Raw genomic sequence first — 71,789 nt, forward strand, 5'->3', positions numbered from 1 at the left:
CATGCATTAGTTCCTAGTCTTGTCACATGCTCTCTTTGTAGAGGGCACACTATGAGGCAGCATCATTCTGCAGAAAGATGAACTTGCAGAGGTGGAGAGAGAGAGAGACATGAGAATAATGTAATTTAACGTCAGTGCATCCTCTGATGTTGAATGGTTGATATGTTGAACAGTGGGCTCCAGAGAATATGAGCAACAATACAGTCTGTGTACGATGAGGATGTTTGATTAGAAAACAGATTTACTTTCTTTTCTGTGTTATTAACAATTGAGTTTAAATATTTTCAGAGATTAAATGGGAATACTATCACGATTTTTGCAGGAGTTTGCCTTCCGATATATCAATCCATGGACCAATCACTGTCCTTTGCTTTGTTTGTCTATGGATTGTCCTGTCTGCTGAGGAAACGTCCATGACGCCCTCCTCATGTGACGGGAGAAAGGGAAAGCAGCGGACTGGAAGGGGAGGCAGAGGACATGCAGCTTTTATGAGGCATTCATGTTGTTGATGTTTTTTTACTCCCTGTCTGCTTCTGACACTGAAACGTGAGGGGAAGTAGGGGTGGGGTGGGGGTGTAGGTGTTAATGTATGGCACCATGTTTCCACGCTCACATTTTACACACGCACTCAGTGACTGTATATATTAGGATCAGGATATTCATTTCTATCTTACGCCCTTCAATCTCTCTCACCACTGTTCTCTCTCTCCATCTGTCTCCAGGAGGGAGGTGCCGTGGAAAATCCATGGTCAGAAGGAGGGAAGACGTGAGGAGAAAGAAATCCTATGTGAAGGCATTCCGCAGCTCTGGCGCCCCTTGTCTATTGTACCTCAGTCATGCAAGACGCAGCAACACCTATTGTGAGAGAAGAACCTTGAGCAGAGAGGGAAACTGGAGAAAGAAGCGGAGCAGCAGCAGAGGGGAGCACGTCTGACAGATTGAAAGAGGGAGCTCTGCTGCAGGATTCCCACTGTGCTGAACACGGGACTGCGTGACAGGTCCGTGCAAGCACAGGGAGGAGAGAGGAGAGAAGGGGAGGAAGGTAGGAGAGGAAGAAGGGGGAGGGGAAGGCAATTCGGCGCAGTGCAAGCTGACTGGATGAGTAGCAGCCGCGACACAGGCACCAGCATCAGCATCAGCACCCCTAGCTGTAGCATCCTTCTGTGTGGCTGCTGGAGGATGTCTTGTGGCTGCTGTAGCATCAGCATCACCCACACACACACACCAGCATCCAGACACAGAGGTTCCCACCTCTCGCCTTACACACACACATGATGTGGTGGCCACCAGAGAGGAGTTAGTAAGTGACGTGGCTCGGGGGACACGGGAGGAGCGAGCAGGGGACGACTGGAGGTAGAGCGAGCCGGAGGAGGGCTGGAACGACGGCGACTGGAGCAGCAGCAGCAGCAGCAGCAGCAGCGGCACCATGGCACAAGCCGCCAAGCAGCTCCGAAAGACCAAGGACCTTGCAGAGGCCGCCGCCGCGGAGCAGAGGGAGAAGGAGGAGGAAAAGTTAAAAAAGAGGAATAAATCCAGGGACCGCAGGCGCAAGGTATGGCTGTCTGTCTCTTGAGACATGGAAGGGGATGGGGTTTCTCACATCCATCTTTCCCCATGCACCTCTACCTGTCTTTCTCTCTACAAGTCTCTCTGCATCTATTTAGTGTGATTGGCAAGGGATGCAGTTACACATTTATAATCCCACATTTGGTCTGGCAGCCTCAGCTGGTGTGTGCGTGCGTGCGTGCAGGCTAACCAGTCGGGCACATATGCTCTGGTGCAGGTTGTGCTCGCGCTCCATCCGATATTCAGCTCCAGGGGAGGGAAAATGAGGCTGAAGATGAAAATGATGATTGGTGTAAGGTGGAAGTTGTTGATTGAATAACAGATTCCTTTTTCCTTTTACATGAGAAGCGCTATTACACGGCTGCAGCTCATTCATTTGAATGCAATGCAAGTTCAGTGCACAGCACGTACACGTATTTGTATGCATGTAATCACATCATCATTGATGTGCCCTGCTTCCTCTCTCTTCTATGAAACGGTGTTGGTCTTAGAGTCGGTGGTTCCCCCATATTACACCTTTTTTTTCATTGGGGTAGATATAAAATGGAGGGGGAAGATGGAGGTACACCCTAATAATAACCCATCTGTGTATCTCTTTGGTTGCATTCTGCATGTGTTGTCCATTGGAGACACCTATGCTAGTTATGTTATATATATACAGCAGTATCTGTTGCCAGTAATATTAATCGTGCAGTACATGAATATTTAAAGGAATTGTCACGAGCTAGACATGCAGATAATCTTCCTGTGAGCATTACAGCTCTCAGTCACCCTGCGTTTCACCCTCTTCTTCACCCTCCTGCTCTGGCTCTGCCTTTGGGTGCAGATGTTTTTAGGGTCTGCGCTTCCGTGCACGCACGCTTGGCAGCACTGAACAATTTGTGAAAGGTACTTGTTGAACTGATTAAACAACGTATGGAATTTTTAGAAATTTAATTTGCAACATCACGATGTGGAGATTGTACAACGTGTGTGTGCATGTAAAACAAAGAGATAGAGGGTTTGTCAGAAAGACAAAGGGAAAGAGGCAAACATAAATGGAATCCGCAGAGGGAGCTGGGGCTGCTCACTGCTCATGGGGTGTAATTTATTTTCTGTTTAGTTAATCTTCAGCAAAAAACTGATTATGTAGATTGTTGTTTGCTTGGGGTGCCAGCTTGTTGTGCAGATTTACTTTCCATTGATAGAAACTAGAAAACTCTTGAAATGTGACGTCAGTTGTGCCTATAGAAACACAGTATCACTTACAGTATGTTGACTCACTTGACGCACTTCTTTTGATTCACCAATATTCCATTAGTTAATCTAGTGATTTGAATTGATCTTTTATATACACGACAATATCCAGAATGTGATGCAAGTAAAAAACCCTACGTAATTAATACAAAATATGTTTGTACAAAAACATAAAAGAAATCAAGTGGTACAAATTGACATAAATACATCAGTTATCCGAAGATTTCTCCTCCGTAAACTGGATTACATTGGATTGGACGTAGCATGAATTGATCTTGTCATTTTCCTGTATTCCTTCTGTAGTAAGGTTAAAAAGCTAAATTGAGATTGGCATGAGTTTGAATTTCCGCTATGATTAAAAGCAAAAACAAACTTTTTTGAAAAATGAAATTTGAAACACACATAGATGAGAACTGACGGAAGAAATTCTTAGAAAATGTAATTTATGAATGGTACCAGGATCAGTATTTTGTCTTCCAGTGTAATACCATTGATATTAATCCAGTAAACCAACTTCAGTCACTCCACTCACACCTGATGCCAAGATTATTATTTCTTTTTATGAACGGCAGGTAGGAATACTGTCAAAAATATATAACAAGGAAATATAATCAGGATGTTAAGGGACAAAATCTATCAGAAATGAAATAACAACTTCATAAATGATCAAACTAAAAAGCAACAACTTTGGTTGTATCAGGTACCAGGATTGTTTAATGAGCATATTAGCTGTGCAAGATTTTTGCTTCAAAATCATAGCAAGATTAGTCTGGTCATCAACAAACATTGAGAATTCAACATGTCCTCCTGTGGACTTTGGATCCAGATGGAGCGAGGGAGCAAGTCAAAGACACAGAGAGGGACAGGCAGGTCTGAATGTCCTGAGGATGTTAATTAGCTTCCTTCGATGTAAATCAAACTTGGCAACGTGGCATCTCTCTGCTCTACTCCCATCGCACAAAGGTCATCCACTGCACTGCCAACAGAGATTCTGTGATAACTGTGGATCGGCCGGACAGTAATCCAGTTACAGGAGGGAAAGTGCAGGGCCGTCCTGCTAGCTCTGCTGTCTCAGGTGCATGTTATGAGTCCGACAGTTGGTTTGGAATAGATCCGCGACCTTTGTCAGCTTCTTTCAGCATTCGCAGTATATCTGGAAAATAGAAAGGTTGACTATTAAGAGAAGAACAAGAGCATAAATGTCATATAGGCAGACTGAAGTATGATATACTGATGTACTTCTGTGTGCTAAATGCTAGTTTTTTGCAAGGTGGTGCGTGCTGCCTGAGGGAAGCACTTATTAGACCTGACAGGAAATAACATAAGAACAAATATACTTCTAGGTGCAAATTCAATGAGAATCATCATATACTCTACACTACTATTCTACTCAGTCCACAGACTAGCTACATTATAGTCACTCTTTACCACAAGGTAATAAACTCATCAGGCGGTTTGAAATCCAGCTAAATTCAATGCATTGTCAATAAACTATGGAGTCGAATGTTTGGCCACAGTGACAGTATGTATTCTTGACCCGCGGGCTGTAACCTTATCAATATGGATCACTCGATCACTATCTACTTCGCTATAGCTTTGCTTTGGTCTATACGTTTATTGATCCCTGCCTTATGTTTACCGGCAGCACGTCACAACAAGCTCTTGATTGTCGTAGATTTATGCCGCCATGAATTATAAATGTCCTGATCAGGTTTTTTTGGCCGAGATCACAACTATTGTCGGAAACCACAAAATGAGTTGGATACCGAACCTTCTCTTGGGCCGCACTCAGCTGGCATGAGACTCATGCTAATAATAACGTCCTTAAAATAAGCTTCACTCTTCCATGGCCGTAATAAGATAAGGAAAGAAGAATGGGATGACGTGAATGAGGCAGAGCATCAAATTGCCATAAAGATTGTTTGAGTTCATTGTCAGTTCCTTGTAACCGATGAGAGCGACTAATCTGGGACATGAAAGCTTTTAGGGGAGGAACTCGGCGTGAGGCTCTTGGGCTCTGCACGTTGTCCCGGTTCCTTGCCCTGCACTTAATACAATGGATCCAATGATCTGCTAATGGACAGTTGGGGCTCTCGCTTGCTTGTATTTTCCAAGGAGATGTGTGCACATAGTTTGTGTGTGTGTGAGTGAAACAAAAACAGGGCTTCAGGGTCTCTCACTCCACTTTTATGTAACCTTATGGATACTTGGGCCTAATTAGTCAAAACTCTCTTCTGTGTCTCTCGTTCTTTCACTGCTTCTTGTCTCCACTCACTGCAACATGCAGGATGATGACATCAGAAGTTGTTTTCAGTGATGCCTAACGTTGGTAATTAAAGATGATATAAGGCGGCACGTTGGTGCAGTGGTTAGCGCTGCAGCTTCAGAGGAAGAAGGTTTGAATCCCAGCTTGGTCTTTCTCTGTGGAGTTTGCATGTTCTCCTCTGTGTCTTTGAGGGTTTTCTCCGGATACTACAGCTTTCTCCCTTAGTCCAAAGAGATGCAGAGTGAGGTGTGATTAATTGGAGACTGTAAAATGTCCATGACCCTGAGAGGATAAGGGGAGAGAGAATGGATAATAAGAATGATAGACAAGAAAAAGATTATCCTCCCTTTGCTATTTTTATATTCCAGAGCTGTGGGTGTAAATTAATAGATCATTTGGGTAATTTGTGTCATGCAGTTCACAGCACAAAGGTGAAGGGAGTTTTCCTCTCTGAAAAATCGCCTATAACTCCTCTGACGACGGAACTGCAAGAGCATTGGCCTCAGGTTAGACAATTAAAATCTACAAGCAACCCAGATATTGACACAAGAAAACACAAGAATCTGCTCCTCAGTCACATGACAAACCTTTACATTTCACACAGGTGATGAGCCGCTGTCTTTTGATAGTTTCAGTTTCATTGCAAACCAGGTGTCAAATCCTTGGAGATGTTGTGCACAAAGATGCAGTTCTGCCCAATTTAAATCGTGTTGCATGTTGTCCCAGATTCAAAGGAAGAGGAGGTTTGAAAAGAATACTTTCATACACTGTGTATTTGTGTGGGGAGGGGGTGGAGATGAGCATGTTCACGTGCGCCCATGGGACTGGAGCTCTTTAGGAAGTGTCCGAGAATCCAAGGGTCTAATTTGTGTGAGAGTCATCTGTGCTTTTTTGGGTTAATCTGTGTCTTCTTGTGGAATTAGCCATTCTTAAATCTGGGTACAGTATGTGATTATATATTTGTTAATGATTTTAGTTTTTTGTTTTAAGCCATATTAATAATTTATTTTGTTACTAGTGACCAGAGAACACTGAACAAAAGTTTCAGATAAACATTACTGGTTATGGCCGACGTGTTTGCCTGCGTAGATTAGAGTAATACCTGTCGTGGTGGGCTTGGACAAAAAGTTATTATATGTAGGCATAGTTCATTTTTTTATCGTGCCCTTGCCAGTAATTAAGTTTATTGTCTGACTGGGGCTGTGTTTGGACAGAAGGTTCAGACGAAATAAAACCGTTTGAAGCTGCTAGCTTTGTCTGTCATTCAGGTACAGTGGTTTCTTTGTTTTCACTGCGACTCAAATTTTACAGAAAAAAACAAATGGCCTAAAAGAGGATAAAAGGCTAAAAATACCTGAGCGCTGTGCAGAGCTTAAAAGGTGAATGTTTGCGTAATATGTGTTGTTTCAGTTATTTAACCCAATATTATCAAATTATTATTTCTGCTGCTATACGTATAACCTAATGTTTTTCATGTGATAAAAACCTCTTTCATACTTTGTCAGGAGGTTCAAGGTATGGTGAGAGCCTTGACATTGAATTAGTCATTGAAAATAAACAAAAGCTATAGTAACTGGCTGCATGGTCGTATGGACCAGTGCCTTTTCATCCACGCTGAGGAACAGGGGGGGGGCAGGATGAGCCAAGGTCAAGCAGAGCAGAAAGGAGCAGCACTCAGCCCAGCCTGAAGCAGCCACAGGCTATATTTACCTGTCAGCCTTGGATTACACTGCATCTGAGACCACAGCTGGACACGCATCCGCACACACACACCACAACTGTGTGCGAGCCGAGCACCTGCTCCGATCATGTGTCTGACGTTGCCCCAGATCTGTTCCTGCTCAGACAACACAGGAAGATTCCAGAGTAGAGGCATGATGGCCGATGTTTATCAGACCTCACGAGGGCTTATCTGGGACTCGACTCCCATGTTTTGATCTGGAGATCCAAGTGACTTCATGTAAGCATGACTATGTCAGACACCTTTGATAATAATCAGGAAAATCAGTTTGTTTTGTTAATGGAAAACATTGCTTAGCTACCTAAATATGTCTGTGTGCCTGCAATTCTAGTGCATTTATTGTTTTAATGGAACATTTTTAATAGCTTGGAAGAATAAGCCTGTGAATGTTATTTACAAAATAGTCATGTTATATTCTAGAAATATCTACACAGACATAGACAAAGACATTTTTTGTTTTTAGGCTAATGTCTACATGACAAATTATTTAGTTCATACATGAAAAAAATAGATACTAATACAATCTGCCATTTTACATAGATAGGCAGACAGGCAGACATTGTATTTATCCCTTAGGAAATGTAGCTTTGAAACAAAAAAGTGTTTCTTTCCTTGAATGGGTTAGTCTTTCATTGATAAATCTCTGAAAAACATGTTACCCAATTCCATGATTTAGATATTTCCTATGTACTGCTATTTAAAGAAAAAAAAATAATACCTTTTTGATAGGACAGTAAGAACCGAACGTACCCTATCGTACCAACGCTTTTAGCAGAGTAATTGAAGGTTGAAGACCAGATCTTCACAAAACATTTATCTTTCAGTGTGTGTTGTGGCTTTTAGAAAGTTCAGGTTCAGGCATTTGAACCATGAGTCTGCGTTTTAATACTTCAGCGAGCAGTAGCTGTTGAACCCTGTTGTGGTCAGAGAATAAAGGTGCCGATGGCCCGTTAGATCAACACGTAGTCGTCTGGTTCCTCAAGAGTAACGGCTCATATGCCAGCGTGCTAATCAGTGCATCCATCACCATTGTTAGCAAGGCCGGGCGGCATGAAGCTGTAAATCTGTTTTGGCAAAGTTTATCACGACCCTGGGGTCAGTAGACAGGTGGTCGGAAGTGACTGATGTTACCATGGTGATCACGGTGTGTCACAGCACGTGGTGGGATGATGAAGGGTGGGGGGGAGATGGACGAGGGTGAGCCTCAGCCGGAGATGAAAACCTGCTGCACAGAAAGTCAACCAGACACAAAATGGGTTGGAGGGGGGGAAGAAGCCTCATGCGTTGGCTGCACTCTCAATCATGTGGATGCTGAATTTCATTTCAACTCACAGCAGCTCTGATGAGACTACATCAATAAGAAAAGATGACTCACACAGCCACTGTATTTCAGATATTTCCAAGATACGTCTTGCATCCCAAGTAGCCGCACTTCATATCAAAAAGGAACAATCTAAAATATATACAACAGCTACAAAAACACCTTTTACGTAATTGACCTACATGCAGCGTTAACTACACCTAGTGCTAATGATGCGTTTGACGTTGAGGGTCATTTGCAAAGTCAGTCTGTGAGCACCGCTAATTCCGAAGAATCATTAGAGGAAGAGTGAAAGTGATACAGACGAGCACGATGCCACACGCGCTGACACGCAGACAACGAGTACATACACACACACACACACACTCACACACTCACACACTTTGAGGAGGATCTGGGCATTATGTAATGGAATTAGTGCTCCTCAAGGTCCACCCAGATCATGTGGCCTGCAGGAGCCCTAATGCACTGGAGCAGCCGCTCTCAGGCACACCCTGACTCCATCACTTTCCTCTGCTGGTTTCATACTGTGGTGGTTTTATTGTTTGCTAGTGTTGGTCTGTTGTGGTGAAGACACATCTGTGGTGCTAACATATATTTGTCACACGCTCCAGACAGACTTGATGTTGATTTTGGGCCTTGAACAAAGTTCAATTTGAGTTTTATGGTAATATTATGCAGAATCGCACATGTATAATCAAATTCAATTTGATATAATTGCCCTGTCTGAGAGAGATGTTTATTCATTTCTTTTGTTTTCTCACAACATATTTCCAACCATTACCGTATTAACTAATCATGCATATTATTATAAACCAACAATCAGCTTAGTCATACGCATGTGTCTTTGTGTGCACGTTCCCCATGATGAGCAGGGGTGTCACGTCATTGGTCACTTCTGCTTGATGGAACTTCTACACTCGCTCAATTACTAATCAATGGGAAGCGATTTTCTATCAACTAGAGGAAAACTTACTCCAGACCGGTTGTTGGATTTCACGTCTCGAAAACGAATGAAAACAAGACAAATGTAACATCGCTGGTTTGCAAACAACCTTGCCAAGACCAGCTGCCATTCATTCACTGATATCACTTCCCACTGTCGGATCCGACGGAGCTTTTCCATCAGCTCTCATTGATGGCAGCCGGGCCGGGAGCACGACAGCTCAGGGTGACAGCGAGAACTCCAAACTGAGTGGTTCTCCTCAGTCGACTCCACATCCTCCAGTTCTCTCTAACTCCCCCCCCTTCTCGACATTCCTCCTCACCCTGTGGGTATGATATAGCATTTCTGGCTGTGAACGTACGACTCGTATGTAGAAAAAAAACAAAAAAGATGAATGGTAGCAATCACCAGCGCTGTAGGTTTCCCTGCGCTGTCCTCATCTGTACAGAGGCATTGAGTTGGAAAACCCACTAAATACTTCATTGCTAATTCAATTTTAAAATCTAGATGGGAGACGGCAAAAGGGAAGCGACTGTTTGTTCCCTCACTGAGCCTTCGGTGCATTCGTCCATCAGCCGGCTTTTTGTCTCACTGCTTACCTCTCTCCCTCCCCCTCTGTCTCTCCTCCTACCTCTTCTTCTCCATTCTCAAATCCGGTCTATTATTTCCTTTGGTCCGTAGCTCTTCTTCGCACTCACTGCTTCAAATGTCTTTAAATGGTAGAAGCAAATGCTCATTGTGTAGCTTTGTTGATTTAATTCCAAGTATCTGATTATATCCAGAATCATATGTGAAAGTTTTACTTGATCCGCCAAATGTCTCACTGATCTCACATCTGGTGTTGACAATAACTATTTGAGCTTAAGACGTCATCCATCTCCAGGAAAACTTCATTCCTTCACCCTGCAATAGTTCCAGACAGAAATGTGCATGTAAATGTCTAAAATATCAAACGAAAGACAAATGCTGTTTTCCGTTTCTCCTTCTCCTATCCTTTCACCTTTCTGCAATCATCCATCTCTCCATACGACCCTGCAACGTTTCCCTAACACCATGATGAAACCGTCCTAAACCCACTGATCCAGCATTGATACGTGACAACGAGTGTGGAATAGCAGGCAGGGAACGAGTTAAACATTTCCACTTTCCCATTCAGGGAAACAGATGATGCGAAATCTGTTTATCTCTCTTAAACTCGATTTCCTTTATTTCACTGTTTTCATGCAACATGACCTGTCATCGCTGAGCCATGCCCTAGCATCACAATGTGTTTTTGTCTGTTACGTTAACTCCAGTAAACAATCAGGTAGCACAAATCATCCATGGGAAAGCCTTCCATTAGCAGAGCTGGAGCCTGAGCTGGATAATAAAATGTTGACAGTGTTTTTTGCCATAATCGCCTGTGAGTCATGAAATATGATTTTCTTGTATTTAGATGATATCGAGTCACACAGGAACAGACTGAGAGGCAATATGCTTCTTCACTTGTCCTATTTGCATACCCATCGAAGGACTTAATCATAAAACGATAGAAGGAAGGATTCTGAGTTTCCTCTCCTCCCTCGTCTTTGGCTCGGCGTCCTCTCCTCCGCTTTGTTTACTTCCTGTTGGCGTGTGTTACCGAAGTCACAAGAGCATGGAGCGGAGCCAGTGACTAAACTACAGACAGCGAGAAATGATCTCATCAGCACAGTCTTCCACTGCTGCTACTGTATCACCCACCGTATGATTCATTCACACCAGCGCTCGTGTCCTGAGTCCAACCAGCGACACGGCGATGGGAGGCTGGAGTATCACGCGTGGATCACTGCAACATCTTTCCCCTTCAACCCACGCTTGAGTTTCTACATCGTCCTTCTCCGTCTCACACGTATGACTCATACAAAAAATATTTGTGGACCGTTGCCTGGTTGTAATGAAGCAGAGAGTCTGACTCAGCTCTTTTAGAGGTTTGACTGACTGACAGGGTGACAGGCTGTGTGCGCTGCTGGCTCGGCACCAGTCGTCCCTCAAGGGAGGCCAAGGTGAGAGCGGATGCACCTTCTCTCAAAAATGCACATAGCCTGCATACTAAGAAACCCCACCTTAATCCTGTGGTTTAACAAGCTGAGGGCGTCATCAGGATTCAAGACACCGTGCTCACTGGAGCATGCAGAGAAGCCCAGGGTGATTGATTGCTCTTAGCTGAACTGTTATTTGCATCGTCCAAATTGAGAATGCGAAAACAACTCCTGCAAAAATGGTGAATCAGCTTTATCTCACTTTATCTCACTTTAAAGATTTTTCCTTGTGTTCTCTTTTTAATCGTACTCCTCCAAGAGATCTGCTACAGTCGATGTTCTGTCTTTTGTAGATATTAATATGGTTGGGTTCGTGTTTTTCTTATTTATAGCTATTTCTATTAAAGTTCATTGGTAAACTGAATATCAATCCTATTATATTTCTTTGTCATTAGATTTCAATCAGAAGTTTCAGGGAGTTATTGTTATCTGCATTAACCCCAAAAAATCCTCCTACAGACTCCAGTACGTTTTCCCTCATGTCTCACATCTCATGATTAAATCAAATCAAATTGAATATACTTTATTGTCCCCATGGGGAAATTTTTCCCAAAGCAAAGTTATCTACGTCCCGGCCCTTTTTCACTCTTTGATGTGAATTATAAATTATAAGGAGAGTATTTGATACATACGGTTGATTCACCTCTAAGCTGATTTATCTTTTAAAGGTGTCACAGTATTCATTCTGTCCCACAGGAAAAAACAAACTCCAGTTTGAATAAAGCTTTAAATAATCTAACCCTAACCCTATTATTAGAAATCGCAGCAAGTTCATCCCAAACTGGACTCGATATATTGAAAAGTCGTATTCATGTGCCTGACGTACAAGGTCTATATGTAGATTTATTGTACATATATGTAAATATGAATATCACACGTTCGCTCCACGTCACAGGCGACACGCTTCCCCACCTGGTAAATGATGAGTGTGATTGATGGCACTCTGGATGAAGTGCAGCTTGATGCTGCAGTGTGTCAGCTTGTCGTGTCCATATTTTTAGCTCTCCCTGGTGCATCGGGTTTATTATAGCATGAGCTTTGGAAGGAGCTCAGACACTTCTCATTGGGACATCAACTGGCATGTGTCACAGTTCTGCAGCTTCCCCTTGTTCACCCGCTTGTGCTTCGGAGAAAAAGGTGGATAATGCAGATAGTGAATTTATGTCGCGTTAAACTGAAGGTGAAGCAGTTTGCACTCTCTTCTTGTGCTGGTGACAAATCAGTGAAAATGAAAAGCTGTTGTTTTGACAACGCAAGGTTCCCACTCGTCAAACAGCTGCAGGTTTCATGGCTGCTGTACCTCTGAGTAATTTGGCTGTCTTTTGAGATGGATTAGTCCCGGCAGGATTCGATAGTCTCACATCTTGTGTGTGTTTATGTCACTGTGATCGTTTTACCATCTGCTTCTGCCTTCGACCCCCTGAGTCAATATGTTAATGACTTTAGATCAGAATTCCTTTAGTTTTCCTCTAGTTTCCTCTCTGCATTGCTCAGTGACTCGCTTCTCTAATCTGGACTTTATGTAAAATTATATTTGGCTGGCCTTGGGGGAGACAAGCCACTTGCTGCAGCTTCAACTTGGCGCGTGCGATGTGTTAACCCCGACTGGACCTCGTGCTTCACGTCCGACCCTGGCATCAAGCGTTTGTCCCATTGACGAATGGCTCCTCCTGGGCTAAGACGGCCCCTCTGAACCTGCTTAGAATGCTGAATCACAGGAGTTGGCTCTATCGACCGGCTTCAGGAGGAGTCGCTAGCCTGTGAAATCTATCAGACCGGCAACAGCAAATTTGTGGCTGAGGGTAAATCCATTATTCTCCTGTTGTGGCATGTCAAGGTTATTTGCCTTTCTTTTGCGGTCTGGGGTTCATAAGTGATAATTCTTCTTCTTAAAATGATTTATTTTAATCTGATGTCATCTTCACTGCGTTTCATTCTATTATTATCTTTCAAATACCTTGTGCCAGCGAGAGAGAGCCCGGTGCTGAAACCCTTAATGTTATTGCTGAATCATTGCTATTATTAGAAGCAGTAGTGATCGTAGCAGTTATAGTGGCAGATGTAAACTCAGAGGCCGTGCCCTCCTTCGATCGTGAATTCCTCTGCATTTTCTGCTCGTCCTCTGTGACTTTTCCTCCCTCTCCCTCCACCGGCCGCTCGGTGTCTCCATCCCTCTCTCAGCATGTGGATTACTGGTATGACTCTGCGCCCACAGGCTGATTAGTGATGTCCTGCTGTCACCAACACAGACAAGCACAGTGGGGACAGCGCACCATGCTCGTGTCAGAACTTGGAGCTTCCGCTTGTATGCACAGACTCACACAGATATGCAAACACATGGGCCATATTTCTGGAGATATTAATGCCATCCAATCAAAAAAGCAACTTAATAAGCAGATATAAACCTACATGGTATGTTTAAGATAATCAAACTTTCTATTTAAAATACTTAAATCTAAAGTAGAAAGGCAAATCACCTGTCAAAAGCAGCTAGTGAACCTGAAATGTTATCATCTGGTTGTGGAGTTTATAACCTGTACTTCTCCAGTATTTCTTTAGCATTGTATGGACTCTGATGTTGAAGGGATTTCCCTCCCCACTGGAAGAGGTGCAAGCTTCAGGGCGTTTGTAGTAGAAGGAAAACAACTCATATGTGTACAATGAACACATTTAACATTTTGAGTGTCTCACACAAATACAGATATACCAGGACACGGGGAAAATGTATCCATTTAAGGAGAATAACCCAGCAGAGTGGCGAATGCAATAACCTGTTGACTTTTTTTTGGATGTACAATGATTTCAGTGTTGTTGCATGTGCGGCCTGCTGCGAGCTGTCAGCTGACACGTGCGCTCTTGTGTGCTGGAGTCTTTACATCCTGCGGTGAGGAGCATATGTCGGCTTCTGTGACCGCCTGTTGGCAGCGGGACTGAAGATGATGCAGCACGTTACAGTGTGTCTGTTCACTCTGATATGACAGTCTGCACATGAACCGTGTGTTTGCATTGAAATGTGCCAGTGTAAATCTGTACATCCGCACATGTGTGGGTACACATGCATCTGCACGCACGTTACGACGGCGAGCTTTCTTCTGCATTTCTGTCCGTGTGCCTGTGTGAGTTATATGTGTCAGCTCCAGAGCCGTCTGCAGTTCTGATTCATGACACGGGTGATTTGGGAGTCAGTCAGTCAACGTCATGATAGCACTCTGCACCCCCCCACCACACCCCCCATGCCTCTCATGTCATCCATCTCTCCCTCCCGGGCCACAATCACAGATCGTCTGACATCCAGCATCCAACCACGTCACATGAGTCACTCTGCACTGACCTTATAGTCACTTCCACATTGAGTTCTGTAGTTTATTTACTTTCATGGTATCTAATCCATTGTATTGTATTGTTTTTCATAGTAATGATTTAATGTTTATATGCCAAATTTAAGAAATCAAAGAAATAGAACTAATAGCGTCCAGATTTTTGAATGTCTTCTATATCAAAGTCAAGTAGTTTTTTGTAATGCTACTAACTAAGAGACAAACAAACAAACAAATGCCAAAGCAACCATAACCTCCTTGGCAGAGATAATAATATATTAAGCAATAACTTTTTTATCCAGTGTAATTATGCAGCCTCATTGTTCTCCGCTACATTTTCTGTTTTCTTTTTGAACCAAAACATTGAGATGTTCTAAAAATGTTCAAAGCTTCCTATTTCTGTCTCTCTATTTATTACTTGGTTATTGTAATAGCATTGCTTTGATACCATCTATTTGCCAGACTAAGTGAATTTATTAAACTTCTCACATATCACTCAGCAATAGATATGCACATCATGTCTATTATACCATATTGTTGCATGGTGGCGTTGAACACACATGTCTGGGTTCTACCCTTACAAGTTGCCTACCTACATCCTCTCATAGCTGCACAGATTTGTATGAATCAGTCATGTTAGAAACATTAAAACAATGTGGCAGAGCGAGCAACCTCAGGAGTTTCATATAGTAATGTTTACAGATGTGAGCTTGAACGACCCTCCTCTACAAACACAGGCTTCTATTGTATATTTATGCAGTAATGACATAACCCAATTCCTACAGTAATGCCGAAACACATTAATAATTGATACTATATCAAAAATTAAACAATGAACTATAAATGTGATGCTGCAAAATACCCATCTACTCATTTTTAGTCCTCAGTAAGCTAACACTGTATGATTTATTATACGATATATATGTTGTGCATTAGTTTAAAGTTATAAATAATAACTAAAAAGGGTAAATGCATTAGAATAATAAAGAGTAGGATATGTGTAGGAGTGCAAAACTGACACCTCTGAAATGAGAAATATTACAACACTGTGTCATCCACATGGGAAAACCCAGCAGAGAAGCTTTTTATTTCCCATTTGTGTGTGGACTCCTCTAAGTGTGTCTGTTTATGTGTGTAAATAAGTGCACTTGTAATGTGTGTCTGTCTATCGAGGGGATGTGTGGAGGAGACGAGGAAAAGAGAGAAGTCGCTGAATTAAATTACCGACGGCTTAGCTCCTGAATCCGGATCTCAACACTGATCCAGAGATTTGTACGGCACATCTCTCTGTCAAGGGCAGGGAATCACAGGCCGTTTGGTTTTTAACAACATCCTTCAAGGGCCAAAAACGTTAGGGAACACATGTCACCCTCTCCTCTCTAATGCAAGGCTCAGACATGCTTATTCCGATGTCGGATGATGGTAGTGATGACGATGCTACTCACAGCTGCTTTTAGCCTAAACAACCTGATCAAACGAAGCCTTACCCCTGATACTTCTTCACCAATTCTGCTTCTGGATCAGGTTTCAGCTTCTTAGCCATGAACTCGCTCACCACACAACTTGTCTCCGTCTGAATGTGGTCTAGTGGAAGCTGCTCGTGGTCTACATCCACACATATTATATTATATTATACTGCATTACATTGCATATTGCAATTTGACACAGTTTTTACATATTTTTATATAGATATGTTTATGTCTTAATAAATGTTACTTTGTAAAAATATTAGAAAAAGTGAGTAAATAAGAAGTAAATAGTGAGTAAATATATATTGTTTTTTATTGTTTTTCTTATGTGTGGGGTATTTATTGTGTTATTATGTTTCTATGTTCATTGTATGCACCAATAACCAGAGCAAATTCCAGGTAGGTGTAAACCTACTTGGCAATAAATACCTTCTGATTCTGATTCTGATTCTCACACCCAAAAAACAATCATATGTCCATATTTCTTAGGAAAAGCACGACAATCTCTATATACATTTATTTTTACTAGACAGTCGTAGTGATGCTTTTCAACAATAAAATGGAAAACGTTTTTTGTTCACCCTGATAGAAAAGGTTAAATATGAAAAACATTATTCTGCTATTAGCTTTTTTTTCTGGCAGGGCAAGATAAACTAGCCTATTTTCTGTTTATGGCTTTTCTTGCCAGCCACATATAAAATATGTTCCAGAGGCCAGAGGTTTCCCATCTCCAGTCTATGAAATAGACATATAGACCGGCTGCATCATTGCAGTGGAGTGATGAATCATCACTCTGTGCTGTCAGGTGAGAGTGTGGTGACTCGTTCAGTACCAGCCGGGGGGGGGAGACCCGTCCCCACCCACCCAACTTGATAATCAGGGAATGACTGACCTCGCTTCAGTGTCCCCGAGCAAGACGCCGCATCCTCTCTGGCCTCAAAGCTCCGTCTCTCTATCTGACTGTGACCTCTGACCTCTTCCCGTTGGGGGTAATAGAAGTACAAAGCAAATTGCGCCGGGATTACTTCCTCAGACATCTATCTCTCTCCCATCACATACAGCTTGCTTCGACACGTGACTTCTCTCACAGCTCTCTTTCACTTTCCCCCTCCTCCTCCTCTCTCCGTCTTCCTCTCTTGCACCTGACCTCTACCTCTCCATATCACTGTAAAAGTCATGTCCACGCTAATGGAATCATTCCAGCTTTGGCCCTTTAACCACTCTCAAGCTTACAACCACCAAAACAGATCGTTTGAAATGTCATCCACCTTTAAAAACAGACCTGAGGGAGGAATAAAATGCATAAAGACGTGTGGTTCAAAGCCAAGTTCTTTGCATTGCATAAGTGTTTCAAAGTGGAAATCTGAAATGCCAGTATGGAAATAATCCATTCAGCATGTAGAAACAGCTTATTTAAATTTATCAGCTTTAATACTGAGGTGGACATGTTGCTCAAGACCTCAGTAATCCTTCTCAGCTTCCTTTCCTTGCATTCCCCTTCCCCCCTTTCCTTCCTTCTCCACACCTCTCTCCTCTCCCCCTTTTCCTCTCGCTCATTATTTCCCTCATTACCCTTTTATGTTCTTTATGCCATCTTTTATTTGGATTTACACTATCACCCCACCAGCTTGCTCTCTTCTGTATGTCCTTCCTGTCTTCCTCTGCCTTCCCATCCATCACCCTGGCTCCTCCCTCTGCTGATTGCTCCCTCCTGTCACCAGTGATTGTATATTGGCCTTATGGGGGGGGGATAGTGCATGCCAGTCACTGACCATGTGCGGTTGAGTGCTGTGCATTAGTTATGCACACATGACTTTCAGACATTGTGGCTCCCAGCTTCTCCGTGTCTCCTCCTCTTCGTCATATTCGTACCTTCATTTTTTACTTCTCCCCCCTTTTTCTGTCTTTGCAGTTTTTGTGTCTTTATAAAGAATTTATGAGCTATTTCTCTTTGCCTGAAGGACTTTTATCCATATACTTCAATCCATTTACTCAAAAATGCTGTTGTCATAAAATTATCTCAAACCATAATAGACCCTTTTTCTTTGTAAATATTTATGGCATGTTATAAGAGGACAAGGACGACAATAATGTCATATTTGTTATATTTCCTTATATTTCTCCAATTCCCACATGTTGTGTGTGTTGTATCACTTAATTTCACGGAGCTATCATTAACGTTTATGTAAAAATCAGTTTGTCCTGTATTGAGCGTCAGATTTATTAAACTAAATTTATTCCTTCCACCTCACGTTGTTTCCTCAACAGAATTTGTTTGTATACGACCGTTTATTTGATTTCTTTTTTATGGCATTTGACTGCAACATGAATTATTTAAAGCAGTTTCCCTTACTGGATATTGTGATACAGTGGCCAACACCTGACACTCACATATACCCAACACTTAATAATTTAGATGAAAGTGGTTTTACTGTAGTTTATGGCTCAATTGCCTGATGGAACTCTAATTTCCTGTCTGGTATTAAAATGCATTCGCTGGCAGGGAACTTGACTTTTGTCCGGGCACTGGTTCGGGGCTGGGTGCCCAGAATGCCAGCACAGAGTGATGACGTCAGGGCCTGACTCTGAGGGACATCTCTACCCAGCATGCTTTGCCAGGAGCATTTCTGCAGTGCTCATAAATATTGAAAGGTTATGAAAAGAGAGAGAGAGAGGAAGGTTGCACAAAGCTGCAAGAGACCTGAGGGTGAGGATGAGTGAGAGACGCTGAAGGAGTAATGATGAGGAATGAGTGGATATGATGTGGAGCTGAGCAAGTGCTTATGAATGCAGGGGTTCAGGGTCGCTTCGCCCTGTCACTGTTGTTCTTTACTCTCTTTCTCTCTCTTGTCTTAATTTCTCTGCTTTAGGCAGAAATGCTCACAACAGATTTTTAACGATTGTATAAGTGTTCTTTAAAGGCAGAGGGGTGAAAAAAAGGGTGTAAAGGTTGATTATTCTAAACAGTAGATAATGTGGCTTTAAACAATGAAACTTGAGTTTAAAGATGATAAATTATACAGAATGGAAGAGGGAACTTTATTTATTTAAGGCTAAAACGCCCAAAAATCTGGGTTTTGATTTGATTTGATTTTTTTTTTATGCTAGCTCTGGTCTTACCGACTATTTGAATAATTTTCGATTGTTTTGTCATTTGAAGTTTACAGAATTTCCTTATCTGTAACAATTTTATTTTTATATTTCACCAAAAATATGATCACCAAAATTATTAAGTTATTATTATATTGTCAGTTCACATAGGCAGGTATCCTTAAACATCATACACTGTACATGTGCACAATGTTTTCAAGAACAGTGTGTGTGTGCATATAGTTTTGTACGTTTTCTTTATCATTTCTGTGTATTCTTGTATATTGTGTATTATTATCTATTATTATCTCTCTGAAGACATACATACCAGATAGTAACAGCCCCAGTATTAGCTTGTGTGTGCGTGAGTTTGGTGTGCAGGGAGCGAGACATCAAGAAATATGTACAGAAATAAGAAAAAGCATGCTTTGATTGTAATGGGTTGCCGAGGCATTGGCCTGACAGAGGCTATAAATATTTCAGATGCTCAGTTTTAGTGCAGAGAAGACGAGAGGAAGATCCTTGTTGTTAATGTGTCTCATTATTTCACCAGTGAGGAGGAATTTGGGTTTTGCTGGAATCATTTAATCTTTCATTCCGTCTTCATCTTGTGGTTTTTTTTTTTCAAGATAAAGAGCAAATTAGGCTTCTGAATGAGCAGCAGCTTGTTGCACAGAATTTTGCTGTAAGGAGAAGATGCAGGAACACGAATATACAAACTTGAATATTAGCTTTTAGCAGTAGCTCGCCTGCAAGTACTTATGGTATATTTGGATTTGCAAAACTATTTGAATGGTAGATGTACTAGATGATTGTATGATTTGTCTTTTTGTTAGTCAAAAACGATTTGTTAAAAAGTCTTTCTTTGTGCCAACTGGAGATCTTCAAAGGCTCACACTGCAAAAGTGCATTTTAACAACCCATTTATTTTGAATTATATCTTATGTTACGACTTTTATGACACAAAGCAAATAGCCACTGGAAAATAGATGTCAACTATGAAATAGCAATCTTTGAATGTAAAAGTTGCGCTACCTGCATGTGGCTTTACATCTAATATATTTGAATTGTGTAGCTGTTGTTATTTAGCATGTGCAGGATCTGTGCTTCTGTGTTTTTGTTACTCCATGTTACTCCCACAGACTCCTGCCACCTTTCATCCATCCATCCATCCATCAATACTGAATCAACTCCCACTCTGTAGAGCCTGAGCTTGGGCTCCATTGATTTTTCATTTTCCCGCGCTCTGACTTCATCTTGCATTATGCTTCTAAATTGATCTCCTCTTTCCTTTGCACTGTTAATTGTTTTAATTAAGGTTACTACAATTTTCATGTTGCATCTCTTTAATACAAAAATATTTACACACAAATGGTACAGAATGAAATCCTTCACATCTATTTAAAAACTAGAAATATAATATTAGAGCAGTAATACTAATCATAATGCCAAAGGACTCACCTTTATAAGGTAAATTCAAATGTGAGATTCTAATTTTATATTTTTCTGTTTTCTTCAATTATTCACCTGTCTGTCATATTTATTATCTGAAATACTAATCATGGGATACCAATGAAATACCAATTAAATAAAACTGTGGAAAATTATGGATTTTTTCAGTGGAGTATTTTCCCTCCAGGACTTGCTACTTGTTTATTAATCTAAAAGATAAATGATACTCTTTATCTTTTCTCACTTAGTGCGGTGTGATAAAAAGTTGAGAGATGGGGCCTCTAATAACTGCAATGTATTTTCTATACTGGTCAGAATGAGGTGATTTATTTCTTATCAACCCTAAATTACCGTATGTGGGATATAATGGTTTTATGTTAAACTGATCAGTATTTTTCATTAACTCTGGGCGTTCTTGCTACAGGGCTTTACTCTTACAGACCTAAGTCAAGGGGATTGGGGAATGTCTCAGAGAACCATTGCACAAAGTGGGAAAGAAGAAATAATGGCTGTTATATAAGAAGTGATAAATTGGGTGCCTTGTTTTAATGTGTCCCTGTTTGGCACATCCCGGTGATGCTGCCATGTTTAGAGTCCTCACCTCTGTGTACGTGTGACAGAGGACGACATCAACAACACACCTTGGATTTGGGGTTTATAATAAAATCATGAGCACTCCTGGAACCGAGATGCTTTGGATAAAACATGGCATGCAGAATGTAGCTTTGCTTTATCTTGTGTTTTGCGTGTTTCTCTTTTGACTCTCCAAATCAAGTTTTTCTCTTTTTCGTGCACGCACATTAGTGTTTGCTCTGCTAGTTGCACTCACAACTGTCACTGTCGAGACCTGCGAGGCTTCTTCTTCTGTTTCCTGCTGTCGGAGCCTGTGAATCCTTGTGTATCTTGGCTTTATGTGTAAATCTACCCTGGACTGTGAGACTCTGCCTCGTAGTTCATTTCTGCTGCTGGGATTCTGTCTTCTGTAACAGAAGCGTGTCTTTGTTAAAACCCATGAGGATTCATTACTGTGATCCATCTCCCTCCTTGTTGGTGCCAGCACTAACATACTGTGGCGTGTGTGCGGCTATTTTTAGTTCTGCTTTGTGCGCATGCGTGTGTTTGTAGGTAATTTGTCTCCATATGCATTTGTTTTTAGCCTTGTGTGAATTGAGTTTCTTGTTCATGCTCACAGTGACAAATGGCCACAATTTCTCCGTCCACACTTAATTTGTGACTCACTGTCGACCAGTATTCATCATAATATTCCAAATATGCTGCTTCAGCTCCGGCATCACTTTAAATCTTGTCCTTGATTTTCCAGCCACTGCTACTTAGTCCAGTTTCTCCATCCACCTGTAGTGATGGATCAGGATATTTAGAAACCTTCATTCTCTATGTCCTTCTCATTGTTTTTATAGAGTAGATGACCCTTACTCCTATAACACTTAGGCTTTAGCAATCTTGGAGCCCATCAGTGTATACAGTGACCAGGGAACAAGAAGAACCCTCAGTCTGACTAGTTTCTTCAATCACAGTTCTCCTCTCAAGACAAGTGCTTTAGGTCCAGATAGATTTTGGGTAATCCCCATTAACATATATCTTATTATGAATATGAATGCAGATAAATTAAGTAGAACATTTTTGTAGAAAATAGTAAAAGAGGTACTCACAGAAGTGAGTTATGTCTAATAAACCACACCATGTCAATATAAGAGTTTCTAAGGCAAAATGCTGGTTTCTGCCAATTCCTTAAACACTTAAACACACTCTCTCCATGTGAGTAGTTGTATAGTAAAGAAGTAGCAGGTGACGAGATGCATGTTGAAACGTGACGAGAAGTCACAACTTGAAGTGACACAAGGACTCCTTTAAAAATCAGAAGTGACAGGAGCTGTCACTACAATAAGTACACGTTCACAACTTTCTGTCAATGACTCCTGTCAGAGCAGACCCACATCAAACTCCTGCAGCTCACAGAGTCTGTGATACCGGGGGATCGAATGTCTGTATCTCATCTCAACTCCTCCCAAGATCACGACTGTTTATCACAGAAAACAGTCGAGTTGTAGAGACAGACGTGAGTATCCCGAGAACAGTGAAATCAATCCTGACACATTCTGATATAAATCCTTCTGAAAACCTAAATCACTACCTCAGATCATTCACCATCTTCCATGTTCGAACTACTGATCTTATTCTGAATAGGACATTATTTTGATTACGACGTTTCCCTGAGTTATTCCATGTTGCAGAGCATTTTCTGATCTGACTCACATCAATATTACATCTTGTTTACATTCAAATCCAGGGCATGTGCATTAAGCATGTTAGTAACTGAACCAAACATTATTATGCGATTAAATGCGTCTGAGGTCGGAATACTAACCCTGACCTTTAACCCTCGGTTAACATCGGTTAATATCGGTGTCAATGTAGACGTGTCTGCTGACGCTGTCACATTATACATGCAAAGTTCACACCAGCAGCAGCAGCAGTTTATATAACGGCTCATATTAAGTGTGTGACTCAGTTCCATCTGTTTTTTTTTTACCTTCTCCTTTTTAGGAATGAGGTGTTACTCATCTTGTGAGACTGGTTTCTATAAAAGTACTTTATTTCACTTGCTCTTGCTCATTCGTTTGTATTTTTTAATATATTAAAAGTTGCAATTCAATGCTTGTGTGGGCGCCTGTTTAAAAACGTAGGAGCCAATTGAAGAAAAGCACAGAAAACCGATATGATTGTGCCTATGGCAGTTTAGATTCAGTATTTTCTCGCTCAGTATTAATATCAGACGTATCAGCCTCTTCTGGCTTCAGTGATGTCGAGTTTTTTTAAACCAATCTATTTTTGGCTCAGCAGGAGGTTGAATGCGTGTTTAACTGTGAGAATATTCAAGTCAGATTTTCAACACACAGGAAGGAGATGTTGAAACACGAAGCACAAGGATGAGCGAATCTTAAATTACAGCACACACACACACACGCACACACACACAAACATTAATACAATACTGTTTGCATGTCACAATTTTACATTCAACATATCCCCAGCTCGTGAGCCAGTGTTACACTTTACAGATGTGAGTAAAGCTTTAACATATAGCATTCAATCTGACATTATACATTTTTATTAATGGAATCATAAACTTATATTGTACATTACTTGACGATATCTATTTGTGTGCATTTTAACTGAAATCTTGCTTAGTGAGAAAACAACATGTAAACAGTGCACACAAGCTGATCTCAATAAGTCGAACATATGGTTTTATTGACTTATATGTTTTATGGATAATCATTACCACTTGGAGCATGGGCTTCTGTATAGCTCATACGAGATCAAAGCCATGAGTGATTATTGACCTGCAAGTCGAAACTGGGATTATACTCCATAAATTATGACTGGTTTACGGGTTGTGTGACCAAATCTTCATGGATTTGATGTTGTGTTGCCTCATTTAAGCGTGTATACATGTTTCCCTCTTCTGTTTGTGCGTCTCTGCCATTCACTGTCTGCTCCGGCTGTCTGGGCCGGTGTGTGTTGTCTTCTCGGCTCATGCGGGTCAGCGCTGACTGAGTTGTGGCCTCTGAGACGTTGACCCAAGCCCGAGAAATGTGGCTTTTTATCAAACAGCGTAAATTATGCTGCTGTTACACTTGTTTACACTCTACTTATTTATTCAACACTTAGGCCGGGTGTCCTCATCAGCTGCTGCTGCAGGGTTTCTTAAGGCATTGCCAAAAAAAAAAAAAAAAAGACCTCAGCTTTAGTAAGTCGACCCATGAATATTTCCACTGACGTTGGCTGATGTGAAAAGGATTTCCCTCTACACAGCATTAGTGATTCAGAAGCGGTTATGAGTATTTAATTTGAAATGAGATAAAGTCACAGGGCTGTTTTTTGGGGGGATTTAAGTCAGATTTTAAAATGTAGTATTCTTCTTTTAAATAACTTTTTCTACTGACTGGTTCTGTGTTGCTGTTGCTTCTTTTAATGCTATATGTTAGAATAAGTTATGAAGGGTGAAGTTGAGATGAAAAACTCTTTTGGCCACAGAGGTTTTCTGAAAATTTCAAAAATCAATCACTGCTCGCTCACTTGCTGTGAATTGGCATCGAGCTCAATCAGCGTGTGCCTCCTGCCTCACATTGTAAAACTCATCATTATCACCTGAGGCAGAGAAAGTGTGAAACATCTGGTTTCATTTGGCTCAGGGATCACATCACATGGCCTCACTTGTGAGATGAGACTTGTATTGACCTCTCGAGAACAGTTAGATTGACAAAGACGAGAACCGTCTCCACTGAGGGTAATGATGGTATCCAGGAAAAAGCTGGGAAATGATCATGTAGAATGTGTGAACCAGATGAAAAAGAGCAGGAAGAAGAAGGAAAACCTGATTTACAGGCAGGTGAACGACAATTCATGCATTGTGAGGGAGTCTCTGTAATATAATTTTGACCCTATAGTTACAAATCAATCTATCTGGCATCTCTCTGTGATGTATGGATGAATAGTAGGTAGTGAGGAAATTGGATTCCAGCCTCACAGCAACATGAACACCACAATGAGTTTGTGGAAGGTGGTGGCTCCAGATTTTTCCACTTTCTGCAAAATATGGTCAGCACATGATTCATGCAGTTGTTGAATTAATATATATATACACACACACACTCATTAACAAGCTCATATTCCAGATGATGGATGCACGTAGAAATCTGGTTCATGAAGCAGGGAGGTGTGGAGTCCTGGGGAACGAGGAGAAGGAGGAGGAGGAGGAGGGAAGCAGGTGGAGAAGAAGAAAACAAAAGGTTGACTGTGATATTAGAAATGGTGGATTCAGGCATGTTTTCAAAAGCCAGTTTCCTCATTTGGAAATATTTATAGTGGGACAGGCAGCTCAAAACATATAGTACCGACGCTTTAGGATGTGAATCTGCAGAGGCTCCTGTCAGAGGCTGTTTGAAGTCCTGTCCCTCAGTTCTCTTATGCTGAGTAATGTCTAGCTCTCATGTTCAAAGCCCAGGATGAGATGGGGAATAGATCACATAGTCACTCAGCCACTTAGCAATGGAACAATAGAGGCACAAAAAAAACACAGCTCGCAAACACATCAAACAAAGGAGACTGTTTGGATTTCAAGCAAAGACAAATATTTTTAGTGTACAGTGGATTTGGGAAGTATTCAGAGGCCTGGGGTCTATTTAAGTAAGTCATCATATAATGGCTCTCAGTAGAGCGCATACTTTCGCCGAGAGCCCAACATAGCAATGTGAATGAAAGTGATAAAAATACTTTGTACGCAGCAAAACTTTAAAATCCAATCCCTGTACGAAACCATGTTTAAATCGAAAAGATCCAGATTGCACACACACACTGTGATGTAAGGCCCCTAGATATCCCTGATATTTTTTTTTTCATGAAGAAGCATAAATGATTCCCTGGGAAATTGATTAATATTTTAAATAAAGAAGAAGAAAGTGGAAAAGATATTAGGCCCTAGTGTCCCATCCTTCCTCTAAGTTACGTGGAACATCAGTTCTCTATATTTCGAGTAATTCTGCCAATAAACAAAGAATCAAACAAGTCAACTAACACATAATGGACAGGGATGAAATCATAATCTATTTTGCACAGGTAATAATTGACAGAGCTTCCTGGTTTGAATTGAGAGTTAGATAAGAAATGTCAAAGAATCTTGTTGAGGGGCGAATCGTGAGTTAAACACAAAACTATTGGAGAGAAAGGACATGAAAAGCAGCAAAGATATAAATCAAGTTGGGGAAACAAGACTGTTGATAGGAAAGCAAATCCAGTTTGTGTGTTTATCCAATCTAAAGCAGTTTGTCAATCACCAGCATCAGCAACAAATAGGACGGGAGGAAAAAAATAAAGTCTCAGTGATTTGTAAAGGGCAAGCGTGTCTTTCAGCAATTCGGGATAATTAAGCCACTTGAGAGTAACAGCTCAAACAGATCCGTAACTCTGCCGGTGACGGGGGTGTAGAGGGGCTGGGTCAAGAGCAGAGAGAGGGAGAGGAGAGAGGGAGAGAGAGAGGGAAAGGGAGAATACCTCTTCAGGGCATTGGAAGCATCTCATTGTGCAGGTCAGCTGTATTACACTCTTGGCTGATGAATGAATACAGAGGTGGGCGTACAAACACTGACACACACACACACACACACACACACCAGCCACAGGCGCTTTCCCCTCTGAGATCAGGCAGGCAGCGGAGCTCGTGGCGAAGTGTGCTCGGCTGTGAAGGCCTGCCAAATGCAGAGTGTGGGCGAAGCTCGACTGCAGCCGCTCTGACATTTTTAGCCTCTGACAGAGGGCAGGTGAGCGGATGGATGTAGTATTGTATTTCCTACTTTGTGTGTCTCGCCTTCTACTGATTGTTATATTTCATAAGGGATTGACAAGCAGTTTGTAGCCTGACTGGGGGCTTTGAGTGCATCCTAACTTGTGGATAATGCTGGAGGAGCTGCTGTATATGTATTTATCTATTTCAAGGTATTAATCTGCAACAATCGCCTCTTTCCCTTTTTATAACACTCCTCCTCTTTGTCCATTGCAGGCGGATGCATCCACCAGCTTCCTGCGTGCAGCTCGTTCGGGAAACCTGGACAAGGCTCATGATCATCTCAAGAACGGACTGGACATCAACATATCTAATCAAGTGAGCTGGATTCGATCGGCTCCCTATCCGGAGATCAATGTTTGTGTGTCAGTGGCAGCAAGATCCCATTCACAGATTCCATTTAACAAAAACAAATTAAATTGTGGCGAGGGTTCATTTCATGGCCGGATAAGAAATGTATCACGACATAGCAGAGTTTGTGTAGAATTAAATGTGATTGTAGAATGGGACCATGTTATCTCCTCCCATCTTCTTGATTCATTGCCACATGGTGTCTACTGGGGAAAGGGCCTCTCAACGTTTGAGTTTGTTTTGTTGCTCACGTCCATCGACTCTCCCCTTACTGTGTTTGTGTCTGCAGGACTTTAAGCTAACTTCTAAATCATTCAGTACCAGTAATACCTTCATTTTAAATTCAAGTAAATACATGTTTGTGCTATTTCTGTCAGGACGTTGATATTGGCATTGGTCCTTTAACTGACATGGAAAACCAGTGTCTGGAGTCTAGGCTCCTTCTCTTGAGGGGTCAAACTCTACAGCAGTCATGACTATTAATAGAGATATATTAAATTGTTAATACACAGTAAAGATCACTGCTGAGCCAAGGCAGGAGCATGTTACTGCTTGAGTTAGTAATGTTAGTCTGGAGAGGTTTTCCACCGATGCTGGTCTAGATCATATTTATTTTATAGTAGAGCTGAAACTCTTTCCACTTTATGTGCTGTTTTCCTGGAATCCACCCTGCAGTTCATTCACTCCAGCCCAGCAGCAGCAGATTGGTTGTAGTAAATGTGTCTGGTTTTACTGGTTCCTTTGTGCATTGCCTTCTGGCTACCTATTGTTCTGTCATGAAATATTTCACCTCCAGAGGCACCCCTGTCTGTGGGATTATATATATCTGGACTTTTTGCTGAGACAGTAACAAAGTTAAGTCTCAGATTCTTTGACCAGATGTTTGGCTTAATCTTGCAAATTACCTCCAACCCATTATCAGATTGTTCTCAACCTAATCAGAATAAGTGCTGTTGGACTGGAATAATAATTAATGTAGAGAATGAGTGTCGCGTTCTTTCTGTGGAAGGAAATCATAAACAGGGAAGGAAGAATTTAATTGGAAAGTCAAATCACAAAGTTTACAGCTTATGAATCAGGTTTAATGGAGAATGTTTATTAACAGGGGAATGAAGAGACTTTGCAAAGTTTAGTCTTTATAAAGGAATATTTGAAAACACCATGTGCAGTAATGTCCCAGTATTCTTCTCAATCCATGGTAAAATAAAAGACACCTCCTTATTCCCTTATACCCTAATCAAGTAAAAAAGATGATTGTTCCTTTTAATGAGCGGCTTCACTGTCTCCTCTCTTACATCCAGTTGCATCATGACCACACAATATTATCAGGTGTGTGTGTGCGTGTCTGTGTGTGTGTTTGTGTAAATTGCACTCATTAACCTTGTCAGTATTTGGATTAAAGAATGAATGTGCTGGTGAAGAGGAAGTCTGGGCATGAAGAATGAACGCCTGTCTCCCTCAGAGTGTGTTGCACTATTTATATATACACACACACACACACACACACAAACACACACACACACAGTGATAGATGAGAAGAGAAGACAAACGACTGCCGAGTCAAAAACACAACATTTTGCACAATGTTCAAGGGTTGTTATCACCTTAGTATAAAGATTATAATCATCTACATAATTATTATTGATATGCCCCTAGATAATTGCATTGCGTTCATACCTTTTTTCAGTTGTGTTGCTAACGGCTCAAATGGTGATTTTCTCAAGTGATTAATTTCCCTGCAGTTTGTTCTTGTTTGCTTCTGTTTCTCTTTCTGTAGCATCGTGTTGATGAGTTTTTAATGGGGACCGAAGCTAGGGCAGAGATGGTGTTTCTATTTGTGATTTGTGTGATTCTGCAGGAAAAACCCGTCCTCGCTGCATCTGAAAACCTGCAGGCTCATGTTGCTCCCTCTCTCTCTCTCTCCCTGGTGATACTTCTCTGTTGAAAAGAAAACCGAGAGAACCCATGTTCTCACTTTGCAGGCGCAGAGTGTTTCCCATCCCTCCGTGCATGCTCCTCGCAGTGATGCTGTGTTTCCCCTTTGAGTTGAGTGACACTGCAGTATGATGGGAAGCCTGAGAGTGGTTTTGAATTGAACGTGGAGCCCCCTGGTGGCCTGATTGGTAACAACTGGCGGTTTGAGCAGCTCAGACTCAGCCAGACAGACAATCAGACAGATAAACGGACCACTGAGATAGAACAGCTATCTGTCAGCCTCTCTCCCCCCCCCCCCCGTGTTGCTCAGGGGAGCTTGAGGCTGCAAGATACAGCGAGTTCCGCTTCTCTTCATCCTTATTAAAATCCTACAAGTTATTTGGTTGCATTCAGAACATATGGAATATTAAGTGGGGAGTTCTGATGATGTTCATAAGCAAATTTTGGTGTTTATGAAAGGTTATGAAATACTTTATTCAGTACACTTACATTTCAGTACTTCAGAGTATCCTAACCTTGTGTTTCTTCCAGTTTCCATTTGACTAAATTCCTCTGTTGCCTCTTTAAGAATGGTCTCAACGGGTTACACCTGGCTTCTAAAGAAGGTCACGTCAAAATGGTTCTGTCGCTGCTCCACGCCGGCATTGAGCTGGAAGCCACCACTAAGGTACCTTGTTCTGTCTGTGTGCTTGTTCTCTGAAGTATTTCATTCTGAACTGAACTGTACTGAACTAAATTAAGCACTTGTCTAAGCTTTAGTTTAACTCGTGGACTAGTTCAGTTCCGCTGTAGGTAGCATCCATGATCTAAAATAATAGAATTAAAACATGTAACCACAAACTTTTATTTTAAACCACTTTATCAAATTAATAAAAAAGTAAATAAGTCTCTTGCCTGCAAAAATCCAATGCTTGTATCTCTCATGTCAGGGTCTATGTCTATTGGAGTATTTCTGTAAGAAAGGGTTAGAATTTTTTACAGTGTTTTGCTTCAAAATGAGCTGAATGCTAAAAATAGAACATGACTATAAATAAAATTCACAGGTTTGAGTCAAGTTCTACATGTAGAGATTGAGGCCATATGTTCCTATTGTTTTGCTGTCATTCACTCTTTATTTTTCTCTCACCTTGTGTGGTTCCGTGTGTGTGTTTGTGTTGTGTGTGTTTGTGTGTGTGTGTGTGACCTCCAGAAAGGGAACACTGCTCTCCATATTGCAGCGCTGGCGGGGCAGGAGAGAGTGGTGGCTGAGCTCGTCAACTATGGTGCCAACGTTAATGCCCAGTCTCTGGTAAGTCACCACGAGCTGTGAGCAAGAGAAAGTTTGTGTTTGTGTGTGTGTGTGTGAGTGTGTTTGTGACGCATCTGCTACAGAGTTGTCCATATATTTATATACATTGTCTGTGAGGGTGAGTCTCTGTACTGTACAGGTGTGTGTCCTTGTAAAGATAAACACAGGTTAACTATGTATTCCTCCAGGTCAGGTGACTATTTAAAACTGTGTTTGTATGTAGATGTGTTTGTGTGTGTGCGTGTGTGTTGTCCTAAAGGTTGAAATGATGTTGTGATTGTGTATTTGAAACTCTACATAATGAATTTGTGCCCGAGCAGAAAGGGTTCAGTCCTCTCTACATGGCAGCGCAGGAGAATCACTTAGAGGTCGTCAAGTTCCTGCTCGAGAACGGAGCCAATCAGAGTCTTCCGACCGAGGTACGAGTTCCTTCAAACTGCCTGTTGGATTGTGAGGTTTCCCGTAGTTAGATCCTTACACATCATTGGTATCTGTTTTATATGAAAATCTGCTGCTTGTTTCTTTTATACAGGTAATTTGTTGTTAATGAGATGGTTAATTGTTGTTTTAGCATATTTTCCATAAAAATACACATTTGTCCTTTTATTAATGTTGGGTTAAAGAATAGCTGAGCAACAAGAAGTATGATTTTTCACTATAACAGCTCAAGAAAACATTGTTCCGCATGGTTTCTTACTCACCTCTTCATCAGTCCTTTATCTTTCTCTCCTCTTCCTCCTTTTATGCCCTCTTCGTCCATTATTTCCCAACCTCTTTCCCTCGTCCTCTCTCTTCTCAGGACGGCTTCACTCCACTGGCCGTCGCCCTCCAGCAGGGCCACGAAAACGTTGTGGCGCTGCTCATCAACTACGGCACCAAGGGCAAAGTCCGGCTTCCCGCACTGCACATCGCCGCTCGGAACGACGACACGCGGACCGCCGCAGTTCTCCTACAGAACGATCCCAATGCAGATGTACTCAGCAAGGTATGCACCAACTTTTTTATATGATAACACAATCGATAAAAAAAACTGGGCTTTTGTCTTTGTGAATGAAGAGAATATCAAAATTAAATAACACTAAGTAAAAATGCCCAAACTCTCTCCTCTTGTTATCTGTGTCATGTCTAACCTTGCATTTTAATAGTGGTATAAATAGACCGTCTTTACACTCTGGTCTCCCATTGCGTCTCTTCCTCTGTAGACTGGTTTCACACCTCTCCATATCGCAGCCCACTATGAGAACATGAGCGTAGCCCAGCTGCTGCTGAACAGAGGAGCCAACGTAAACTTCACACCCAAGGTCAGTTCATCTGAGCCGCAGGGTCAGAAATGAAACTGAGAAAAACGGGAATATTTCAAGTTGTATTCCCCATTTACATGTAGTTCAGTTTCTATTATACAGTACTTTTGTTATATTTCCACATAATCTGGACTCACAAATGGTAACAAATGCCAACTTGTTTTGTCCGCTTCCCTAGAATGGCATCACACCCCTCCATATAGCTGCCAGGAGGGGAAACGTGATGATGGTCAGACTGCTGCTGGACAGAGGAGCACAGATTGATGCCATAACAAAGGTAGATTTAAGCATTTAGTCAGTTTGGATGCTCATCACCTCTGTTTCCCCTCATCCGTTATCCTCCCTCCTGCTAATGTGCTCATTTCTGTCCCTTATACCGTTAAACACTTTTCCAATGAGTCTCCCTCTCTGTCTGTTTGAAGGATGAGCTGACTCCTCTCCACTGTGCAGCCAGGAATGGTCACGCACGCATTATTGAGCTCCTGCTGGAACATGGTGCTCCCATCCAGGCTAAAACCAAGGTAGATGACCGATGAAATACGTAATCTATCCTTAGAAGCTTTGTAATCTGCATCGATCATCAAGGTTTCCGGTTGACTACTGACTTTGACTGAATCTCATATTTCTAGCTTGCTAAAAAAGTATATGCTTTCATGCAAGTTTGGCTAATTAGCTTCACTCAAGATGTCCTAACCAAGCACTTTAATTTAAACGCTTGTCATCCATGGATTGATCATCATACCTCCAAGGACTCTGAGCTACAATCAGGATGATACATGCGACTTCATCTATCTCCATCTCCTCTCCACTTTCCTCTGTCTCCTGCAGAACGGTCTGTCCCCCATCCACATGTCCGCTCAGGGGGACCACATGGAATGTGTCAGGCAGCTGCTGCAATACAGCGCCGAGATTGATGACATCACGCTGGACCATTTAACCCCTCTTCATGTAGCAGCCCACTGTGGTCACCACCGCATGGCCAAAGTCCTACTGGACAAGGGGGCCAAAGCCAATTCACGTGCTCTGGTGACTAACCGCTCATTTTTACGTGACCTTGAAACTCACAAAAGGTTTTAGTCACTCTTTACAATGGGTTAAAGTATTTTGTGAGCTTCATATTGTTAAATGCAGCCGTTATTTAGTTTGAATGTCTTGTTTTTGTAAGACTATGCAGATTATTAAATGACTTTCATCGTTCAGGACTAGTAGAAGAAAGTACAGATTATCTTTGAATCTGTGTATTGCCATGTTAACAGTCACCATCACTGTATGGATACAGTTGTGAAATGCACACAATATAATCTCAACCTTTATAACCTACAGCAGAAAACCTGTAACCTTTATTTGAACACCTCTTTTGATCGAAAGGCCTCTGGACCCTGCACATGTCTAGTTGTGAACCTTGTTCTCTGTTTTCCCAGAATGGCTTCACACCTCTCCACATTGCTTGCAAGAAGAACCACATGAGGTCCATGGACCTGCTGCTGAAGCACTCCGCCTCCTTAGAAGCTGTAACAGAGGTGAGGCGACAAGGCGAAGTCAGAAAATTATGATAAAAATCAAAACTTCTGGCTTTAAAAAAGACTGTAAACCTTCATTCCTTCATAACTCCCTGCTGTATTTTCAAATTCCTCCTCTCCCCTGTCAGATGGCAGTTCCTGTCTTTAATGTTTTGACTGCCAGTCGGTCAGAAGTGGCTAAAGAACTAGAGAATGTCCTCTGAGGTCTCGGTAGTGGATTTATATTGAGCATGCTCTTCTCTGTCTGTGTTTGTGCAGTCTGGTCTCACTCCTCTTCATGTAGCAGCTTTCATGGGTCATCTGAACATCGTGAAGAACCTGCTCCAAAGAGGAGCTTCACCTAATGCTTCCAATGTGGTGAGAGCCTGTTTTCTTTCCCCAAAATAAACAATTAAATTCAATATTGCCAGTTGATCAAATTAACAGTTTGAGTTACTCGTGTTGAGATGTTTTACTAAATGTCCTCACTTCACATTTTTAAGAAAGATGAAATTCCATGCTGATTGAAATACTTAATTACAGGAGAAGATTGTATGGGTCATTAATAAAACAATTAGCTATAGTTTCTCTTTCACCACCACGTGAAGTCAGTGTCGTTAAAAATTAAATTGTGGAATGAGCTTCTAATTATGTCTGGATTACTGAAATTAATAGACTGATCTGAACCATGGGTCCTCGGATGAGCAAGGTGGATTTATAGGTGAATTTGATTTATACTAAACAAAAAAGATATTTAACCCTGATCTTAAAGGGAAAAAAATGGAAATAAATAACTATAAGAAACATGTTTTTCTTTACAAGTTAGAAAAACCTGAACATCGCATAAATATACAGTAATGGATGAATTACCTGAAAGTCTACATGCATACAAATTACATTGTACTATGTAGATTGAGTGTGGTTGTGTGTTCTTACCTCCACCAGAAAGTGGAGACTCCCCTGCACATGGCCTCCAGAGCAGGACACTGTGAAGTCGCTCAGTTTCTGCTGCAGAACTCAGCGCAGGTCGATGCGAAGGCTAAGGTATGAACTGTCAAGTGTTTCTAGAGGAGGTCTGTCAGAAAACCTAAACACTTCAAGTGCAAAATCAATAGAAATCTAGTTAACAGTGATTTTCCTGTTGTCTGCATCCAGGACGATCAGACGCCTCTACACTGTGCCGCCCGCATGGGCCACAAGGAGCTCGTCAAGCTGCTGCTGGAGCACAACTCCAACCCCGACTCGGCTACATCTGCAGGCCACACTCCTTTACACATCGCTGCACGCGAAGGACACGTGCACACCATTCGAATACTGCTGGATGCTGGAGCGCAGCAAATCAAGATGACGAAGGTAGAGCAGAAGCCAAATTACAAAAATTCCGCTGCATCTGGATAAATGGTCTAACCTTATTTCTGCCTTAAGCTGTTTGAGGTTTTGTAAACTTCTGTCTTTCTCTCGTTTGAGCAGAAGGGCTTCACTCCTCTCCATGTGGCCTCGAAGTATGGAAAGACGGACGTGGCAGAACTCCTTCTGGAGAGAGGATCCAACCCCAACGCAGCCGGCAAGGTGAGATCGTCTCTGCTCCACTTAGTTCACATCTCTCCTCAGAAACAACGACGCACTTTTTACAAGGCTGTGACGATCAATCCAGCCAGAAAGTGCGACCTCGTAGAGAATGAGCTGACTATGAGCTATCGTGGTTTGTGTCTCATATATAAATGTGTTTCTGTGCTGTTTTCTTGTCTCCGTGTTTGTCTGTTGGTTTATATATGTGCACATCTGTGTATTGGTGCGTGTGTTTAACAGAACGGTCTGGCACCCCTTCATGTGGCCGTCCATCACAACAACCTGGATGTGGTGAGACTTCTGGTCAGCAAGGGAGGATCTGCACACAGCACAGCTCGAGTAAGACGCTCACATGCGTGTGTCCGATGTGCTCACACATGGCGGCATGCTAACCCATCGCTCACACAAAAAACTAAACAGGTCAAAATGACTGTGTGGCGCTTAAACACAACTACATGACAATCTCGGTTCTCTAAAACTCTCTGCATCAAAACAGGATTCAAGTTTTAATCTAAAATTAGACCAGAAGAATGTTAAGACACAGGCGATGCCCACTCTGTGCTTGTTTGTCCTTGTTTCTCTGCAGAACGGCTACACTCCCTTGCACATAGCCGCCAAGCAGAACCAGATGGAGGTGGCCAGTTGTCTGCTGCAGAACGGAGCTTCGCCAAACTGCGAGTCGCTCCAAGGCATCACGCCCCTGCACCTGGCCGCACAGGAGGGGCGGCCGGACATCGTGGCTCTGCTCATCGCCAAGCAGGCCAACGTGAATCTGGGGAACAAGGTATGGAGAGAAGAATGGATCAAAATGGCTTAGTGATATTATTTCCGTTGTTGTCATCTCCTGTTAAATTCCTTCTGTCCTTCAGAGTGGACTGACCCCTCTGCACCTCGTGGCTCAGGAAGGTCACATGGGCATCGCCGACACGCTGGTGAAACAGGGATCGTCCGTTTACGCTGCTTCACGGGTAAGCTGAGAAAAAATTGAATAAAATGAAGCTGATGTCACAGAGTTGATTTATTTCACATAACTGATGTTAATCACAAGATGTTTTCCCCCGTTTCTTAATTAAATAGATTCATGACTATAAATACCATTTATAGTGTACACACAATTAGATGGAAGGTATAAATATCTCAAGACATTTGCATCTATTACAATTCACACGTGTTTCACCTGCTCTTTCTCTCTCTCTCCTCTCTCCTCTCTCCTCTCTCCTCTCTCCTCTCTCCTCTCCCCTCTCCCCTCTCTCTCTCTCTCTCTCTCTCTCTCTCTCTCGCTCTCTCTCTCTCTCTCTCTCTCTCTCTCTCTCTCTCTCTCTCTCCTCTCCCCTCTCGCTCTCTCTCTCTCTCTCTCTCTCTCTCCCCTCTCAGATGGGCTACACACCCCTTCATGTGGCCTGTCACTATGGCAACATCAAGATGGTGAAGTTCCTCCTGCAGCAGCAGGCTCATGTGAACGCCAAGACAAGGGTAACACCTCTCTTTTCTCACGTGCACTATATATACACACGTAAGACCTGGTCCCCATATGGTCCTTATGATGATTTGTTTTGTTTACGTGTTTGTTTACGCACCAGTGATCCCCAGTATGAGCCGAATGTCAGGGGCGACGCTGCTGTTAGCTTCAGGCGCCAAACCCATAGATTGAATCCCTGCTTTCTCTGTGTCTTGTTTTGTTTGACCACCTCCATCTTTGCTCCTCCAGATGGGCTACACCCCTCTCCACCAGGCGGCTCAGCAGGGCCACACCGACATCGTCACCCTGCTGTTGAAAACCGGAGCTGAGCCGAATGAGATCACTTCGGTGAGAAGCTCTTTGGAAAACCTTCCCCCATTCTCCTGTGATAACCTCCCTCTCAACGTAAACACGTGTGTCCAATAGATGACGTGAAAACTGAGATGATTCCTTCTTTTTGGTCTCACACATTCAAACAGTGTTGTGTGTTAACATCAGCTCAGTTTTTCTTCTAGAGCAATTGTTGTCATTAAATGATTTAACGTTCTATATGTGTATTCACTTTGTGTTTTCTCCCTCTACTTTTAAAGGTTTATCACATTTTGACATTATCTTTAAAAATAGCAGGTGCTATTATCAAATACTTTATTAAAAATAATTTTTATTATTGAAATACTGTCTGTGATGGTTCTCATCCGTCTCTGTACAGAACGGGACGTCTCCCCTGGGCATCGCCAAGCGGCTCGGTTACATCTCCGTCATCGACGTGTTGAAGCTGGTTACCGAGGAGTCCGTCTCTGCGGTGAGCAAACGCATCATCCGTGGTTCACATGGTTACACCTGTGCGCAAAGAAGTAGCCTTGACAAACCATGACTCAGACGTTCAATAAAACAATTCCCTCGTCTTGATCAGACTCAGCTCCACCAACTGCTTGAAAGTTAAGTTTTAATCTTGGTCTTACTCTCCACCTTTCTCTGCTCCTGCTCTTCACAGATCACGACAGAGAAGCATCGGATGAGTTTTCCTGAGACAGTGGATGAGATATTGGATGTCTCAGAGGATGAAGGTAGGTCTTCTGATGTGTCTGCACGACTTCTATCATTCATTTTCAGCTCTGACTCTGATTTCTGGTAGAAGAAGAATGTTTGGCAGGTTGATTCAATGAATTCAGATATGTACACAACTGTTTATAATGTCCCTTTCCCATTTGCTTTGTAGGGGTTGCCCAGCTAACGTTAGGTAGGATTGTGTCTGTATCTCTACCTTGTTGGGTCCGGTGCTAGTGAACTTGTGCCGTCATTGTAATCGTACTTTTTCCTCGTTTCTCTGTGCGTCACTAATTGTCTTTTCACTCAGTTCCTCTGAGTCGGCTCTCGACTCCGGCACTGTTTGCTTTCCTCTCTGTCTTTGTCTCCTCTGTCGTTATTCTCTCGCTCAGAGATTGATTTAATAGAAATGTTTCTCATCAGCATGTAGTCACAACATTTTCCTATTTACCAGCGTTATCTGTCCGTGGCTTCATAATTGACGGAGCTCCAGCTTTTTTGCAATTTAAAAGACAAACGGCTTCTTTCCAATTCAGCGTCGCAGTCCCTCCTGCTTTTCACAGCCGAATGAATCAATAAGCTGATTACACACACGCTGTGAACCAGCTGGGACTTGCTCCTGTAAACAAAACACAATTCATGTTAATGCCGCCGTCTTTCTGCTTTTAAGAAATTCAGAGTAAATCAAAATTTGAAAGGATTTTCACATGAAAACTTCATTTTGAATCTGTTTTCTTTGTGTTACTATTTTTTTATTTGCCAACTTATACTTATTAATCTGTAAAAAGCTGTTTTAAGTTGTTTTTGAACTTATTATTTAAATATCATTCTTCCTTTATTTATTGAGGTGTTTTCTCCTACACAGAAATAGCCATCTCTACATGTGATTTCATCTTTAATGGGCATGCTCACTGCCGTCCATGCAGTGTCCTCAACTGTGATAATATTCACTGTCTTTTTACAAAACTTCTTCTTTCACTCCTTTGGTTTCCATTCGCTCTAGATGTTGTTCGGTGTGCTTGGACTAACTGTTTATCTGAAATCGCTTTGTGACCATTTGTCTGTGGCGTGGTGAAGGTGGAGAAATGGGAGTTATGCTGGTGTAACAGTTACTGCTTCCACATACGCAGAATTGAATTGAAGTGGCATTATTTCTGATCCAAGCTCAAAATACTGTCCCTCTCAAATGAGATAAAAATCCACGAGGGGGTGAAAACTAAATCCTTTTGGCAGATTAGTTTAAGATCCCCACATTTTACGACCGAGTGGAAGAACTTGAGAGTTGAGCTCAGCATCATTTTGCCCTGCAATCCCCTGCTCTTGTCCTTTTTCTCTCTTGATTCTTCATGTGTTTGTTTTTCCTCGTTCTCCCTTAACTCTTCATGTGTCCCACAGGAGACGAGTTGCTCGGGATGGACGGCGCTCGCTACTTGAAGCTTGATGACTTCAAGGACCAGGACGATGACTTCCTCTCGCCGAAGAAGACTATGAGAGACTTTGAGGGAGGCTTGGGAACCACGTAAGTCACCATGCACAGGATGAATAACGTGCATGATAGCCACAAGTGGAAGAATAACATAATGAAGATGTCATTATTTGAGTTGTTGAATGATATACATAATTCATCTTTGTCTCCCGCAGAATGAGATACAATAGTGTTATTAAAATTTCTATTATAGAATGGAAGCCATCCATTTCCTCTTGTCTTACATTATCTTCTCTTCCTCCGCCACAGGCCGTATTCTCCTGCTATCCCCAGAATCCCTTGTGTGTCGCCAGAGACAGTTATGTTGGAGGTTGGTTTCACCGTACCATGTACATTACATATATTTTTTATGTGTTATCTTATTGCTTCTGTTCATCATTCTCTATCTTTTCTCTCCGTCCTCTTTCTCTATGTCTGCTCTGTCATTCCCTCCCACTCTCCTCTGTCTTAATCTTCTCCGTTATGGTTATTTTACCGCCTCTCAACTATTTTCTGCCCCGTCTTTGTTATTTCCTCCCTCTCCGACCTCAGCACACTCCCGTCCCGCTGCCAAAGGAGTACGATGACGACTCTCTCATCCCGAGCAGTCCCGCTACAGAGACCTCAGACAATGTCAGCCCTGTGGCCAGCCCCATTCACACGGGGTGAGCTCATAAAACATCCAGCTAATGTTTAATCCTCATGTTGGATCTCACAGTGACTTGTGCAGAAGACCTTCAAACGTACAAGGGGATATTCACCATCACCGTCTGAAATACTGGTGTTATTTATTGAGGCTGTATTTGTTATCATGAAGACAAGATTTCAGCGACTCAGTGAGATCAGTAACCCAAACTGAAATATGTATCCTTCCTCCACCTAATCCCTCTTCCACAGGATTGTCAAAACTCAGAAGTCTACTACAGGAAAAGGAACTATTTTATTAAATCCCACTGATTTGTAAGTTAGACAACAGATCGATGATTAATGTTGAGGAACATTAACATTTTTTTCCGTTGCCTGTTTCACTTTGTTGATGCTGTTGATGCGTAAAACATCTGTAATTAAGTCATTAACGACAAACTCCATGAGGTTAATCCAGCGCGATGTGAATTTATTTAGTCTCCAGTGCTTAGTCATCATTTATTAAAAGCCCAGTGAGTCAGCAGACAGACTCACACAGACACACACAGACCCACACACTTGTTTGAAGCTGTCTAATGGAGGATCAAACAGCATGCGTCTTTCCTTTTTTTAAAGTCTTTTAGTGTCATCCTGGCTGCACTTCACGGCCTCTCTAAACAGCCCGCCCTCTCCTGTCCTACTCAGACAATTCAAATGAAAAGAGAATCAACACATTGCATCATTGGCTTCTCTATGAATTGCTCTGCATTCAATTATAAAGTCAAAACATCGCTACTAACAATACACAAATTAATGATCATTTTGTGTATCATTCAGCTGGAAGAACTTCTCTCAGGAAAACCCAGCACGATTGTTAAATTCTAAGTTCCTGTCTTCTCTAATGTGTTATTTAATGATAAATAAAAAACTATGACCCTGTGTGACCTTCAGCTTCCTGGTGAGTTTCATGGTGGATGCTCGGGGGGGCTCCATGCGCGGCAGCAGGCACCACGGCCTCAGGGTCATCATCCCGCCTCGGACCTGCGCCGCGCCCACACGCATCACGTGTCGTCTGGTCAAACCGCAGAAACTGACCACGCCTCCTCCACTGGTGGAAGGGGAGGGGCTGGCGAGCCGCATCATCTCCCTGGGACCGTCCAGTATGCAGTTCCTTGGGTGGGTTTGCTCTGTAGTTTAATTTGTTGGTCAGCTTTAAAGTCAAGGTCGAGAAGTGTCGTTTTTTAAATGTTTCTGTTGATGACATAGGAATTTCAAATCAAATTTCAAATCTAACATTTGTGTTCTGTTTAAAAAACTTCTCATGATCCTACAAAAACTTTTCCATTTTCTTTAAATGTCATACAAATGGTTTTAAAGATGTCATAGTTATGTCAATTAATTGCTGTACATTTACTGTAATATTAATGAGCTTCGTCATTGTGCCATCTAGTGGACATTGATGTACACAGAGTCTACATGATGGTGATATCAACAATAACAGAAGAAAACTAAATTCGATATTTAATAATATATGTTATTTTACTGAAACAAGGCTACAAGGCCATTTTCATATCACTTCACTTTATGATTTATGTATGTTGTTGTTTCCTCCGCAGGCCTGTTATCGTGGAGATCCCACACTTTGCCTCCCTGGGTCACGGCGACCGAGAGCTGGTGGTGCTGCGCAGCGAGAACGGCTCCGTGTGGAAGGAGCATCGCAATCGCTATGGCGACGAGGTGCTGGAAACTATTCTGAACGGCATGGATGAAGGTCAGTGGGACGATAATGGATTCCGCTCTCTGGGAGACCTTGCACGGCTGCAGATAAGTTAGTTTTAGTCTTGGTGTATGACCCTGCTTTAAGGAGGTGTGGTTTTTCTTTCTCTTTCCTCCTCTTCACTCTTCACCATCTCTAGACTTGGAGAGTCACGACGAGCTGGACAAGAAGAGAATCCGCCGCATCATCTCCACCGACTTCCCTCTCTACTTCGCCGTGGTCTCCCGCATTCAGCAGGAGAGCGACCTGATTGGACCGGAGGGCGGCCGGCTCACCAGTAAGCTGGTGCCCCGGGTCGACGCCATCTTCCCCGAGACGGCCGTCACCAAACGAGTGAGGCTGGGCCTGCAGGTAAGCAGAGCAGTTCAGTTTCTAGAAGGATATTAGAAAGGAGGGATGGAATGGAGCGAAGAGGGAGGAGCAGAATTGAAAAAACACTCAGATCCACATCTTTCCTAATTGCTCGGCTGTTTATACAACGGAGACAATCTGGTGCTTTTTCAGAATTACTGAGGACAGATGTTTGAATTATTGAACAGCTGATTCTCAGGCTGTGACTCAGCGATCTGTGCCAACACGTTTACCAGCAGCTCTTTTGGTTTGTGGTTGAGATTTGACAGATTTCAAATCCTGAAGTCGAAGTCCTGTTTGACAAATGACCCAGAATATGGATTTGATGTATAATCTTCATTGCTGACTGCCGACAGATTATGTGTTCTCTTATTATTATCAATCTAGATATTTTAAGGACGTCTATGAATCGCGTTATGAGTTGTTGCATCTACGAGAGAAAACTTTTGACCCCTGTGTGTTTTCAGGGTCTTTAAATTAGCAAATGATATTAGATGTCAATATAATACATTTGATATAATCCTCTGCCTGACCCGAGGTTCCTCAGCCTGTGCTGCCACACTGCAGCGTTTCTAAATTAGCATTTTCAGCAGGAGCTTTTTTGGCAAATGTGCATCCAGACCTCCACAGACACACATATGGAGACTTGGCCCACGCTCCTGCTCACGATCTCTTTCCACACTTCACCTCCACTCGGCTTTGTGCTCCACGACAGAAAGATTATGACGGATCAGGGGCTCCACATTTCATTTTGTTTTGTTTTTTGGGGGTGTATGCTGCTGTTCACGTTGTCTGTCAAAGCACTGATTGGCACTGAAGTTATTTCACGGAAGTGCATGAGTTTTGCTTTGTGCCTTATGCTGCTCTCTTTATGTTTTCCTTTTTATCCAGCCATCCATCACTCCTCAGTTCCCTGATTTAAGTTGTGAGCCACACTGACCAAGCTGATGCACTGATCTGAGCTGGGTCAGGTGTGAAATATGAATTGGTTGCATGTGTGAGTATGTTTGCGAGTTTGATGTTTTTCAGTCTACAGCACACGTCCTGTTCTATTTACCTGTTGTATCCTCTCCTTGTTTCTGTTTCCTGCCTGTGTTCTATGCTCCTGCATCACTAACTGAACCTCAGCCTTTACATCGTGTTTCTGCTTCAGTTGTTTGTATCTTAATTAACAAATTTACACCCCCGCCCTTTTGTATGGCTCCTTTTTTCCGTCTTTTTGGCATCTTCCGGCTCAACAACCTTTTCCCCTCGCCACTTCCACCTCAGGCGCAGCCAATCCCTGATGAGCTCCTGACACGGCAGCTTGGCAACCAGGCGACCTTCAGCCCGGTGGTGACCATCGAACCGCGCCGACGCAAATTCCACCGTCCAATCGGGCTGCGCATCCCACTGCCACCGTCCTGGAGGGAGAGTCCTCGGGACGCAGGGGAGGGGGACACCACCAGCCTGCGCCTCCTCTGCAGTGTCATTGGTACGATCCACTTTAGAGATGATCAGACACACGAGACATTTGCCTAATATGTCTGCATTAATGATTTTTTTTTACATAAAATGGTAAATGGATTTATATAGCGCTTTTCTAGTCTGATGATGATCACTCAAAGCGCTTTACAGTACAGTTTCACATTCACCCATTCACACACACATTCATACAGTGCATCTACTTGCAGCACTTTGTTATTCTATGGGAGGCTATTCAGGGTTCAGCATCTTGTCCAAGGACACTTCGGCATGCAGATGGGGATCGAACCGCCGCCCTTCAGGTTGGAGGACGACCACTCTACCCCTCAGCCACAGCCGCCCATAATAGCATTACAGTTTAAAATTTTATAGAAAATAGAATAAGGACAAAACCTCATCTACGGACAAGTTTTCTTTTTTCAAACGCCAGAAAGAAGTTAGTTCACAGAGAATAAGCGCTGGTTCATGCAGATATTAACATTTCAGTGCACAGCAGCACCTCCAGAGTAGCGTTAAAATAATAGGGCTATTTTACAAATTAACATTATTTAAAGTTATGTAAAAAACGAAAAACCAAATGTCAAGACACAACTTAAAACCAGTTTCTATACATGAAATAAAACACAAATATTATGGTGTGATCCAACTTAATGAGTTCTGTTGAAGAGTCACGACTCGCCCAAAATGTGCAGTACAAGTATATTCAGGCATCTAGTCACCTTGTTCACTGGGGCATGAATGACGGTGTGTTTGTTGTGCCTCAGGTGGAACTGCACCAGCTCAGTGGGAGGACATCACTGGGACCACTAAGCTGATGTACGCTCATAACTGTGCCAACTTCACCACCAACGTGTCTGCAAGGTGAGCGCCTCAACAGGAACCTTTGGGCGGATTTATGACCAGTCTTCCCTGGGCCTCAGCCATCATCTGCATAATAATCCATCTTCTATCTGCCTTTTCCCTCTTCTGCCACTTCCCTCCAGGTTCTGGCTGGCAGACTGTCCTCGCACAGCGGAGGCCGTGACCTTTGCCAACCTGCTGTACCGGGAGTTAATGTCCGTGCCGTACATGGCCAAGTTTGTCATTTTCGCCAAGATGAACGAAGCGCGGGAGGGTCGCCTGCGCTGCTACTGCATGACGGACGACAAGATGGACAAGACGCTGGAGCTGCATGAGAACTTCAGCGAAGTGGCTCGCAGTCGAGATATCGAGGTCAGTGCAGGAGAGAGAGGGGAAGGTGTTATGGAGATAAATGTGGGTTTTGAGCGGTTAGCGCTTGTTTCTATTGAATGATTTATATCATCTTTAAGTTTAGTTGCGCCTAGGGTTGCAAAGGGGAAAGTTTCCGGAAATTTACCGGAAACTTTCTGGAAACTTTCCATGGGAAGTTAAACTCGGGAATTTTGGGAATTTTGAAAAAAAAATAAAAAATACGCAAATTAAACGCTGAGCAATAAAAACATCATTCAAAACTCTATTTTAAAGATGTATGGAATGCAGCACACGCTGCACGTTGAGTGTCAACCCTCCACTGTGGATTCTTCCATCACATGCACAGATAACTCCCAGCATCCTTCACTCTACAGCAGGGCTATTGAGGCCTGCTGTAGAGTGCAGGACTAGTCAGGTAAGTGTCGATGATATTACTGGGGAAAATATATTAGCATGCTGATTGAGGATTGTTCATCTGTTCATCTAGCCTATTTCCATTCATTTATCCATCAATTGTAAAATATTTTTACAGACGATTCCAATTGTTTGGCTAACTATTTATATCTCTGGCATTGCATTAGTGTTTTTTTACAAACTTTTTTCTCATCTTATTCTACAGAACAATGCCACGTGCACTATCTCATGTGTGGAGACATTTCACCCCATCCAATGTAGAAGGAAAGGCTGTGTACATTTGCAAATACTGTTCAAAGACCTATGTTAAGAATGACACAACGATGCAGAAGCATATAGTCAAGTGCCCAAAGTTTCCTCAGGGCTCAAATCAGCCTATGACAAAATAAAATGTTTATATTTATGTCTGTATATGACAAGGTAAATACAGTTAGTATAAATTACCCACAACATTTCCAGTTTAATCCCGTTAATTCCCATGGAAAGTTTGCAGCTTTGAATATTCCCGGAATTTTGCAACCCTAGTGGCGCCTGCTTCCAAACTGATTCATCTTCTCCCCCTTAACGTTTCCTCGTGCCCTCCCCAGCTGATGGAGGGCATGCCGCTGCACCTGGAGTGCTCTGGGAACCTGGTGCCCATCAGGAAGGCCACGCAGCAGCCGCGCAGCTTCAGCTTCCAGGCCTTCAGGGACAACCGGCTGCCCGTCTCTGTCAAGGTCTGTCTCTGTCTCACTGCTCACACGCCTGCCTTCTCTCTGTCGCTCACCACTCATACAGTGTTGTGGTTCATCGTGTTGTCGGGTTCAGTGTGTCCTGTTGAGTCGGTTTCCCCCCCACCCACACCTGCTGATCACCGTGACAACCTGTTCATACGGTGGTTTTGTCCTCGTGTCCGTGTGCTTTTCACTGTGATTTACACTTTTCAGCTTGTCTCACCATTAGCATGTAAGAGGTTGAGATTCCGAGCACAGCGCTGTGTTCCCTCTCCACCACGGGAATCTCACACCACACCTGAGACAAACGTGTAACACTATCTAAGACCTCAATGCGATAAAATAATATATGTTATTGATAATTCAATATATTGTGATATGTTGCATAACATGATGTCTTTTTTCTTCATCCCTGTGGTTTGTCAAATCATTATTTTTCCAAAATAGATAATAATTGTGCCTTGTTTTAATGCAATGTGTTTTTTTAAGTGTTTCCCTTTGGATATGGATGAATCACTTTAATCCGTCCTTCTCTCTTGTCATAACTTACAGTCATTTCTTGGTTTTCTTAGCTTTTTTGTTATTTAAATCCCATTCTCTTGCACTGTATGGCCGGAGATACACGTGCTTCCTTGTGTATCATGTGTCTGTTTGGTGCATCGGTTGTGCACGTCCTCAGAAATGACCGCAACATGTCCGCAAGATGCGATACACACATGAACAGTAGGGGCAGTGTAGGAGCAGACACATAGATAACAGTGTTGATTTAAAGGCCGCAGCAATCGCTCTTTTTCAGATATGATCTCAGAAGTAACATTATTTACCTCCTCAAGGGTCTTTGTGATATTATGTTTGCAGAATACAAATCCAGAATTTCCATATAGTCTGAGTTCTGTGTTTCTCCAGTAACATGCACAGTACACGCCTAGAATACAGCAGATATATCTTCAGCCTATCAGTGCGTGTGTATCTACGTGCCTCTTCATGTGTGTCTATATTTCTGTAAATTTTCTACTAGTTTGCTCATTTGTTTTGTTTGGTACCTCACCTATTTGTCACCGTCTTTCTGTCCGTGTCCGTTTGTCAGTGAGACACATTTCCTCATCCGGTCAATACTTTGATGATTATCTTTTAATTATGGTGCGACAAACAAGTTGCCTATCTACCTGTCAACTCACTCGGGTAATCGCTTGCATGTCCTGTGACGCCCTCACTTTCTTTGCCTGCCTTCCTATCTTTGCGGCCTTGCCTGTCTGTATGTGTCTGTCTCACTGTCTCTCTTTCTCTCTCTCACGGTCACTCTGTCACTGTCTGGTCTGACAGACGTCCAGGTAAATGTGCAGGTAAATCTCTCCCTCTCGCCTGCCTGTGGACTGCTTCCATCCCTTTTTCCCCCCTGCTTCTCGTCCCATGTTACTCCGCCACATGCCCCAGACACTGTGGAGGGATCTAATACCTTTTTTGATCTGTCTTCTTTTCTCCCTCCTCTTTCTCACTCTTGCTCTGTTTCTTTCTCTTCCTTTCTCACTCGTCCTGTCTCTTAATCTGTCTCGTCTTTCCCTTCCTCTTTGCTCCATCTCTTATTGTTCTCATCTCTCTTCTACTCCTCTATCTGCTTTCTCTCCTTTCCCCGCTATTTTCTCTCTCCATTTTCTCCATCTTTTCTGTCTGTCTTCTATTCGCCCTTCGGCTTCTTCTCTATTTCTCTCTCTTCCTTTCTAACGTGTCCTGTCTCTTAATCTGTCTCGTCTTTCCCTTCCTCTTGGTTCCATCTCTTACTTCTTATTGTTCTCATCTCTCTTCTACTCCTCTATCTGCTTTCTCTCCTTTCCCCACTATTTTCTCTCTCGATATTCTCCATCGTTTCTTTGTCTGACTTCTATGCGTCCTTCCTATTCTTCTCTATTTCTCTCTCTTCCTCTCTCCATCTGTCTGTTCCTGCTCTCAGGTCAGAGACAGCAACAAGGAGGCTGCTGGCTTTTTATCCTTTCTGCGGAAGTGCACCAAGTACGAGGACACGCAGCACGTTCTGTGTAACCTCAACATCACCATGCCACCTTGTGTCAAGGTAAGAACTCTGAATCTTTATAAAGTTTTTCGAAAGTTGTTTAAAAGACTTCTGCTCAGTATTTATGGAGAATATTCAGTATTTGAAACAGGGGATATTTGTCATGTTTTAAAAATGTAAACACTGGTTGATGTTATGCTCCTTTTCATGTATTTTGCCATTATTCATTAAAAGGGTACAAAGGTACTTCCTTAAAGACATGACAGACGGAATTTACAATGTAAGTATAATGTGGTTTTGTTGTTATTCTGTAATTCCAGGTTGTTGGGAGTGAGGAACGCAGGAGGACGTTAACCCCTCTCGCCCTGAGGGAGCGCTACAGTGCTCTGAACGAGCCAGGCCTGGGTGAGTGTCTCGCTGCCGGACCCTCGGCCCTCTCCTGACACACACACAGAGGAGACGGGCACTGAATGTTGCACTGCCCTTTCTTTACCCACAACCCTCTGCTCCCTACTCTTCCCACCCCCCCTATATGTCTCGCGTGCACGCATGGCACAGACTGAGCCTTGGATGCAATGCACTGCTCTACAGTATGACCCAGAGTTCTTTGCGCTGCGGTCTGAGCAAATCGTATATTGAATGTGCGAAACAAAAGTTGAGCAGCAATCCCCCCCCCATCATGACCCAAAATGGCTCCAGGGCACTTGGCAAATTGGCCTCTTATTTTCCCTCAGTGTCCTGGTAGCTATGACAACAGATGAATGACCCCCGTGGTTGGTTTTTTGCATGGCGCTGGTTTCTCCACTGCGATTTCCAATGGCATGGCAGCAGACACCGTTAGCACCTGTAGCTTAGCAGCAGACATGGGCAGGACCTCGCAGTGGAGCTAGACAGAGGAGCCCTGACACGGGCCTGGGGTAAATGAGCCAAGATGGCCGTTGTGGTTGGTTTAACTGGTGCCGACAGTGGGTGGGATTGAAGGGGAGAAAGGCCTTTTCTGTCTATCAAATACACAGCGCTGCTACATTGCACCTCAGTCCCTCTGTGACGGTTTCTGAATGCTACTCTGACTGGTGACACTAGCACCTGAATGAACCCCGAGATTCTCACCGGCCCCGAGGATCATGTGGACAAAAAAACATTGTTGTTCGTGCTGCTAATTTCCTTCAACAGATCAGTGCTTTTGTTGAGGTAAGTTTTGCTATTAACAATTGGAATAGCAATTATTTTAGGAAGGAGAACCAAAGAAAATTAAGATTTTGAATGGTGGAGGTTGATATGATTTATCAATTAAGTCTAAATCCCTCATGACAACCTTCACACATCATTTTACCGGCAAACTACAGTCACTTAGATATCAGCTGGACTGAGTGAGTCAGATTTTGAGTCTCCTCAGTTTCATTTTTCTGTGGCCACAGATTCTTATATGTTTCTGTTTTTCTTTCTCTTAAGCCACAGTGAATGCCATGGAGAGGACGGAATTCAAAATCAACATCATATCTGAGCAGCTCGGTTTGAGTTGGGCAGGTCAGTCACTTATTACATCTGTTTTTTCTCATTGCTCGGCTCGTGGCGATGCTGGTTGCAGCTTTCTTTCTGAAACTTTAAAAGTAATTCAGCAAGTAAGGACTGGCTGTGGTCACATTTTAATAATATTTGTGTATTTCGTGATCAAATCACACCAAATTCAACACTGCACTTCCCTGAGCCCAGAACAATACTCGTGCCGAGTGTGAAACCAATAAGACGAACAGTTCTCGGAATGCGTTCCACACACAAAGAATTATTAGATTGAGGTTTCTATTAATCCGCTCGTCTGTTCTCTTGGCAGAGTTGGCACGAGAGCTTCAGTTCGGCACGGACGACATCAACCGGATCCGTGTGGAGAATCCCAACTCGCTGCTGGACCAGAGCTCGGCCTTGCTCAACCTGTGGGCGGGCAGGGAAGGCAAAAGGGCAAAGAGTGAGTCCAACACAACCGTACCTCTCTGAGAAATTACTTTTCAGCTGCATGAATAATGTAGAATTAATTTCCCAGTGCACATAAGCAGCTGCAAGTCACCGATATTATCTCAGTTGCAACACAGAAGTGAATCTGTGACTGTTTTTTGACTCATCTTTCCTGATTTTCTTTGTGTGTTTGTCTCTCGTCTCTTCTTCTGTTGTTTTACATGTTTCTCTTACTCCTACCACCGTTGTGTTCCCCTCTCAGTGGAGAGCCTGTACACCGCCCTGAAGAACATCGACCGGGCGGATATCGTGACGTCCCTGGAGGGACAGGCCCAGCCGCCCGCGTCTTGCTTCCTGGACGAAGGCGCCTGTCGACTCAGCGACCGTGACTCCACTCTGCTGTCGCCCAGCGTCAGCAATGGTAAGACACACAAACGCATCGTGCTCATAAGACTCACAAAGCTCAAATCAATATACTCAGCAGGGAATATTCAGACCACTGTATTTAAAAAACATGTGCGACGATCTTTAATAAGTGACTTAATGTATTTCAATCACTTAGTCTAGATCATGACTTTTTTCTATACTGTGTTAGGAATCTACTTGTTTTAAAGTAAAGTGAAGTCTTCCAAAGTTTGTTAAAGGAGACACATAATGTTTTTTCAGTGTTTCTTTCCTCTCTAGAGAAGCTGCAGCAATCGACACTATGAGGAAAGATGTCTCATGTTAGCATGAAAACTTTAATAACCCAGATTTAAACTATGAACCTGAATATGAGCATAATGTGTCTCCTTTAAGATATTTTGAGTGAATTTAATATTCATCATAATCCCTGTGAGTTTTATAGGAATTACTTGGTGCTTGGTGACATTATAAGAGATTTTCTTTCATATGAAACCACCATAATTCTGTCTCTGTGTCAATTATTCCTCACATCTATTATTGAGTTAGCATGTAAATAGATACAACTCACAGATGTACTGACATATACCAGTTAGTTTGAGATTTCAGACCCTGTTTGCCTGGAGTCTGGGTAACAGCCAATTTCGTTATTGTCTCTGTTGCTCCACAAGAGATCACGGACACAAGGCCGCCGCGCCTAGTGCACAAGCCTCGAGTTATTAGACCCCCGTTTTTCAGAAGGGGTAAGTTGAAGGGAGCTCGGGCTGCATGGTGGTTTGCTGCTCATGTCAAAATGACGCTGATGATGATGATGATGATGAAACTCGAGTTGTGTTTTTTAAGGTCTGACGAATGGTGTCATTCTCCCACCATGAACCCGGCCTTTTGCAGCATGCACTAAGGGCACAAGTCATTATTCTTTCACACCTCATATTTGAGTCCTGAACATGACGGTTCTTATTCTTCTTGCTTAATATGAGAAATGAGGAAAACTCCCGTTCACTCTAACTGACAGGATTTTAAGATATTTAAGGCCAAACGCTTAATTTCCTCTATTTAACTGACGGATGTTTGTTTAGATTATATGTGGGTGTTTGTCTGACTGTGTGTGATATCTCTGTGTGTGTGCGTTTGTGTGTGTGTGTGTGTGTGTGTGCGTGTGCGTGTGCGTGTGCGTGTGCGTGTGCGTGTCGGTGCGTGTGTGTGTGCGTGTGTGTGCCTGGGATGGATACACTAGTCAAAAGTAACACTGGTACACAGATGATAGTGTTCTCTGGGCCTTCATACCTTGTTTCTACTCCTCCTCGTTCTTTCTCTCTCTCTTTCTCTCTCTCTTTCTTTCTTTCCCTGAGAAAAAGACAGAATTTCACCCCCACTGACGGCAGACGTTGTTACGCAAGTGCAATGCTCTCGCGACCTTGACATTGTGTCTTTTCCTCAGGACCGTCTCCCTCTCTGTCCTCCTCTCAGTCTCTCTCTCTCTCTCTCTCTAAACCTATGACATGTCATATCGGCTGCCCGGCCGCCCTGCTCCTCCTCTTCCTCCTCCTCCTCCTCCTGCTCTTCTTCCTCACAGCTCTTCCTCTCCGACCTCTGACCTCATATGACCTCATGTTGACCTCTGGGCCTCCTCCTCTCTTGTCATCTTATTTCCCCGCGCTCCTCCCTCGTTCAGTCAGAGCGTGGACCTTCTCCTCCTCTCTCAGTCCAGCTCTGTGTGTGTACTACAGTTTGTGCACGTGCACGTCGCATGCTTTGCTGTTACGGTGTGTGTTTGTGTGTGTATGTGTGTTTCAGACCTAGGCTGCAGTAAAATAATCTCATGGAAAGCCAAGGCAATCATTCTATTTAGCTCAGTTTGCAAGAAATGTATGTGTATGAATATTTTGTTTTGTTTTTACACTAATATTTAAATGTGTGCGTGTGCAGTTTCTGGAACAAAATCAAGTTTGCTGTGATGGATTATGACATCTCTATGTGCATGGCATGCGTTCAATGTATGACGTTTATTTCACGGTGTAAAATGTGTTCTCTGTTCAATGGGTGTATTTCAGTCTGTTTTTAAATGCTATATTAACAAACCAATGGTTTTTTTTCTTGTACAATAAATAGTGTGTTTTTTTATTTGATGCTAAACGCTGTAACGCATAATCAGCTGCTAAGCACATAACGTTCAACGTCCAATGTTGCTCTGACATTGTGTCTTTCATTCATGGGCAAAATATCAAAATACAATAAAATAATGATAAAAATTGACACTCGACCTTGACCCTAAAATATCTTCTGTGCCGATATTTAATGATTTTCATTAAATGTTTTGCCCAAGTCTGACGACAAACAGATGTTGACATTGTCTGAACGTTATTTGCCAGCAGGGTTAACGCTGTGAGGTGTGTTTGTGTGTGTGTGTGTGAGATTATTTCTGTGAGATAAAAGTGTGTGTCCGTGTTTTTTATTGTAATATGAGTGTAGTATTGTGTGTGTATATGTGTGTCTGAGTACAGTGGCAAAGTGAGTAGCGTGCTGTGCAGTGTGTTGTGTTTTTTCCTTGTACCATGACAATCTGTGGAGTGTATTTGTGCCTCACTACATCCTGTGCCTTTGACACCTATGTGTGTGTATGTGTGTGTTTATGTTTAAATAGCAGGAGTGAAGGGAAAGGCTAACCCAGTTTCATCTGACTCATTCTAACTCTCATCCTAATTCTGACTCATTCCTCCCTGATCACCTCATTCTGGTGCCCCCTCCCATCATCCATGGCCCCTTACCATCCCAGAAACACACACACACATGCACGCACACACACACACACACACACACACACACACACACGCACACACCTATTACCCGCACTCTGGTCCATAAACTCTGAGATACTGACACAGTAAAGAAGTGATTCACCCATAATTGTTATTTTTAACGGTCCAAAGATGTTATAGAGCCCATAAGAATACGTTTCAGTTTTTAACCTCGGATGTTGTGAGCATGTGTTTGGTAGCTCACTGTGTAAAATTTAAATATTTCTTATTATCTGTTACCTTGATTCTCGCTGCTTAACTGAACATTTTTAAGTGTTGGGTGAAATACTCCTTTACTGATCAATATCACTGAACACTATTCATCCAAAGTAACTGATGCAACAACATAGTAAAAACATTTATAAACATTAAATTAACATTTGAAATCATTCATTAACATTATTTGTCTTGAAGACAGGGTTGTAGTGTGCAAATCGAATAATAGATTTTTAATCAAGCAGCCAGGTTTCAAAAGATGAAACATAAATTACATTACAACTCATTAAAAACACTTCTCATTAAAGTGCAGGTAGAACAAATTGAAATATAAATGCAGCATTTTATATAAATGTGAATCACATTAATACATCACATGATTAATCTGCCAAGAAATTAATCTTACAAATAATATTAGAAAAAGCATAAACATATGTTGTGTGTCCTTGTGTCCTCTGATAGTTTTTTAATATTCAATAACTTCTTAGTAAACGGTAGTTAAACAAAAACTGTTGTTAAGTACTTCAGTGTTTAAACATTGATAGATAAAATACAATTATCATTTTTTCTAGGAAATTCTATCATCCTATAAATTCCTCCCTAACAGAGAAGTAATACATACTTCAACTTTGTAATAGATTAGATCAGTTTAGTTTAAAAATTGGAGACTAACTTCCACTTATAGATGCAAATCAAATACAAAACTAAATAGAACATTTAGTCTAAAATGTCTGCGTCTGTGTGTGTGTGTGGGTTTGTGTGTGCGTGTGTGTGGGTAGAACAGTGTGTGTGCACAGTGACCTTGGGATGCAGAAACAATAAAAGCATGAATCTGATGCGCAGCTGCAGGAGAATGTGAGAGCAACAGTAACTTGCATTTTCCTCCACAGAATCTGCAACATGCTGCTGACTCCCACCCAGAGACGTCTAACAGGGGTTAGAACGATGATAGAGACATTTTCATTTAAATAAAAAACAGTGTTGGTATGTACAAATATACAGTATACCCTTTAAAATGTAGTAGTTGTAGTAGTAATTGTGAAACAGCTGAAACACGTGTGTCTCTGACAGCCTTTTAAAAATCGAATTGACATATTTTCATTGAGATGTCGAAGGTCACACTTCTACATTAAATCTATATCGTTCTAACCCCACTATAGATACACAACTCTCACCTGTTCTTTTTTCCTCTTATCAAAGAACACAATGTTTGTTCTCTACACTCACTTCCTTACATGGAGGCAAACTAGAGCATCGGTCACCTGACTCACAGTGGATGACAAACCAAAGCCCCTTATATCCCCCACCTCACTCTTACTGCTGTGTCCCAATGTCCACGACCTGAGCCGGCATTTGCTTAAAACCCAAATCAGAAGGAAAACATCCCAAAGAGTTTATTTTGTTTGATATCAATTAGAAAAGGGACAGAAGAAAGATGAAGAAAGATGAATAATACAATGTTTTGTTGCTCGACAAGAACATTATTCTGCTCTGCCCCTTAAAACGGTGAATATATTGACTTTTATTTAATCAGGGTCTTGGAGTCAGATTGCTACAGGATCAGTGTGACTTACTTGTGAATGTAGAAGAATATCTGATTCCTAAATTTGTAATTCAAACTTTAAGATGCTTCATAAAAACTAGCCCGAGCCCGACCAGTGTGGGTTTTTGGAGGCAGATGCCAATTCCGAATATTAAGGAGTAAAAGATTTGTGATACCAATACATTGGGTGATATCAGGCCCCCTAAAAACTTAGCAGTAAACGTTACTATAAAAGATCTATAAATATAATGAAGAAAGAGTAAGAAATGCAACCAAATATACGTTGGTATTATATTCTGTATATTTATGTGTAGTTTAAACATAAATGTACAACTTTTCTCAGTTTTTTTATTCTGTAAAATCAAAGTTTTCATAAACATAAAAACTGATACTGATGTGTCTGTGAGAGGCTCATTTCAGGTTTTTAAGCTAAATGGATCTGGCTCTAATAACAACCAAGCCTCCATGACTTCCTGGTGCAGTATATTGGGACAGGGCTGACACTGTTTCCCCGACTCTCACTCACTTGTATAAGTTGGAGAAACGGTCGACCCTCCACCCCCCCCGGCCTCTCCCTGGCTGTGCCTGCGTGGTGTTAGTCTTTCTTTTGTCTCGCCCTGTCTTCCCTCCAGGTTACTTGCTGGTGCAGGAGGAGCTTCTGTCCCCGGCCTCCATGATGTACAACCTGCCCTCCCCACTGGGAGCGGAGCCCTACTGGCAGGAAGTGTCCAGCCTGGAGTGTGCCCCCATAGCCACCACAGAGGAAGACACATTAATGGAGATGTCAGATGTTCAGGTGTGGCCAGCAGGGGTCAGCCCCTCTCTGGTTACGGTGGAGGACTCATCGCTAGACGGCAGCAGTCGGGCTGACGACTCGGAGGGCACCACGCTGTCCCTCCCCTACAGCTTGGGTCGCCCGAGCAGTCGAGCCAGCGGGGCCAGCGGCTCCATCATGGAGCTGGAGGAGGAGGAGGAGCAGGAGGAGGAGGATGATGAGGAAGGGGAGGTTGAGGAGGAGGAGGAGGCGCCACAGGAGCCGGCGAGTGCACTGGCAGAAAGGGACAGGGTCAGGGCCAGTGGCGCCGTACCCAAGGTCAACCTGAACGGCCAGCTCGGAGGTCAGAGGTCGGATGGGAGGAGAGGGGAGGTCCTGGCGGCAGGAGGAGGAGCAAAGGGAGGAGGTGAAAGGCTGGGTTCAGTGGAAGGGATTTCTGTTGTTGCAGGCCAGCAGGTGTACGCCCAGCGGTGTGAGGTGTCGGAACTGAGTCGGGCCAACGAGCACAACGGAGACAACCGGTAGGTCGGCTCTAACTGAGGTCAAACAGAAATCACTGTCTGTAGTCATGGTCATTAACATATTTACTCCACATGTTGCTTTATGTTCTTTATTTGCCAATTCTCTCCAGGATGGTCGGGGGCGGAGCCTTTCAACCCTATTTACCAGACAAGGACTCGCTGCAGGGCTGGGTCGGCTCAGTGACGTCGGGACGGGACGTCGGCGTGCGCGTGGCCCAGGAGGCGCTGCTGACTCCGGTGTGTGACACGGGTTACTCTCATGTGCTGCGTGGGCGCCCCCTGCAGGGCACACGGCCCTATGACAAGGGGCTGGGCTTCTCTCACCAGGAGGCGGGCCTACACAGGTTCCAGGTCAGGTTGCGTCGCAAACCAGCCGCCGCTTCCTGTGCCCGGAGAGGGAACATCTTTTCTCATTCCCTTTTATCTCATTTGAATTAACAGATTGGGAAGATGGTCATTCAATTCGATTTTTTTCGCTCACGACCATTAAACAGCAGTCATCAAAATTAATCATTTTGATGAAGTCACAGAATCAAACCAGATTGATGTGTTGTGTGGTGCAACACATGGGAAATATCTGCCATGACTATTGAGTGTAAATAAAGATGGAGGACGTGTCTCCCAATATCCAGAAATCAATCAAACGGCGCCATCTTGCTCATTTGGAGCCAGAGATTGCCCATAGATATATACACTGCTCAAAAAGGAACACTTTGAAAACACATCAGATCTCATTGTGAAAAAGGAGGTCATTCTGTAGGGCTCGGGCGGTGCTCAACCTGTTCCTCCTTGCACAAAGCAGCAGATATCGGTCCTGCTGATGGGTTGAGGACCTTCCACGGCCCTGTCCAGCTCTCCTAGAGTAACTGCCTGTCTCCTGGAATCTCCTCCATGTTCTGGAGATTATGCTGGGAGACACATCAAATCTCCTTGCAACGGCACGCATGGATGTGCCCTCCTGGAGGAGTTGGACAATCTGTGCAACTTCTGTAGGGTTAAGAAATCGCCTCATGCTTCCCAGTAGAGATAATGACTCTAGCTAAAGCCAACACTAATGGAAAACCAGTCAAAGTGATCAAGAGTGAGAAACTTGAAATGGCCTCCACATGCAAAACCACTCCTATTTTGGGGGTCGTCTCATTGTTGCCCCTCTAGTGCACCTGTTTTTAATTCCATCAACACCAATGCAGCTGAAACTGATTAACAACCCCCTCTGCTACTTAACTGACCCAGATAATTATCAAAAAAGTGCAATTGACTTCATGCCATACCCTGATAAAAAAGTGTTCCTTTAATTTTTTTGAGCAGTGTATATAAGGCTAGATATCTCGTCCACTTTGCCGGCCAACGGAGTCGAACGTCCGCACATGGCGGCCATCTTGCCACAGGCGGCTCGCCCACCCATAAAATTGTGTTGGTAGTAAAACATATACTTTTTAAATAAAATAAAATAATTCTTGATGTATATTTGTAAAGGGAAATCTTGTACCCATTTTAGAACATTATTCAATTTTTTAGAAAATAACATAATTATTAATAAGTATGCAGTGTCATAACTACATCTCTGATGTTTATAACAAACCAAACCGTTTAAAAAATCGGTTGAAAATTGAGCAAGTTATGGTTATTTAAAAAGTACGTACGACTAGAACACAATGTTATGGGTGAGCAAGCCGCCTGTGGCAAGATGGCCACCATGTGCGGACGTTCGACTCGTTGGCCGAGACATCTAGCCTTTATATATAAATCTATGATTGGGACTGTGCTGGAGGGAATTATTACCTATACCGCAGCCAGCCACAAGGTGGAAACTGAGACGTTTTGGCTTCACTCTTTGGGATCATTCATGTCGTCCATCTTTATCTTCAGCTTATGGCCATGACAGTGCTTTTTTTGGTTTTATTTACCACTCTGATTGCAAACTACTCATTATGGAATCAATGTAAACGTGATGTTTTAATATTAATGTTTAAATTATTTTCTTTCTGCGCAGAGGGACGAGAAAGAGGACTATGTACCTGAGGTTCAGTTTGCTGATCAGCCCGCACATGGGCTCGCTAGAAAAGTAAGTAGGTTTTGTTTTCATCATTTACACTCAAAATGTTCACGTGCAAACTGAAGCACACAGAATTTTACTGTGAAGGGTGGGAAATTAACTTCAGCCACCAGCCAAATACAGGTTGGAAGTATTGTTTCCCAATCAGCCGAAACTATGACAAAATATTCCAGAGATACAAATATAAGTGTTATTTAAAAACTGCATGTGAAAATTATGTGTATTACCAGAAATTAACAATATTCTTGCACATTTCTGCTTTAATATGTTAAACTTTGTACTTTGGGAAAGTGATTGGCTGATAATTTACTGTATGTGAAACCGTGAGGGCTGGTGAATTTTTGCCTGGTGGACAGAAAGGTTAGTTTCCTGCTCTGGTCACATGCAGACGCTTCAGCACTTAACTGGTCCAAGTGTTGTTTCTTTCCCTCCTCCTGCCCTCCTTGCTCCAGGTGGGGGTGGATGTGAGAAAGGGTGCTCAGTCAGTGCAGCGCACCAGTCTGCGGAGAGTTAAACACTGAAATAAACATACTGCCCGGTCCTCCAGGTACGGGACACACAACAAGCACTTGTGCATCCCAGTGCTTGGATAGATGCTGCTATGGTAACATAGTGGATCCTGTTAGAGTCTCTCACGTTCTGTTCAATTTAAGTTTGAGGGCGTTTTCACACCTGAAAGTCTGGACCCCGGTCTGAACCAAGGTTAATGTTAATAGAAATGTTGATAAGGTAATATAACAGCAAAATGAACGTCCTTGTTGTTTAAGCACTAGTTCCTTAGAGGGGACGACTACAGACAATCCTGTGAATTGCTCCCGCTTATTGTTTAATACTGTTTCAAATTCCTGCAATTGGTCCAAAAGTTCTAAATATCCAATTAAGTGTTTTCACACTGCAAACAAAAGACTAAATTATTGTGCGTTGGTCTAGACCGTGGTCCAAGGCAACTTTCACACCTATTATTTTGGTTCGGACCAAACAGAAAAGTCAAAAAGTCCAAACCAAACAATGTAGGTGTGAAAGACCCTTAAATTATAGTCCTTAATTTCTGCATAAGTTTCTTTTAGACAGCCAGACTCATCCCACCTTGTGTGTTTCTTCTCTATGTTGATGCCGTGTCTCTGTTTTCCAGGACAGGAAACCCACTGCCAAAACACCCTCCAAAAAAACACAACCCGAGCGCAGATGGAAATGAGCAAACGAGGAGAGCAAGACAAAGACTGAGAAGTGTAAACTACAAAAAGACAAACTCAAGAACCGTCCTCAAGGTGTGAAAACCTGGAAAATCACAAAAGAAAAAAGAAGAGGAGAGAGAGAGAGGGAGAAAAAAAAGAGGAGTTCAACTTGTAGTTTTATAAGATTTGTACAGAAAAAGTCAACTAGACTACGGCATGATGATTCTTCTTCTTCTTCTTTTCTACAAAAAAAACATAAATGTCAGTAAAATAACCGAGAAAAAAAAAAAAAAGCAACAAAAAGTGCTTCCTGTGAACTGTAATCGCATGATGACTGCTGGTGCATGCCCTTTGACCTTTTGAACTGTCATTATCTACAAACTGGAGGGGTGCAAGGTTCGGGGGGGGCTGGCCCACGCGTTGGGTCTCGGGCCGTTTTAAGGACCTAACTTCCCCCACCCCCCCCGACTGGATTGTTTGTGTCAGCGAGTTGAGTACAAAAACACTGCAGCCAAAAAAAGTCCCTCACTGGATGGTTCTGTAAACAGCTCCGCCTCCGCTGAGCCGACCGACGCTTCTCCCACCGGACCCCCCCACCCCCCCTTCCCCCCAATTACTCTCAATGTGATATATGCACTCTATGCTACGTGGACATGTGTCGGTATGTGTATGTGTGCGTACGTGTGTGTGTGTATTTCTTCTCTGACGCATGTGTTCCTTGCTTGGCGCTGAGGCCCTGCCCCATGATTGGCTGCTTTGCCCCCCTGTGATGTCACGGCGCGCTCAGTGCTGGAGTGAGAAAGCCGCTGTGCCGCCCCCTGCTGGTTGCGTGTTCCTGTCTGCGTGTAGCTGACGTCTCCTTCCTGGCTCCTTGTCGGTCGTTTCTTTGGGACGTGTCGGATCCGCCTCAGTTTCACAGCATTGCTTTGACTTCAGTGCAGAACTGAATCTCTCTCTCACCCCCCCACCCCTTGTGTTTTCACGTTCCCAGACGGCGGGAATGTTTTCTTTGGGGAAGGGGGGGTTGGTTGCTTGATTGTATTGTGCAGCAGCTCCACAACACAAAGGTCCCACGATTTCTCCCTCCCCTTTTCTTCCATCCACCTTCTTAATCAGTAGCCTCAATCGATATGCAGTAAAATCACAGGCGTCTCCATCCCCAGCTCCTCCATCTCATCTTCAAATCTCTGTGTGCTCCTTGTTTTCTCTGCAGTGGCTGTAGCACCTCACTGTCGACCTCTCAGTAGAAAGTGGGTGATTGAGAGAGAAAAGGAAAAACATGGAGGTTGAGAGGATTTGGTGCTTTGAAGGATTTTATTGTGCAACAGCATCGTGCTGCTGCTGCTGCGGAATTTGTGATTGTGAACGGAACTGTGCAACGAGCATAGACAGGTAGCACTGTGATCGTCCCCTTACCACTGACCCCAGACTGTGAAGACACAACAACATTCACACACACACATACACAAACAAAGAAAAAGCACACATGCATATACTATGTTCCCACATAATGAGAAACACATTGTTAGGATTAAATGATTATCGCCTGGTCGAAGTGTTGGATAGTTTTTGGAGTATGCCACAGCAATAAGACTGGACGGCGTGGACGCAGACGATGGACGCCAGGGCCGCTTGCGTGTACATGACGGATGTGATACTGAAATCGTCAGTAAAGACAGGAAACATCTGGACAAACAGGACCGGAGTTTGGCACCGGACAGCCGCGCTGTACCTGACCGGCCCGGCGACCTTGATGTGACAGAGTCCGAGGGGGAGCGATGACGCAAGACCAGAGGACTCAGCTGTAGCAGTGTGGGAACGTGGAGGCCTGAGCAGGATCTGTTTGTTTTTCAGCACCTAACGTAGCAAAAAAATATATAAACCAGGACATGTCGACGTCACACAACCTGAGAGAGTCTGCTGCTGCCGATAAGGTGAAAACCACCAACTGCATTTTAAGTTATCTGTGTTTCACGTATTTAAAAAAGTCCCACTTTTTGTTCCCTTCATCTCTGCTGGTCACTCACTTTATGCAGAACCCAAAGGCAGCGCGGTGAAGGGGTCACATCATAGTAGCACACATTTCCTGGAATTCAAAATCCCGATATTTATCTCATGAGTACTGTAAACGCTACTGTAGCCTGAGTGACTGAGACACCGAATGACTGAACACACATCACGTGAATGCACGGGTTTTCCACGCCTCATCTGATAGAGCACTTGTTTATTACATATCACACGTTTTCCACTGTTCCTCCACTCAGGTTTTCAGTTCTGCTCGGTCAGAATCAAGAGGTTTCTGTTCTTTGAGTTCTGCGTCCTCCTCTCAGAGACGGTGGGACACGATGGGAGCGTTCATGGGACGGACTCCGCTGTTTCGGCCGTGTTTTAGCGGAGCAGGGACGCGTGGGAAGGGGTTTGAAGAGGGATGGTTTGAATGCGAGTTTGTGTGGCTGTGTATGTGAGAGTTATTCGATTCAAATACCAAAAAGTACACAGAGTACTGAGTGTGTGGTCAGTAACCACGGCTCGGTGCCCTGTGCATGCAAACCTGTGTGTGGAGAGAGACCCCTCCTCGGCTACTGCTCAGCTCCTGCTGAGAACTGTCATCCAAATTCATTTAAAAAACGATAGGAACCAAAAGTTTTAGTGATAGTGAAGCATTTCTCCTATTTCAAGTTAAACAATACAATCTTCCCTTTGTGCAGTTTTGTGTCTGATGAAGGAAACACAGATCGTAAAGTGTTTTAGTTGAGTTACATTTTTTTTTACCTAAAATAATCAACTGTTCTCACAGAGTCAAGCCTTTAATTCTGATGGATGTTATAGCTTATGTATCCCCAACACTAAATCGATGCACTCTACTTTAATCTATTGGTATTTTACTGTGTCTTAATCCTTAAGTTTTCATTTTGGATTAGACCCTATTTTTTATATATTTAATGATACAAAATTAACAGAAACATCTCACGTGCAAGACAAAATTCAATTTCTTTGCTTTCTTAGATTTCCCCCGTGAATCTCATCAATTCTCCACTTTGTTGTAGGTTGTCACACTTTTATAACAGTGGGGATAATACATGCAAGTCATTGAAAATTTCAAGCCATGATTACCATGAACATTTTTAAATGCAAAGTTGCGTAGACAATTCTAATATGGAGGCAAACCCTACAAATTGAAAATTCATGGTGGCTCAACAGCTTAATTCTTTGGGGAATGCTTTTTTGCAATAATTGTAGCAAATTTGATGCTTTAATCACAAAATGCACACAAAGACCACGAGGATGTACTATGTACAAATATCAGAAAATATAACTCAACTGTTAAACATAAGAGTTTAGACTTAAAGCTTCTGCGTTGGCTAACACCTGTCATTCCAAACCAAACCTCTAGGGCCTGTTTTATTCACACACGCTTGTTATTACCACCACTAACCACAGTTGTCGCCACAGAGTCGTTAATCCTCTGGTTCATTTTACAGTTAAAAGACCAGTTATTGAGCGATTTCAAAATCATATAAAAAGTACTCTGAGAAAAAATATGTATAAAGCAAATTGATGTAAATTAACACTCGGTTGAATTTGCGAGTGAAGTGATTAGTGATCCTCTGCACTATGATGAATTTAACTCCACCATGTTTTTGTTGTATGGATCCCATGATACGTGTGTGTGTGTGTGTGTGTGAGATTGTGTGTGTGTGTGTGTGTGGTGCTTGGTTTTACGCCTGGTTGGATCTGAGGGAATAGAAGAGTGAGGATTTGACTCGAAAGGACGTGTAACCTACGACGACGTATTTTAAAAAAGAGTATTGTAAAATTTTAACTGTTGCGAAGAATAGAAGATCACCTATACTCCTTTAGAATGGATACATGACGATGTAAACGCAATATCATATTACTCTATCCTAAGGAATGCAACCGCGCACATGCACAAAAAAAAAGATGTTTTTATGAAAATATGTGTATAAATATATGACAAAATATATTTAATTAGAATGCTATGCACCCTCATAGAGTTGTTATGGATGTTCTTTAAGCATTATCTAGACTAGGCCAACGCCCATGATCATGGGGAATGTAGAGGCTTTGTAGCTATGACCACTTGTTTTCTTTTCTTTTGTATTGTCCTGGAAGGAGGAGAAACAAACGTGAATATGTATACAAGCCTTTCAAATCCGAGTCCTTCTGACATGACGATATGTATAGATCATCTTACCCTGTACACCAGCTCAAACCATTTACAAGACTTAATAAACAAAGATGTGACAAAGAACACGTGTCTGATTTCACTGATGCACTAAAAACTATATTGGGGTAAAAAAAATCTGAAAATAACAATTTATTTTATATAACAGTTGTTTCAGCTCTATTTGTTGGTTCTCAGAATTTATTTAAAGGTTTATTCATGCGTTTATTTTCTTTAATAATGAAGATGTACCTCTAATATTACCTTTAATATATGCTCATGTGTTCTTATGTGTTCAGCTGGGAATCAACTTTGGTAAAAGTTAATATGGTTTATTAACATTGTATTTAATACAGCTTCACTTTAGGGATACTTGATATGAATATACTTTTACATATCTTTATGCCTTTATAGGAACTGAGGTCCATAAGATAAAGTTGTACCCAGCATCCTCATAATAACAATTTCAAGGCATGCTCTAATTTTGCTGATTTGTTTGTGTAAAAACCGATTTATAATAATAATAAACCTTTTCTTACCAACGAAGAAATGACACTAAACAGGCAGAAAAGACAAGAATACGATAAAGATAAAAACAGATAAGGTAGTAAATAATATGCACATCATAAAAGGGTGTATTTGTAAAAGTAAAAAAGAAATGTTCTCTGCCTCGGTTCAATGGGTTTAATAATGCGGTGGCTCTGATAGTTAAAGCTCGATTAACCCTTTGGTATGAGGTGAGATGTGTAACCGGCTCCATCTGCTGATATCAGTGGAAACAGGGTCAATAAATCTGAAGGATATTTAGGTAAAAGGTCATTTGAGGCCTTGGGAGCAAATTATTAAAATCAATATTAAATTAAAGAGGGAAACACAGGGAGGGTGCTCTTTAATATATGCGTATGATAAATGTGTTGCATGATTATTCCAGCACATGTTTATTTTCATTATTTAGTGTGATCCTTGTTTTCCCTGTATCTGTAGTACTGTAGTCATCAGACCAGGAAGAGAACTACAACTCCCAGCTCCTGCAACGCCCCCTGCTCTCAGCCAATTACAGCCGTCCGTACCACGTGTCCTTGAACAGGAAGTCCCCGGGTTGTTTTGGCTTTTTCTCTCCACGTGGAGCATCGAGGAGACTTCCCCTGTGAGTTCCAGTCTCCTGCACCAACCGAGCCGGAGCCGAGAGACATGTCCGCGGGAGGACGCACCACCACCAGCCGGGACATCCCCGCGGTCCGGCGGGTCGCGATCCACGATGCAGCCCAGATGCCGCTGGACTACTCCACGACCCCCGGGGGGACCCTGTTCAGCACCACGCCCGGAGGTAAGGCTCGGGCAGCGGGTCAGAGTCACAGGGAAGGAGCTGTGCACATGGTCATACATCTTATATCATCCGGATGAGTCCCTGGCTTCTTTAAATCAAACTAATGCTTTTACAAGATGTGAGAATCTTCACTTTCATGTTGTTTGTTCTGCAGAGAAACAGTGAAGTGGTGGATCTGTGTTTTTAATGTGATCGGATAAAAACTTAATATTTGATATTAAATATTAGACCCTCTTATTCTGGAACATCCTTCTGCACAGCAGCTGTCGATTTATATTAATGTTCTAAATTAAAAAACATCATCTGGGGATTTAAATTTTCTACAACAACACATTCATTGCAAAACGTTCGTCTTCCTCTTTTTGATTTGAAGAAGGATTTTGATTTGAAGAAGGATTTTAATTTGACACTTAGAAGACGCAGATATTAGATCTGATGCACGGTTGTGTTCCTCAGTGGATCTGTTATAGTGATGAAGAGCAGGTCTCTGCACCCAGACCCTGCACAGTGTAATCCTTCAATAACTTTATTTTCCTACATGCACATTGCAAAGATTTTTTATTTGCAGCTCATATGTAAAGTGACTGTGTAGATGCACGTTATTTATTTGTACATATGCAAATTACAAATAAATTTGTTCAATCTGAGGCTCTGTTCATTCCAAAATGAATTACTTTCATCTTCTTCATAATTTAAACCCGTAGAGAAGTCGGACGTGATCAGATTTTGAATTGCGAAGTGATTTCATGTATATTTCATATGTTTACGTCGTCTCACTCCTGCTGAAAGCTTAATGAAACCCATTAGGTTCCTGATGTCATCGTCCCGTAGCTTTGTGTTATTACACAATCACCGACTGTGAGGTCAAATATAGAACTGTACTCAGTCATATCCTATTTATAGTCTTGTTATTACGACACACTGTTGTTGAGCTGCAGCAACATGTTTACGAGATGTGGGCGACACCGCGTAACTGGTTCACATAATTGACTTTATATATTATTAAGTGTAAAATATTTTCACATCGAAGATGGTAGTTGCTAAAAATGACCAGAATCTCACAACCAATCACTGTTTTGGATTAAGATCAACTAAATTACATAAAAGATGAATTTATATCAGAGCCCAGCTGGTATGAATCTTTGAGGGTCGATGCCGATAGTAGGAAGTAAAAATATTTTCGATACCAGTTTATCTGATTTGCAATAATTCTTAAAATGTCTTTATCAAACCCGTATGACAACGAAATGAAATTGCGTCTTTACAGTTGATCCATACACTTTATTATAAATAAATATACATTTACAAAGCACATATTCTGTAAAATGAAAGTTATAAAGGTTAAGTGTGTAGAATTTAGTGACACCTAGTGGTGAAGTTGCACATTGCAGCTGAACACCCCTCAGCTTCCAAACATGAGAGAGAACCTGTGGAAGCTTCAGTCGTCATAAAAACTCAAATGTGTTAAGGTTGTCCAGTTTGGGCTACTGTAAAAAAAACTGTATTTAAATATAAATAGTTAATTTTAGCGTAAAGAAAACTACAATTAGTCACATTTTTATGATTAAACACAAGTGAAAACATCCCTAGGATTAAATTATATTGAATTTCTGCCAGTGAATCCCTTTCACCTAAATCTTACATTCTGTACCTTTTAAGAGTTGGAAACAACAATTCATTTTATTCACAGATGTGACGTACAAACTTTTTCCTCAGTCCCAGGTTCACTGTGGTCGTCACATTCTGTTGTTTGACCCAGTTTCACTCAGACGTCCACACGCTGGAGGCCGTGGGAAATCCCTGTATGGTGATAAAAGTAAAGAAGAGTTGTGAGAACGTTCATACTAAAGTGCACATGTTGATCTCGACTGATACCGTGTTCTGCAACTCATCCATCTGGGATCTGTTTTACCCTGAAATTAACCGAATGGGTCACTGAAGGTTTGTTGACGTCACTGATAAGAATGTGAAAAAACAAGGTGGGACAGTGGTGACGGACGTGTGGACGTGTGTGGACGTGTGTGGACATGTATAGAGGGAGGACACACTGGACAACCACTATAACAGGGGGTTACTGGAGCCTGATGCCTGGATGTAGAATGTCTCCTGAAAACAGTGCTGTGCTGTTGTATTATAAATTATTATTTTATCCTTTTAAATGAGTTACATGTTTTTAATGTCAAGGTTAACAGAATATATTTTTGGGTTTTTATCACAGTTGTCTGCTGTGGTCGATTATCCTTAATCTTTTTTCATGAAACCAAATGTACAATATGGTATTTTTATTTCACTACACATGATCCTTGAAACCAACACATGAAACCAAAAGTCATTGAAGAACGATTAGCACTGAGCAAACTTCCCTCTGCTGCCCCCTGCAGGCACCAGAATCATCTACGACAGGAAGTTCCTCCTGCAGTGTCGGACGTCTCCTCTGACCCGGACGCCTCCCAAGATGCCCGACATCCCCGGAGTCACGAGTCCGCTCAAACTCAACAGCTCCCCCGACACCAAGCCGCCCAAACCCACACCGAAAAGCAACACTGACCAAAGCCTGCACACAGAGGACAGCGCAGGTAAAACTCGTCTGAGACACAAAGTACGATGATGATACGTGTTTTATGCATTTCTCTCTTTAACTGTGATGTTTTCCTCTTTTCCAGGAGAAGATGACCAGTTTGAAATGGACATCTGAAGAGAGATGGAAAGGAGGATAGGAAAAAAAAAACATTTTCATTGTTTTTGTTTACTGGGATAAATAAGCTGTGTAAACCTCTTTCAGATTTTTTCTGAAATCAATGTTTTTTTTAAAAACCTTATACGTGTAAAATATAGCTCTTATAAAACAACACTGTTTGTTGAAAGTGAATAAACACTTTGATGGAAGTCGACCTGTGACGTATTTAAGTCTCATGTATATCAGTATTCCATTAAAATTAAACCATTTATGTTTTTTATGTGATTTAACTCATTTAACGATTTTAAAAAATGTGTCTTTAAATGTTTAAATGTTAAACAAATAAAAAACTGAAATTATGAACTTTAATTTGTAAAGGTTTTTTAAACTAACTTCTCAAACTGGACCGGTGTCCTTCATTAATAAAGCATGCGACAAGCTTATAGTGAGCGCCCTCTAGTGGATCATGAGACAAACATCTTATTCACCTCCAGCCTGTTTAAAATAACATCTGTAAGAGTCTACATCGTGGTGAACAAACTTTCCCATCCCTCGGTCACAACTAAGACGTGAACATGGTTTGATCCCCGGCTCCTCCAGTCAAATTTACCAAAGTGTCCTTGGGCAAGACAACGAACCCCAAATGTCCCCAGAAGGCTGCTCTGTCCTCTGTGTGATTAAGATATAGTGGAGCTGTGTGAGTGTGAATGACTTTATAAATCCAGTTCATTTACCTTTTACATCTAACTAAACCCAATGTTTCCTTATTGGTGGAACTGTTTGGTTTCACTATGATATTGAGGTTGAGACCTGACTTTGTAAAGTGGTAGTTAAGTGATGTTATATGGTGTTTAACAAATACAATTGATGGATTTAACCAGCCAGGTCACCATTATCATTATTTCTCTAAATAAAGAGAAATACTGTTAAAATACCTATTTAAGTCAGTATGAAAACAATAGAAGTCTGTATTTTAGCAAGTCTAACAACTTAATTCAAACCCTTGTATAATTAAATAAAACCATGACATACTTTTTTCATCATACGAAATAATTTATTGTATTCTGTACATAGCAAACACACAAATGGATCAATGTGACCTAGATAAAGTTAAAGCGCTTTACATTTTGACATCTTTGTCCTTTCTATTAAAAACATTCTCTAGTGCTTAAGTCTGTGACCGTCCTGTGCTTCTGTGGATCAGGATCAACTCTTACAATCCATCGCACAACTGGTCACCTAATCTTCTACATAATATACTTCAAACGTAAAATACTATTTGTTATACCCATAGTTTATAGAGCATCGTTTAGTCGAAACAATAGCTCCCTTCTTTAATGTCCTGCGTCCCAGCAGCAGCCTCGGTCCCAGTGTCAAACTGGTCTTCTGTGTAAAGTGCGTGTGGACGTACAGTTCATCCACTTTGTGCCTCTGAGTTCCTCAGATCTGTAAAATCCTCTGGGCCTGTAGGCAAAGTCCTGTCTTTCTCTAAAAGCTTTTTTTAAATTGGGGGTGTCTGAGTCTTTTGCTCAGTGGCAGCCGCACTCCTGCACCACCATGTTCTCGTGATGCCTCATGATCATCTTCCCGTTCTCGTAGTACAGCATGGAGAGCGGCGCCAGGCGGGTCGGCGCACACGACAGACACGCCACCTTCTCTGGGTGGTGAAGCTTCAGGAGGCTCTGTATAGGGAAAGAGAAGAAAATGGCTGATTAGAACAAATCCATCCGAGTAGAGCATTGGTGTATTATTGATAAGTGTTTGTTGTTGTTGCTGTAGATGCAGCCCAATGAAAGAAGTGTGTCTTACCTGGATGTATGCATGGTTGGTTGAGGTGAAGGTCTCGTCTACTGGAGTAGGACAGCGTCCCTCACAGCGATAAGCGTTGTAGCGTTTTGGATAAACGATCCACTCGCTCCAGCCGATCTTCTGAAAGTCCACCATCATGTCCACCTTCCTGCAGAGAGGACCCTTCTCCTTCTCCTCCACGGTGGACTTGTGAGCATGAGCAGCCCTGGGTAGTCTACGTCTCTGCTGCCGGGTGTGATGGTGCCTCTTGGCCCTGAAGCTGCTCATCCCAGAGTCGACGGTCACCTGCTCCCTCTCCAGGCTGACGTACTTGGAGTGCTCTGCCGTGCGGATGAGCGTCGGCCTTCGCTGGCTGTTGTTGTTCTGCCTGGAGAAGACCGCCATCATGACCCGGTCAGCTGTAGGATGCTGGACGCCCTCCTCCTCTCCCACCTCGTCCTCCATCCCCTGTGCGGAGGAGCGCTCCCCCTGCAGCCAGCGGCGGAGCACCTCCGTCATGTTGAACAGCTTCCAGGAGGAAGTGGAGACCATGGAGCTGGGATGAGCCCGGAGGTGACCCAGGAGCTGCCTGCTCTCCGGGCAGTTCCTCTCATCAGAGCAGTGGTAGATGTCCACTGAGGCTCGAGAGGACTCCACGAAGTCCGGCAGGCGGATGCGAAGCTCGGCCAGCTGGACTTCATCACTTGCAGACATGGAGGAAAGGTCGAAGGTGACGGACCACCTCTTGCCAATCTGCTGACAACCTGAAAAACAGAACGGTGAAGAAAGTTAGTCAACATGATTCACAACTTCCAGAACAGAAGACACTGAATGTACAATCACATGACATTTGTTTTCAAGCTTTCAAAACCCAATTCCTTATTGATCATGTGACAGCACAGCTTTTCTAAACAGCACAGCTTTTATTCCCAGTTGTGGGTTTTGCATAAAAATACATTGATCAAGAAGAGTTTGATTCGAGAAATGATTGGATTAAGGGCAGGGAGATGAATTAACATTTTCCCTTTCTAAAGAACTTCAGAAATTAACTTGAACTGTATATTTTGCATAATCTGAATGAGTAGCTCCCTGTTTCATTTACACAATATGTCTCATACTGTTACTTAGCCATAATAACAATCTAATTTCAGAGAATATGATTAGTTTAGTTATGATGAACACTTACTTTTAGCGACAAGGCTGACCACGGAGTCGGAGTCGTGCAGCCCCAGGTTGTCCTCCGCCCTGCTCACGATGCTGGCCTTCGGGATCCCTGCGTGCCGGTCGTCGGTCAGCATGGTCCGGTAGAGCTGCATCATGTACAGGGGAAGCCTGGAGCTCTGCCTCCGGAGAACCGTGCGTCTGGAGCCCGAGTCCCGGAACCGTGCGTCGGGCTGAGCAACCACCAGATCCACCAGGAGGAGAAGAAGAAGCGCAAAGGAGAAATCCACACTAGCCCTCATAGTTCCAGATGTGGTGTTGTCTCCTCCTCAGGTAGAAGCCGAATGGTGCTGATGGGATCCAGAGACTCAGGCTTTATAGGGACACACCTCCAACCCCCTGTGGCATCTGGAGCACATCTGTCAGGCTGGGTGGATGGAGGGCGTGTGTGATCCACGGGGCCGCTCACACGCCTTTAACGTGCTGGGTCGAAACCAATTGGCCCTTGAAGTGAGGAAGGTGTGAAACCCGCGAAGAGTCCAGTACATTAAAGATCCCTTTGATAAGAAGCCCGGACAATCACATCGGTTAAGGAGATGACGAGCTGCACAACTGCGCAGTGATTAATGGGGACGTGACACAGGAGTTAATCAGTAAGGACTTTATTGTGGTGATCTGTTGTGAGATCTGAAGGAGGGAGAGGACATGAAGGAGGGAGAGGACATGAAGGAGGGAGAGGACATGAAGGAGGTCAATATGATAAACCTTTAAATATGATACAACTTATTCATACGTTTAAATCTAATTCTACTGTTTGTTATTTCCTCTTGCTTCCGTTGAAAATCATAAAGGAATCTGTAATAAAATTAACCTCACACAGACATGATGAGTCTGTATAGAATAGAATAGAATATAAAAATAATAATAACTATGGTAAACTGTATATAAGCACCTTACACCATGGACAAAAGCGAGAATAAAAACATACAACAAGACTATAATTAAATCCTTATAAGTATATTCTTAGTGCTCATTAGCCTAAATATAAATAGTATTATTATTATAAACTTTATTTAAGCAGGATCTTTTATAATATTTACAAAAAGCTTTACAAAAGGATACAAACAACACTAAAGTCATAAATCGTGAATACAAAACTAATAAAACGTCATCAGTATTAGGTATAATAGGCTATATCAGTGCTAACTAAATATGATTACATATATATTCTAAACTCTTACAAAGTGCTTTACAAAAGGAACAACACAAACAAGAATAAAATCAGAGTTATTATTAGATAGGTTATATCTGTGCTCAATATAGATATTTAATAACTAGCCTCAATAAAACATTAAAAAGGTGCTGTACAATGGGATAAAAACAACAAACCGTGAATACAAATCGATTAAAATGTCATTATTATTAGGTATGATAGGTAGGTTATCTCAGTGCTACTTAAATATAGATATAACTAATGAACTGAATTCTAAATATTTACAATATAAATTGAACTGAATTAGAGTTAAATGATTTTCAATAAATAAAAACATAATTAATAAGAGATAAGATAACAAGATAGAGAACATGTCAGGACACCGTTTTTAAATAACAGTATTTCTGGTATATGTAACAGTATCTTCTCTATGATCTTTGGACGAAAGCTCGTATGAATGAACAGATGTGAAAAGCCTGAATGAAAAGAGTTCATGCATGTGTCATGTACACTGATGATTGCCAGCAGCATGAAAGGGACGCGGATGACGTCACATATGAGCCAGATGATCGCTGCTCGTTCACACAACAAACTGGACGAAGAAAAGAACACAGAGCTCCGAGTGAACTCCGGAGCTTTGATCCCTGTGCGGAGAACGGGATGAAGAGGATGGAGCTTCTGTCTCTGTCTTCTTTA

At 42.4% G+C, this 71,789-nt stretch overlaps 3 protein-coding genes across 3 annotated transcripts; 2 read left to right on the forward strand and 1 right to left on the reverse strand.

Moving 5' to 3' along the window:
* Positions 1-1,426: 1,426 nt before the first annotated feature.
* ank1b (ankyrin 1, erythrocytic b) lies at positions 1,427-58,087 on the forward strand. Its single transcript, XM_061067560.1, has 43 exons — positions 1,427-1,552; positions 27,045-27,146; positions 29,683-29,781; positions 30,304-30,402; positions 30,723-30,821; positions 31,202-31,387; positions 31,605-31,703; positions 31,882-31,980; positions 32,126-32,224; positions 32,532-32,729; positions 33,125-33,223; positions 33,482-33,580; positions 34,148-34,246; positions 34,358-34,555; positions 34,670-34,771; positions 35,012-35,110; positions 35,358-35,555; positions 35,641-35,739; positions 36,146-36,244; positions 36,480-36,578; positions 36,940-37,032; positions 37,225-37,297; positions 37,450-37,470; positions 38,673-38,796; positions 39,013-39,073; positions 39,295-39,407; positions 40,318-40,542; positions 40,983-41,137; positions 41,283-41,494; positions 42,764-42,968; positions 43,723-43,819; positions 43,942-44,170; positions 45,172-45,300; positions 47,246-47,365; positions 47,626-47,710; positions 48,758-48,832; positions 49,137-49,268; positions 49,518-49,676; positions 50,329-50,400; positions 54,847-55,510; positions 55,621-55,882; positions 57,504-57,575; positions 58,019-58,087. The coding sequence occupies exons 1-43, from the start codon at positions 1,427-1,429 to the stop codon at positions 58,085-58,087; spliced, it is 5,844 nt and encodes a 1,947-aa protein (XP_060923543.1).
* A 5,936-nt stretch (positions 58,088-64,023) lies between these two features.
* Positions 64,024-67,294, forward strand: LOC133002481 (eukaryotic translation initiation factor 4E-binding protein 1-like). Its single transcript, XM_061072311.1, has 3 exons — positions 64,024-64,254; positions 66,636-66,830; positions 66,918-67,294. The coding sequence occupies exons 1-3, from the start codon at positions 64,119-64,121 to the stop codon at positions 66,947-66,949; spliced, it is 363 nt and encodes a 120-aa protein (XP_060928294.1). The 5' UTR covers positions 64,024-64,118; the 3' UTR covers positions 66,950-67,294.
* Positions 67,295-68,460: 1,166 nt separating this feature from the next.
* Positions 68,461-70,182, reverse strand: LOC133008223 (nodal homolog 2-A-like). Its single transcript, XM_061075790.1, has 3 exons — positions 69,906-70,182; positions 68,741-69,483; positions 68,461-68,613 (listed from the first exon to the last, which is right to left on the reverse strand). The coding sequence occupies exons 1-3, from the start codon at positions 70,180-70,182 to the stop codon at positions 68,461-68,463; spliced, it is 1,173 nt and encodes a 390-aa protein (XP_060931773.1).
* Positions 70,183-71,789: the final 1,607 nt, after the last annotated feature.

Source organism: Limanda limanda, chromosome 1 (assembly GCF_963576545.1).
Source record: "Limanda limanda chromosome 1, fLimLim1.1, whole genome shotgun sequence".
Taxonomy (NCBI): domain Eukaryota; kingdom Metazoa; phylum Chordata; class Actinopteri; order Pleuronectiformes; family Pleuronectidae; genus Limanda; species Limanda limanda.

Coding starts and splice junctions, on each gene's coding strand:
- ank1b (XM_061067560.1), top strand. CDS start 1,427: ATGGCACAAGCCGCCAAGCAGCTCCGAAAGACCAAGGACCTTGCAGAG. Junction 1,553..27,044: donor CCAGGGACCGCAGGCGCAAG/GTATGGCTGTCT, acceptor TGTCCATTGCAG/GCGGATGCATCCACCAGCTT. Junction 30,403..30,722: donor ACGTTAATGCCCAGTCTCTG/GTAAGTCACCAC, acceptor GTGCCCGAGCAG/AAAGGGTTCAGTCCTCTCTA.
- LOC133008223 (XM_061075790.1), bottom strand. CDS start 70,182: ATGAGGGCTAGTGTGGATTTCTCCTTTGCGCTTCTTCTTCTCCTCCTG. Junction 69,484..69,905: donor GGTCAGCCTTGTCGCTAAAA/GTAAGTGTTCAT, acceptor TCTGTTTTTCAG/GTTGTCAGCAGATTGGCAAG. Junction 68,614..68,740: donor CCAACCATGCATACATCCAG/GTAAGACACACT, acceptor TTCCCTATACAG/AGCCTCCTGAAGCTTCACCA.
- LOC133002481 (XM_061072311.1), top strand. CDS start 64,119: ATGTCCGCGGGAGGACGCACCACCACCAGCCGGGACATCCCCGCGGTC. Junction 64,255..66,635: donor GTTCAGCACCACGCCCGGAG/GTAAGGCTCGGG, acceptor TGCCCCCTGCAG/GCACCAGAATCATCTACGAC. Junction 66,831..66,917: donor GCACACAGAGGACAGCGCAG/GTAAAACTCGTC, acceptor CCTCTTTTCCAG/GAGAAGATGACCAGTTTGAA.